Source organism: Neomonachus schauinslandi, chromosome 4 (assembly GCF_002201575.2).
Source record: "Neomonachus schauinslandi chromosome 4, ASM220157v2, whole genome shotgun sequence".
Taxonomy (NCBI): Eukaryota; Metazoa; Chordata; class Mammalia; order Carnivora; family Phocidae; genus Neomonachus; species Neomonachus schauinslandi.
Window position 1 is genome coordinate 91,648,629 of NC_058406.1, and position 72,089 is coordinate 91,720,717.

General features: G+C 40.7%; 1 pseudogene; it reads right to left on the bottom strand.

The window, feature by feature from the left end:
* Positions 1-36,542: 36,542 nt before the first annotated feature.
* On the bottom strand, positions 36,543-43,001 carry LOC110580603 (annotated as a pseudogene).
* Positions 43,002-72,089: the final 29,088 nt, after the last annotated feature.

Consider the following 72,089-nt stretch of genomic DNA (forward strand, 5'->3'; position numbering starts at 1 on the left):
AGAAGTTGCTGTGGCTGATGTCAAAGAGGTTACTGCCTATGTTCTCCTCTAGGATTTTGGTGGAGTCCTGTCTCACATTGAGGTCTTTCATCCATTTTGAGTTTATCTTTGTGAATGGTGTTAGAGAATGGTGGAGTTTCATTCTTCTGCATGTGGCTGTCCAATTTTCCCAGCACGATTTATTGAAGAGACTGTCTTTTTTCCATTGCATGTTTTTTCCTGCTTTGTCAAAGATTATTTGACCATGGAGTTGAGGGTCCATATCTGGGTTCTCTATTCTGTAATTTAATGGTGTTTATCAATTCAGCATTAGGATCCTAAGAGTTCAAGTTTTAGAGTCAGTGAAACTGGCTTCCTTAAGTTTCACTATGTCACTTACTAGCTGTGTGGGCAACTTATTTAAACCGATTCTTTTTTCTGACTACAGAATGACATCCATTAAAAAAAAGTAGCATCCATAAAATGAAAAAAAAATACAGAAATATCTAACATATAAAGTAAAAAGTTCACTACCTAAAAGTTCTATCACCCCTGGATAACTGCAGTTGAAGTCTTGATATATATTTCTCCAGTATTTTTTAGTGAATATTTTAATATAAAAATATTTTTCTCAAATGGTCTTATCTTTTGTTATTATGCCTATTCAACTTATTTTTCCCATTACTGTATCCTGCATAACTTTCTATGTCAGTATATAAAAATGTCTCTTTTAACTGGTGCATAGTGTACTGATGTACCATAATTTAATCAACTGAGGTCATTTGTTTAACTTCATTAAGTCTCAATTTCTTGTAATTTCAATGAGAATAATAACAGTGCCTACTTCATAGAGATGTTGTGAGGATTAAGTGAGTTTTTATTTGGAAAAGATTGCATACAGTGCCCATGGTTTCTTAAAAACTCAAATAACGATAATAGCAAATTATTTATATTTCATATCTACATCCCAAGGGCCTGCAAGTTGCACATAATACCAACTTGTGGATACACATGGAACACAAGCATAGAAGGAATAGATGATTGGAAATGCTCCTATCACTGGAAAGTGGACTAACATCTTGAATTTCCAGATGTATACAGTATTTATTGAATCCAGTCAATAGAGAAGATTAATTGGAAAGATTAAAAATCACTTTGGACCTGAATTATCTACTACGGCACAAATCCAACAAATTGTTTGCCTACATTTCTTACTTAGGCATTTGGGACATAGCCAAGGATCTGAAAGCGCTGGATTCTTGTTTTGTACAGTGCCCAACTCATTGCCACCACACACTGTGGTTTATAAATAGGACTTTTGATGTGGTGACACAATGTAATGTAAAGTGCACTTGGCTTGTGTTGAACAAGTGACATCTATTACTTATTATCAGGAGAAGAAGTCTGAGCACTTCTCCCCACCGTGTCTTGGCATTGGAGTTGCCAAGAAAAATATAAACGCAGTCAAGCACTGGAGGGAACAATGCTTACGTACATAGAGGAGCAACACAGCAAGATCAGCTTCAGTAGTGAGAGTTGGTCTCCCGTGGTCAATAGCCTCCCCCGCCCCGGGATAACTGACCTGAACTCACCCCTCTTGTGTTGCAGACCCTGTCCCCTTCTTGCAGAATACAGATATAGAGGTGGGTTAGGCCAGGTGTCTTATGACACATGCTTCAGGAGAATAAGAGTATACTGTACATTGAGTCCTGAAACGGAGAAAGATATTCCCACACAAGGTGGTAAGTCCAGCACCGGTTGTGAGGACTATTTATCTGTTGGTAAGAAAGTGTTTCAGGCCCAGATCTCATTCTTAGGGCCAAAAGTGGGTTGAAGGCAGTGTGCATAAGACTGCCTTTTCTAATAGCTTAAACACAAGAGACACATTTGAACTAGAGCTCTGCCCTGACAGACCTGTGACAAACAGTATCCTTGATTCTCTCATCAGTGAAGTAGGATGAAAAACTACTGAACCATCCAGACTATCTTGAGGATTAGGTAAGATCATAAAAGCACCTAACAAAAGGCTTTATTGAGATGAGTAAATGTTGAATACATGAATTGGTCATGATGCATAATTGATCATGGGTCCTCTTAAACAGGAAGTGAACACAGCTGTGTAAAAGAGAAGTTGAGGTTAGAGAAGGGTCCACTGTGAGAGTTAACATGATTTCAGGCCACATTTGTAGAACTGTGACAGGATGCAACTGTTCCACTCTGCTCTGTACAGACCATAACTCTGGGCTTGTGTGCGGTCTGGGTGGAAGAAGCTGAGGCTCTTTGGGTCTGGGAGAGAGAGCAGATGGGACACATGACCACCCTCACACCCTTAGAATACCTGAAGGCCTTCTGTGTAGCTCAAGACTCGGTGTCAGACTCCTTGTGGGCAGAATTTGGGAGATTTGGGTCCAACAAAAGGCAGAGCTTCTTCCTAGGCAGAAATGGTCATAGAAGGAAAGAACTCCAAGTCCCCTGACATGTGGGTATGTGAGCAGAGACTGGTGGTGGTGGGTCTTCATGTTATGGGGGAGATTTAAGCCACAGATAGGTGGTTGGGACAGATGGTCTCTGAGGCTCCCTGGGATCCTGATATTCACCAACACCATGGTTGGTCCCTAAAAGCAAAAGCAACTGCATGTTTACTGGCAAGGACACAAATGCAGAGAAGGAAAAGAACTTTGGGATTCATTATTCAGCCAACTCCTTAAAGTATGTTGGTCATTTCTATACTAATACAAAAGAAGTGGAGAATTGAAATATGTTTTGGGTTGAATTGGGTCCCACCACAAACGATATGCTGGAGTTCTAGCCCCCAGTAGCTCAGAATATGATCTTATTTGGAAATAGGGTCTTTACAGAGGTAAACAAGTTAAAATTAAGTCATAAGGGTGAGCCCTAATTCAATACAACTGGTGTTTTCTTATAAAAAGGGGAAATTTGGACACAGAGACAGAAATGAGTCTTCCCTTTAGAAGATGATGTAAAGATACAGGGAGGACACCATGTGCAGATGGAGGACTGCAGCAATGTAGCTGCAAGCAAAGGAACACCCGAGGCTATTAGAAGCTGGGATAGAGACCTGGAATGGGTCTTTCCCTAGCAGAGGGAACACGGCCCTGCTGACAACTTGATTTTACTGCTGGCCTTCAGAACTGAAAGGCAATAAATTTCTATTGGTGTAAACCGTCTAGTTTGTGGTACATTTTTATGGCAGCCCTGGGAAGCTAATATGACATAGTAATAAATAAGCATTATTGTGCTGGGTGTTGTGGCAAAGAGAGAAAAAAAACATATTTATGAGGTACATGTAGAAAAAAAAGAATGAACCAACTCTTGGCAGTGTGGAACTGGTAGAACATTCTGAGGAAGATAAGACAATTTGAAATAAGGTGCACACTTAACCATAATGAAGTGACAAAATACACAGATAAATAAGCTTATGCATGATGAAGAAATAAAACCACACCACCACAATAAACACATTGAGCATTTTTCTCCCAGAGGACAATTGAAAGTTCTTTAGCTTTAAATTAGCTTATAGATACAATTCTGAATTTCTCTTTGGAGGGCAGATCTGGCTTTAAGATAAGAAAAAGGAGGTCATGGTTGTTGTTGTCGAAATGTTCCCCTAGGTGATGTAATTGGTTGGAGACAGAGCCCTGCCCTGTTTCTGTCTTGGTTTGGGGGCAGAGGCAGGATGTGGATTGGGCTCCAGTCTCACCTACAACTTTGTTCTCAAGTTCACCTGCCCTTTGGGCAGCACCAAAATAGCTCTGCAGAAGTTCAAGCTCCTTTCACACCTCCCACAGTCAGGGAGGGTGTTGTAGTGCCAGGCTGGTACACAGCATGGGGATAGGGCAAGGAGTATTTTGGAAGAGGAAGAAACAACTATCCTCTCCTCTCAGGTGATCCCAAGGCTTATTATATCTTATGCAATTATAGTTCTCAAATCCTAGAGCAGGAGGAAGCCCTGGGTGTCTAGGAGAACTCTCTTACTTTGCAAAGAGAAGCTGAGGCCTATTAGGAGTAAGAATGGGGTTTTGATGGCATTGTGGGCAGAGATTCAGGACTTGGTGAATTCTCCAGTCATCTTTCCCCCTGATAGTGTGGACAGAGAAACATTCAAGTAATTGTAGCCATGTGGGATACGGAGTGTCACAAGATAGTGAGACTCACTGTAGATCTTTCCCACAAATTTGAACTGGAGAATGTGGCTTTTGCCTCAAATGAACTTCCAATATCCTCTTAAAGTCTGAATGCAAAGCCTTAGGATACTCTTACCCTCTGGCCAGCTCTTAAAAGAAAGGAACCTCAGAGGAAGAAAAGAAAAGGTGGGGTGGGGGGCAGAGAGAGGAGAGAACTTAGCTTGCCCAAAGGTGCCAGATCTTGCTGCAAAATATCCTCCCAGATGCATAGAAGAGAGACAAACAAAAGAGGAGTGAGTGATGCCTTTAAACATACAGTGAGTCTACCAATGGGGAAATGCGTTCCAATCAACATTTTAGGCTCTCATCACCAATCACTATAGCTTTCCCTCCTTTTTAGGTAGAAACATAGAGCAGGGGTGAGCTGAAAAGAGGGTACATTGACAATGAATGGATAAAGAAGATGTCACACACACACACACACGCACACACACACAAAGTAAAATATTATTCAGCCACAAAGAGTGAGATCTTGCTATTTGCAACAACATGAATGGATCTTGATGGCACTATGCTAAGTGAAATAAGTCAGATAGAAAAAGATAAATATCATATGATCTCTTTTATATGTGAAATGTAAAAACAAAACCAAAAAACCAAAACAGCCAAGTTCTTAGATACAGAAAACAGATTGGTGGTTGCCAGAGGTGGGTTAGGGGAATGGGGGTGCCCCGGGGGTGGAGAAGAAATGGGCAAAGGGGTCAAAAGTTACAAACTTCCAGTTTTAAAATAATTAAGTCCTGGGGATATAATGTACAGCATGGTGACTATAGTTAATAACATTGTTTTACACATTTGAGAGTTGCTAAGAGAGGAGTGTCTGGGTGGCTCAGTTGGTTAAGTGTCCAACTCTTGATTTCGGCTCAGGTAGTGTTCTCAGGGTTGTGAGATTGAGATCCATGTTGGGCTCCCCAGTCAGTGGGGAGTCTGCTTGAGATTCTCCCCCTCTGCCCCTCCCCCCTGCTCATACACACTCTCTTTCTTTCTCTAAAATAAATAAATAAATCTTAAAAAAGGAAGTTGCTAAGAGAATAAATCTTAAAAGTTCTAATCACAAGAAAAAAATTTTTGTGACTATTTATGGTGATGGATATTAACTAGTCTTATTGTGATGATCATTTAGCAATACATACAAATATTGAATCATTATATTGTACACCTGAAACTAATATAATGTATATGTCAATTATACCTCAATTTAAAAAAAGGTTAAATAGAAAGAACAAATCACTGCCTTTAAAGAGATTTGTAATCCTTGCTACTTGTCTGACAAACTAGTAAATGTAATACCAATTATGACCACAGACTTTAAGAAAAAGAAGATGTATTAGTCTCTAATGCTGTGTAAAAATATTACTCCAAACTTAGTGACTTAAACCAATCACACCATAGACATGTATTATCTTGAAAAAAGTAAGAAAAGAAAGGAGGGCAGATAAAGGGGTGTGAGGGGAGAGGGCCAAGACTTCTTGCCGTGAGGACAGAAGAAGGCAAATGGCATAAAAAATGTATTTGGTTTTGTCCTAGTTCCTGGCACAGAGCTCCTAAAACCCTCGTAATTTCCTAAGTAATAGGAATATCTTTTGTTATTCATAACAAGCCCTGTCAATCACACTTGAGTTTATGTGAATGAGGTGACTTAGGATGGGTCCCTACATAGTCTCAGAATGGGGCTGGTCACAAGAGAGAACACATGATCAGAGGATTGAAACTTGCCTCCTTACCCACTGACCTCCAGGCAGGGAAAGGGGTGGAGGTTGCAGATTAAAGCTCTATGCATATTCCTGAACAACAAGTTTTGAGGAACTTCCAGGTTGATAAATATGTCAGGAGGGTGCTCTACTCTAGTTCCACAGGGACAGAAGCTCCTGCACTTGAGATTCTTCCAGACCTTGCCCTATGTACCTCTTCATCTGGCTCTTTCTCCTTGTCCTTGATAATATCCTTTATGAGAAACCAGTAAACCTAAGTGTTTCTCTGGGTCCTGTGAGCCTCTACAGCAAATTAACTGAACCCAAGGAGGAGGTCATGGGAACCTCTGATTTATAGCCAGTTGGTCAGAAGCACAGGTGACAGCCTGGACTTGAGCTTGGCTCTTCTGAAGTGGGGGCAGTATTGTGGGACAGAGCCCTAAACCTGTGGGATCTGACAGCATCTCCAAGTAGACAGTGTCAGAGCTGAGTTCAATTTATGGGACACCCAGTCAGTGTCCTCTGAGAATTGGAGAATAGCCTGGTGGTATTAGAAAACATACCAGAGAAAGTGATTTGCCCATGTCTAGAGCTGGTTAGTTGCACATCTGGGTCTAGTGCTTAATTGTTTTGATTTCAGTGGTGATCAATTCAACCTAGTACAATTCAATTCAACAGTTACTGAGCACTTAGTCTGGGTAAGGCATTGTTCTAAAATCAGAAAATGAGTGGACAGTCTCTGCCACCAAATACCTTATGATTTGGTAGGAGAACAATAGCCAAACTATGGAAAGAGCCAAGATGTCCATCGACAGATGAATGGATAAAGAAGATGTGGTATATGTATACAATGGAATATTATGCAGCCATCAAAAGGAACGAAATCTTGCCATTTGCAACGACGTGGTTGGAACTGGAGGGTATTATGCTGAGTGAAATAAGTCAGAGAAAGACATGTATCATATGATCTCACTAATGTGAGGAATTCTTAATCTCAGGAAACAAACTGAGAGTTGCTGGAGTGGTGGGGGGTGGGAGGGTTGGGGTGGCTGGGTGATAGATATTGGGGAGGGTATGTACTATGGTGAGTGCTGTGAATTGTGTAAGACTGTTGAATCACAGACCTGTACCTCTGAAACAAATAATACATTATATGTTAAAAAAAAAAAAGAAGAAGAAGAAGATAGCAGGAAGGGAAGAATGAAGGGGGGGAAATCGGAGGGGGAGACGAACCATGAAAGACTATGGACTCTGAGAAACAAACTGAGGGTTCTAGAGGGGAGGGGGGTGGGGGGATGGGTTAGCCTGGTGATGGGTATTAAGGAGGGCACGTTCTGCATGGAGCACTGGGTGTTATATGCAAACAATGAATCATGGAACACTACATCAAAAACTAATGATGTAATGTATGATGATTAACATAACATAACATAATGAAAAAAAAAAAAACAAAAACAAAAACAAAATACCATAGGAGAAAACAGAGCTGTAGTAGGTCAGTAATGTCCTCACCCCTGGTTGCATATCAGAATCACCTAGGAAGCTTTAGTACTGTACTGACTCTACCACCAGACATACAGGTTTATTTGCTTTTGGGTGAGGTCCAGACATTGGTGCTTTTATAATCACCCCATGTGGTTTTAAGGGGCAGTCAGGGTTGAGAATCACTGTGTATGGGGAGCAGAGAAAAGCAGAGAGTTGAGGGCCATGGTGAGAGCAAGGAAAGTTCAAAGCTTTATTCAGTGAGCTTGGAAGAATGCTTTGGGTTCCCATAGGTGGAACTTGGGATGGGGAAACTTTACCTAGTGGTGAGGAACCACATGAGCAAAACATAAAGGCAAGAAAACATGAGACATGATTAGAGAATACCTGGATGGTTTGTGTGGTTCTCAGAGCACCTAGGGAGTAATGGCAGATAAACAGGAAAGATGGAGTGAAGACTGCTTTGTCCAAGGACACACAGAAAGCACTGGCAAAGCCAGAACCAAAATATAAAGCTCTTGGCTCTTAGATCATATCAGGGAACAAGGTCAGGAAACGAGGCCCCTGGAATCAAAACAGCAGTTCTGAGACAGGATGAGGAAACCAAGCCACAGACTCTTCTCTGGTCAAGTCCCAGTGACCCAGGGCAGAAATAGGCTGAGAACCAGAGAAAACTTTCCAGTTGTATTAGTTTGGAGGAAATGAGGTTCTCTGATTTTTCTGGGAATACAGTGAATCAGGAATGGTTTGTCTTCTGTGAACCACCATTTATATATAATGAAGTGGAGACCAGAATTTCATTAACTTTTTCCAGGTCACATGTGTGGGAATTTTACCTGGTTTCAAAGTCATTGCTTTTCCCATTTATTTGAATTCTCCCTTGCCTTGTACTCCCATTCTAGGTTGTGTATTGATACTCCTCCATAGAGCCTGCACATAGCTCTGTATTTTATATCTTGTTTTATACTTGCATACTTATGATTCTGTTTACTTTATTAGACTGTGAGCTCCTTGAAGGTAGGGCCACATCTTACCCAAGTGAAATCAAAATTATATACATACTGCATGGAACACTGGTTGTTATACGAAAACAATGCATTGTGGATCACTACATTAAAAACTAATGACGTATTGTATGGTGACTAACACCACATAATAATAAAATCTAAAAAAATTATATGGGGCTCTGAGATATTACAACTATTCATTTATTTTACAGTCACTTAATAAATGATTACCATGTGCCAGGTACTTGAAACAGAGTGGTAAAAAGATTTAGTTCCTGTCCTCAAGAAGCTCATGGTCTATTAAAAAACCTCTCATGAAGACTGGTCACCGAGCCTGTGTCCTGTCTCTTCTCGCTCTGTTGACTTTACTGATTAATCCTCACCTTGTTGGTCCACCTATAATCCAGGTATCTAATCTCTTGTTTGGCCTAAGGGATAAATTAAATTCTACTGTGTTGATAGGATTCGTCTGGATTAGCCCCTGGAAATGTGATTTGTAAAGTAGAACAGAAATAATAAACCATGGCATGGAAAGGCAATTTTTGAGGCAGGCAGATGGATTTTAAACAGTGGGCATAGGGCCAGGCAGCTAGGCTGTAGGTGAGCAAGAATGTCAGTCCTAACATTGGCAATGGTCACTAAGCACATAGTTCCTACATTTCAGGGTCCAGGTCAATAGGCTACACAATATCAAAGTTATTCAGTGCTTTGGGTACGGGACTGTTCAGCTTAGTGATGAAAAAACACCAATACAACAAATTTTAGTTAAACTGACAAGTGCAATCTTAAATTCAGTCCCCAAGTCATGGTCAACTTCTGAAGCTGGAGAAGACTGTGCAATGTGCCTCTGCCCTTGGTGCTGAAACAAAACCCATAAACTGGGGACCTTGCCCTTGAGGTGCTGGCTATCCCTAAGACATGCTGGTGGTTGGGGGGGAGGTACAAAGGTGAGGAGAAGGTGACACATGGTTCTCCACACCACTTTTATTGGGAATGGGATGGTGTGATCGATACTAAAATGCCACAGATAAGTGCCTAGTTGACATAGGTGTTGGGAGTGGCTTGGAAAATCAGCCTTTAGCTCCTCCAGGTTCCTTTATGCCTCTGATAAAGTATATGCATATCTCAATATTGGCTCTTCTTACACACACTGAAAATACAAAACTCAGGCCTGACTCTAAAGCTATGCTCTGTTTTCTCTTCCTTGCACCTTGCCATTATGTTTTGACTGTGATTTACATTCAGAGGAATCAGGTTGACAAGTTTATGGATCTTTCCTATCACATAATGAATCCTATTAGGGTTAATTCATCTTATCTCAATACCTAGTACATTACTGGCACTTTGGAAATAAAAATGAACAGTTAATGCTTGATTATCTGCGGAAAAGATCTAGAGAGGACTATCGACTAGGGAGGATTCCAATTTTCCTCTACACTGTCTCCTCAGTAAGAAATAATTTACAATCTTAAATCCAATTAAAACTTTACCAAACACTCAACCCCATCACTGCTTTATTGCCTAATTTAGGGCTGTGAGTGGGGTGAGAAGCCAAAGCCCAAGAAAGCTAGCCAATGGGTCTGAGATAATGATGTTAATATTTCACATTTGTGTTTTTCTTTAAACTCTTCTAAAGGGGTGCCTGGCTGGTTCAGTTGGTTAAGCAACTGCCTTCAGCTCAGGTCATGATCCCGCAGTCCCAGGATCGAGTCCTGCATCGGGCTCCCTGCTCAGTGGGGAGTCTGCCTCTCCCTCTGACCCTACCCCCTCTTGTGCTCTCTCTCTCACTCTCTCTCTCAAATAAATAAAATAAAATCTTAAAAAAATAAATAAACTCTTCTAAAGTGTCATTACATACAACTCCAGTTGATCATCACAATATGCATACTAGATAGACAGCTGGAGCACCATAATTCCTATAAATATGTAAGACTGAGGCTCAGAGACATTAAATGTCTTGGTCGGCAAAGCAATGTAAGTTATAGCTGATCTTGAAAAGAAGTATGAAGTCTCTTGACTTCCAAACAGAGTTCTTTCCATTGCTTGATAGAAGGACAAGGCAAATTAAGACAAAAGCCTCAGAATCTTAGCTGCTTCATTTGGCAACCCTGATAGGGTCAGTGGAGTTTTGGGAGATGTCTCCTGATAGGAATCATTCCCTTTCAGTTGCAGAGATACTCTTCCTCTCATGGGTGATAACAGAAAGAGCAGAATTATCTTGTGTGCATTTATTCTATCTGGCAGGCTTAATTTATTCTAGATAAGTCTTGCCTCCTCCCTTAAAGCCAGGCCATTTTATAATTTTTAAGTATTAGTTATCTGCCTTGGTCATTCTTAAATTCAAGTCAATTGCTGGCTTTCAAAACTGGCCAAAAAATAAACAGATTTAATCTGTATTGAGTACCTAATACTCATTTATTTGTTCAACATTTAACGATATTTTTCCCTGTTAGGTGCACTTGATTTCTTGTAGGGAAGCTCTAAGAGGTCCCAAAAATGATTAAGTCCTAAAGGGACTTACAGAACTGTTGAGAGACATGCTATAAAGCTGTGAAATGTTGAGTAATAATATGAACAATTTAAAATAGGAATAGAAGAGCTATCACAAGGCAGCACCTGATTGATTGCCAAATAAGTGGTGCAGACAAGAATGTTAAGGTTTTGAGATATTATACATTGATTTCAGGAGATTGAATTGGACTGGGTGTAGCTCAAGGGGTAAACTGTTATAGAGAAGGCACTAACAAAAATTTTCCACCAAAATGCAATAAGGGAGATTCCCTTGACAGGCAGGCTTTGGAGAAAAGAAGGAAGAGAGAGGAAAAAATGCTAGTTTATTCTGAATCCCATGAAGTAAGAGGAAAAATTTTATGATTATGAGACAGACGTATACTTGCAGTCTCTCCAGCATTAAGTAGGAAAAATCAAGAGATACATTTATTTATTAAAAAAATCTTTATCAAGTCTATTTTGTTCTCTTCTCCAGAGCCAGGGATACAATGACAACCCCAATAGCCATGACCCCTATGCTCTTAGAGCTTACAGAATAGAAGCAGGGATCCATAAAGTGCTATGGGAGCACAAAGGAGAGACTACCCAGCTGCCTTGAATGCCAGCTTCCTAGAGGAAATGACATTTTAGTTGAGACCTAAAGTTCAGGCAGCAAATAGCTAATTAAGGGAGCTTAGGAGCATAGGAAAGACTGTTTCAAGCAGAGAAAACAGCACGCATGATGACCCAAAAGTGAAAGAGCATATGGTCTATTTCGCAAAAAAAAAAGAAGCGTTGTTTGCTGGAACCCAGGGTTTGAGGCAAGAAGTCATAAGAACTGAGGCTGGAGAAATAAGCAAGAGCTAGACTGTGAAGGATCTTGGGCTTTGGAGATAAAAGCCAGGCCTGGGGAAGAGTGGGGAAAAATACATTCTCGAAGGGTTCTATCTAAAGAATGGCATGAGATTTGCGCTTATGAAAGGTCTCTCCAGATGCGATGAAGAGTATATTGTAAAGGGCAGGGAGCCTAATTAGGAGGCTGTGAGACAGTCATTCAGGCAAGAGATGATGGTGCTGAACTAGAGCAGTAGCCGTGGGAATGAAGAGAAGTGGGTGGGTCTGACGGATAGTTAGGAGTCAGACTCTGCAAGATTGATGATGGGTTGAATGTGGAGGGTGACAGAGGGAGGCATCAAGGATGCTCCCAGATTTCTGGCTCTTCCTGTATTTTGCAATTGCATGCTGCCTGTCACTGATTCATTGAATGAATGAACCTGGGCATGGACTCCCTGCATGGTTTATTTGACAGGCTGATTTAAGGTGAGTGCACACCCTTCCACCTCACTCCCTACCCCTGCTCTCATCTCTGTATGCTCTATCTCATTTCTCTCATGAGATCCTACTTAAATCCCAGGAAAACTCAAATTGGGTGTGTAAGGTGGTAAAGGAGGAAGAATAACTAGAGGATTAAAGATGGTCATTTTATTCAACTTGCTTTTTTGGTTTGTTTCCAGAAGATACGTTTATTTTTCCCTGCCTTTGGTCTGGTCCACAGTATGAATTTCTTTTTCTAGATGTGTTTGCTGCTCCCAGTGACAAACCAGCGCTACTTGGAGAAATAAACAAGTAATCCTTTGCTTTGTGGATGGCAGGGAGGACCTGACCTTCATTCAACAGCTAATAAAACACTGTCTCTTACCGTTCTAAGTGCATCCAGGATCATTTTCCTAACAGATTGAGGGAGTGAACCATGGAAAGCTATATCTGGCTTTGGGCGGGGGAATCCCCCTGCTTGTTACTTAGCTGAAAAACCTGTCAGAGGCAAAACAAATATCAGAGCAGAACTGTCAGTCCCCAAGCTAATAGTGTTGTGTATGTGAGAGGGAAGCCAGGGGAGGCCAGAGAGAGGTGTCTGACAGATGGCTCAGCTTCCAGGGGACAAAAAGGGCACCTGGACCTCAACACAGGAGCCAGGGAAATTATTTAGGTAATTAGGCAGTGCTCAGCTCAGGTTCAGGTGGGTAAGAGTGGGAGGGAGCTTTGGCAGACATCTTTTTAGACAGCGCCTTCAACCTGCTCCAATTATTTTTAGAAAAAGCCTGGATGGTTCCTCCAACCCTTTCCTTTCTGCATTAGAAACCAGAGGATATAGCTTTAAGTCTGCAGTGAAAATAGCAGTACTACTGGAGACATCAATTTTGTGTGTCTCTAAGACTGACGAAAATCCGTTCCAAGAGAGCTTTCCCCTCTCACTGAGGTGAGGTGTGACAGAAGCGTGACCGAGACCCTTGTTTCCATCAGCGTTTCAACATATTCCCAAGGAGTTTGATCCTGCTTGGCAGGAGCTTCTTGTCGGCTGTGGTGGCGGAAATAAGGAGGGCTCCCCATTTGTGAGCTGCTTTTCATCTTGGTGGCACTGTTTGAAGCACGGCATCATTAGCCAGGCTGGAAATGGCTTTCAAGGATTCCTTGGCTCAAGCAGGCGATGCACAGAGACTGCTGTAGGTGAACAGAGGACAGCCGTTGGAGGCGTTGTGTCCTGTGGGAAGGCTCAGACCATCCTCTTGTGGCTGCAGTATTCCCAGAATTCGCAAGGGGTGGGGCAGGGGCTCTTGGTATCTCCTGGGTCACTTAGTAGGTCACAAAAGTGATGGGACAAGGGTGTGTCACAGCCTAGACTCTGGGGTTCCACCAGGCAATAAAACTTCAGGAAGAATAACAAAGATCATTCTCTCTTCCACTTTTGAGGCCTGCTGTGGGCTGGGTACTTGATAATGTTTAGAACCTTACCTTTTTTCTCACGTCAGAGACTGAGCCCAGGTCTGTGTGAGGGGAAACCCATTACGTGGACAGAGGGAGTCTAGAGGCTCTAATTATAAAGATTTCCAACCCCTCACACCAATATTCTCAAACTTTGGTTTCTATCCTGGTCATCGGGAACATTTGCTTTTAAAAGGTAGGTTTTCAGGGTTGGCTTCAGAGTCTCTGAATCTGAATCTCCAGGTCAGGAAGAGGAGACCGCCTGTACCTTTAACAAGCCCTTTGGGAGCATGAAACACACATAGACATTTGAGAACCATTGCATTTAAACAGCTATTCTTGAGAACTCTGCATTCCTCAGGCATACCAGAGGCCTCAGAGCATGCCAGCTCAGAGGTGTGTGAGGGCTCCCGCAGGGGTGAGGGCAAGGGTGGGGGTGGGTGGGAGCCTCACGTCCAAAACAAAGGGTCCGGCCAGCCTCTGCCAGGACTGTGTTGGAGATGCAGAAGGAACTGTCAGGCCATCTCAGCCAGCCAGGAGCGCGGGCTCTGTTTCTGAAATGTCAGAGCGGCTCAAGAAACCTCTCTGGAGAGCCACTCCCTCCCAACGAATGAGATAATAATTGCGCTGAAAATTCCAGAGAAGCAGAGCCTTGTAGAACACATGGGAAATTTTAATCACTTTCTCAGAATGGCTTTGATTAACATTCTCTCTAGCCCTTCCTAGGTGCATCCTAAGCCTCCCTCACTCCAGCTGACAGGTAATTAGTGTTCTGGCTAGGGATGGAGGAGCAGGCTGCTCAGATCGATGAACATAATGCACATGAAGACACTGAAAAGACTGCACACAGAAGGGACTGCTCCTGTTTCCCACGCGGTTCCCTCCTGGTACCCAGGACCACCCAGAGGCCTGAGCACACCACATCACTCACACTGATGCTCCTGCTGTCCTCCCCCTGCCCAGAATGTCCTTCTGTGCCTTCTCCGCCTCTGAACTCCCACTCTCTTCTCAAGGCTGAGTGCAAATGGAACTGCTCTAGGCTCTCTGTTCCCCCTGGCAGAATTAAGCACCCCGTGCCCACCTCTACCAAGGCCAATAGAAAAAGACTGCAATTTCTCTGGCAGGTTGTAGCTGCTTCATGACTATTCTGTCTGTATCGCATTTTTTTTTTTAATGTGTGTGTCTGTCTCCCCTTCGGGATAAAGAATGAGCTTGTTCTTGGTATTTTTAATAATGCAAAGCCTGGACTAGTAGGTGCTCAGTAAATGTTTGTGAATGAAAACAGTAAGTAAGTTATCAGTCAGAGACTGGAAGATATGAGGTGGAAAGATATGACTTGCCATGGCATCCAGAGCGTTCCTAGAATGCTGGATTTATCTAAGATTTACTCTAAGAACCATATGGAAGGAGCTCTTTCAATTTCGATACATAAGCCACTAAGAAAATCCTGGCTAACATACCTAGTTCTAATGTCATCAGATCTTAGTTGTGAATGGTAGTGCTTTATGTTGTTCTAGTTTATAGTTCAGACAGTTCGCCTCTTCATGCCTCAGTTTTTCCATCTGCAATGTGGGACAGAGCAAATCGTGATTATAATGAGTAACCTGCCACCCCTCCTTCTTTGATACATCTTTAGAAGAAGACAGCTGTCAATGGGGGCGGGTGTGTATAGCTCTTAGGAAAACAGAGCCATTTGTTACATGTAGCAAGAAGCATGAAGGGCAGGCTTTGAGATGCAGGAAATGAGAGCTAAGGAGAATCAGAATTGCTTTTTTTCCCTCTCATCTTTCTCTGACACCACACTCTGCATTAACTTACCCTCCCTGCAAATAGGCAAGAACAAGATTCATTGCACTGCTAGCATATTACAGACAGCCTTCTACTTAAAGTGGGATCCTCAGACCAACACATCTGCACCACCTGGGAATTTCTTAAAAATGCAGACTCTCTTAAATTCCACATATGAGTGAAATCATATGTGGAATTTAAGAGAGGGGAGGGGAGGTGGGTGGAGGAATGGGGTAGCTGGGTGATGGGCATTAAGGAGGGCACTTGATGGAATGAGCACTGGGTGTTATATGCAACTGATGAATCATTAAATTCTATCCCTGAAACCAATAATACACTATATGTTAATTAAATTGAATTTAAACAAAAATTTAAAAATTAAAAAATAAAATACCCCCCCCCCCCATTGCAGACACTCATGCCCCACCCAGATCTACTGACTCAGAATTGGAATTTTAATAAGATCCATAGGTGACTCATATGCATTTCAATTTGAGAAACACAGGCATAGAACAGTCTTAAAAAACATTTGTGAAGGTGAAATGAGAAACAGGGAAGAATAGATGCAGAGGGCATTTAAAAAGGTATTTTGTCTGTCAAGATATAGTGAAATGGAATGAATTTTCTCATGAAAATAACCAGAAAAACACTGTGATGGGGTGATGGGAGAAAAGAAGGAAGGCTTTTATTTAGCAGCAGCATTAATCCGGGAGTTGGCAGAGAAGAGGAAAAATCAGTGTGCGACCAAAACAGTGTGCGACCAAAACAGTGCACCCGGCCGAGACAATGAGGGGAGACTTAACAGACCTTGGAGAGCTGACAGCTCTGCTAGCCCTGCCCTGTCTGATCTGTGGTGTCTGTTCCCAGACCTGCCCACTCACGCACCATAGCCAGACACCCGTGAGCCAGGAGTGAGGGCGGTGGGGGAGTGGGGATCAGGGCGTTCTGGTTGTTTCACAATGAGTTCTCTTGTTTTCATTTAGCTGGAGTGTTAGACTGAGTCCTCTCCCCCGCACTAAGTGTTGGGGAATTCTGGGATACTAAATGCGTGTGTGCGTGTGTGCGTGTGTGCGTGTATATGCGGGCACACGCACACGCGCGCTCTTGTGTACCTACACGCATGCGCACATCTTCAGTTGTGGTACCATTTACATCTAACACAATGCACAGACCTTAAGTGTTCAGTTTGATGAATTCTGACAACTGTTTATGTACACCTATGTACTTACCAAACCAGATAGATGTTTCCCTTACTCCAGAGAGTTTCCACGTGCCCCTTTATAGTGAATCCCCTATCTCCCCAACCACCAGAGGAAGTTTCTGATCATCATACCCACAGATGAGTTGTGTCTGTTCTTGAACTTCATAAATGAAATCATACAGTATAATCAGGAAGTATGTACTCTGCTTCACTTTTTTCACTTAGCATACTGTTGAGAACTGCCATGCCAGGAGTACTGCATATGCCCGTAGTACATTCCTCTTTACTGTTAAATAGTAGTCCACTGGATGAAGATAATTCAATTTGCTTATCCATTCCCCTGTCACATTATGGCTGCTTATAATTTTTGGCTCATATAAGTAAGACTGCTCTGAACATTCTTGTAGAAACTGTGGGCATTTTTTGTTCTTCTGTTTCTTGGGGATAAATATCTAGGAGTATAATATTTGGGTCACAGGTAGATTCGTGTTTAAATTTATAAGGACAGCCAGTTATCCAAAGCGGTTGTAACATTTTAGCTTCTCTCATGAGCAATGCATGACAATTCTAGCTGCTTCATGTCTTCACCTCTTGAGTTGGTGTTATCAATCTTTATGATTTTTAGCCATTCTAGTAGATGTGAAATGGTACGTCACTGTGGTTTTAACTTATATTTCTCTGATGACTCATGATGTTGAGCACTTTTTCATGTGCTTATTGGACACTTATATATCTCCTTCTGTGAAGCATCTGTTCGAATCTATTGCTTGTTTAAACCAAATTGTTATCCATTATTCTTGATTTGTAGGAATTCTTTATGTATTTTGGATATAAGTCCTTTTTCACATGTATGGATTTCAAATATTTTTTCCCAGTCATTTTCCTATTCGTTTTCTTAATAGTGATTTTTGATGAGCAGAAATTTTAATATTTATGAAGTACATTGATTTTTTAACATTTATGAAATATTTTTTTCTTATATTCCTAGTGATTTTTGGGTCCACAGTAATCTATGCCTTCCTCAAGGTATAGAAGAATACAAAACTATTCTCCTATGCTTTCTTCTTGAAGTTTTATGGTTCTAGATTTTGTATTTAGGTCTATGATCCATCCCAAATTTTGTTTGTGTAAAGTGTGAAACAGAGAGTCAGGTTTGTTTTATTCCATGTAGATATCATTGTTCCAGTACTACTTGCTGAAAAGAATTTTCTTCTCCATAGAATCAACTTTGGGCTTTGGTCAAAAGTCAATTGACTTCATTTGTGTGGAACTATTTTTGGACTCTGTATTTTGTTCCTTTGGGTCTATTTGTCTATCCTTATTCCAGACACCACACAACTTGCTTACCACATTTTTACTGTAGTCCTTGAAATCAAGTAGCATAAGCCTTCCAACTTTTCTTAACTTTTTAGAAACTGTTTTAGCCATTCTAGATCCTTCATATTTCCATAAAACTCTTAGAATCAGCCAAAACATTTCTTTTAAAAAATCTGGAAAAAAATTGAAAAAAAAAGTCTGTGACATTTTGATTGGTATTTCATTTCATCTATAGATTGATCTGGAAAGAAAGTCTATGTCAATATTGAGTCCTGCAATCATGGATATGGCATATATCTCCACTCACTTAAGTCTTTTTCAGTTTCTCTTGGCAATGTTTTGTAGTTCTCAGTGAATGCATCTTGCACCTTTTTCATTATACTTAATCCTAGGTAGTTTATCTTTTTGATACTACTATGAATGGTATCTGTATCAGTTGATATATGAATGGCTACTATATCAATTGGTTTTTATATATGGAACTTAATTTACGTTTCAATGTTTAACCAACTTTGTGTTTCTGGGATAAACTTACTTAGGTAGTGTGATCTTTTCATAGATTCCTGGATATTATTTGCTAACATTTTGTTAATAATATTTGCATTTACCCTAAAGACACAGATGTAGTGAAAAGAAGGGCCATATGCACCCCAATGTTCATAGCAGCAATGTCCGCAGTAGCCAAACTGTGGAAAAAGCTGAGATGCCCTTCAACAGATGAATGGATAAAGAAGATGTGGTCCATATATACAATGGAATATTACTCAGCCATCAGAAAAGATGAATACCCAACTTTTACATCATCATGGATGGGACTGGAGGAGATTATGCTAAGTGAAATAAGTCAAACAGAGAAATTCAATTATCACATGGTTTCACTTATTTGTGGAACATAAGGAATAACATGGAGGACATTAGGAGAAGGAAGGGAAATGTGGGGGGGGGAATTGGAGGGAGAGATGAACCATGAGAGACTATGGACCTGAGAAACAAACAGGGTTTTAGAGGGGAGGGGGGAGGTGGGATTGGTTAGCCCGGTGATGGGTATTAAGGAGGGCACGTACTGCATGGAGCACTGGGTGTTATACGAAAACAATGGATCGTGGATCACTACATCAAAAACCAATGATGTATTGTATGGTGACTAACATAACATAATAAAATTTTTTAAAAATTTGCATTTAAAAAACTAAAATGAAAAAAGTAATATTTGCATCTAGGTTGATGAAGGTCTAATGGTCTGAAGTTTGGTTTTTTAATAATGTCTTTGCCTTTGATATCAAGATTGTGCTGGCCTCTTAAGGTGAGTTAGAAAGTGTACCTATTTAGCGTCTATATTTTCTGAGTTTATGTAAATATTAGTATTATTTATTCCTTAAATATTCAATTGAATTTATTGTTGAACTGTCTGGAACTGGAGTTTCCTTTATGGGAAGACTTGAATTTAATTTCTTTTCATTATCATTTGGATATATGGTTTTAGATTTTCTGTCTTGTATCAGTTTTGGTAATTCGTGTCATCAAAGAAATGTAGTCACTTAATCAAAATTGCCAAATATATTGGCATGGAGTTTTCCATAATGTTGTTATATTTTCCTTTTAATGTGTGTAATATCTTTAGTGTTGTCTTCTTCATTCCTGATATTGGAAATTTATATTTTCTCTTTTTGGTTTTTAATCAGTATGTGGGTTACTATTGCTGCATAACAACTTGTCCCTACATTAGCAGTTTAAAAACACCACTTTAATTTACTAATGATTTTATGGTTCAGAAATTTGAGAAGATCTCAGCTGAACAGTTCTTGCTTGGAGTCTTCAATGCAGTTGAATTGAGTTGTCAACTGAGCCTTCAGTCACTAAGACTCCATTGGACTCCAAGATGGCTTCCTCACAGGCTGGAAGTCAGTGCTGGCTATTGGCTGGGAGCTGGGGTGGGACTGTTGATGAAGTGCCTCCATGTGGTCCCTCCAGCATAGCAACCTTCCTTCAGAGTGATCACTCCAAGAAAAGCAGGAGGAAGTTGTCTGACATTTTTTTGATGAGCCTTGGAAGTAAAGCAGTACTACTTCTTTTTTTTTTAATTTTATTTTATTATGTTATGTTAATCACCATACATTGCATTATTAGTTTTTGATGTAGTGTTCCATGATTCATTGTTTGCGTATAACACCCAGTGCTCCATTCAATATGTGCCCTCTTTAATACCCATCACCAGGCTAACCCATCCCCCCACCCCCCTCCCATCTAGAACCCTCAGTTTTTTCTGAGTCCATAGTCTCTCATGGTTCGTCTCCCCCTTTGATTTTCCCCCTTCATTTTTCCATTCCATCTTCTTCTTCTTCTTTTTTTAAAAAAATATAATGTATTATTTGTTTCAGAGTTACAGGTCTGTGATTCATCAGCATTACACAATTCACAGTGCTCACCATAGCACATAACTTCCCCATAGTCTATTATCCAGCCACCCCATCCCTCCCACCCCCCACCACTCCAGCAACCATCAGTATGTTTCCTGAGATTAAGAATTCCTCATATCTGTGAGATCATATGATACATGTCTTTCTTTGATTGACTTATTTCGCTTAACATAATACCCTCTAGTTCCATCCACGATGTTGCAAATGGCAAGATTTTTTTTTTTGATGGCTGCCTAATATTCCATTGTATATATATACCACATCTTCTTTATCCATTCATCTGTCAATGGACATCTTGGCTCTTTCTATAGTTTGGCTATTGTGGACATTGCTGCTATAAACATTGGGGTGCACACACCCCTTCAGATCACTACATTTGTATCTTTGGGGTAAATACCCAGTAGTGCAATTGCTGGGTCATACAGTAGCTCTATATTCAACTTTTTGAGGAACCTCCATACTGTTTTCCAGAGTGGCTGCACCAGCTTGCATTCCCACCTACAGTGTAGGAGGGTTCCCCTTTCTCCACGTCCTCGCCAACATCTGTCATTTCCTGACTTGTAAATTTTAGCCATTCTGACTGGTGTGAGGTGGTATCTCATTCTGGTTTTGATTTGTTATTTCCCTGATGCCGAGCGATGTTGAGCACTTTCTCATGTGTCTGTTGGCCATTTGGATGTCTTCTTTGGAAAAATGTCTGTTCATGTCTTCTGCCCATTTCTTGATTGGGTAATTTGTTCTTTGGGTGTTGAGTTTGATAAGTTCTTTATAGATCTTGATACTAACCCTTTATCTGATATGTCATTTGCAAATATCTTCTCCCCTTCTGTCGGTTGTCTTTTGGTTTTGTTGACTGTTTCCTTTGCTGTGCAAAGCTTTTTATCTTGATGAAGTCCCAATAGTTCATTTTTACCCTTGCTTCCCTTGCCTTTGGCGATGTTTCTAGGAAGAAGTTGCTGTGGCTGAGGTTGAAGAGGTTGCTGCCTGTGTTCTCCTTTAGGATTTTGATGGACTCCTGTCTCACATTTAGGTCTTTCAACCATTTTGAGTCTGTTTTTTTGGTGGTGTAAGGAAATGGTCCAGTTTCATTCTTCTGCATGTGGCTGTCCAATTTTTCCAACACCATTTGTTGAAGAGACTGTCTTTTTTCCATTGCATGTTTTTTCCTGCTTTGTCAAAGATGAGTTGACCATAGAGTTGAGGGTCCATTTCTGGGCTCTCTATTCTGTTCCATTGATCTATGTGTCTGTTTTTGTGCCAGTACCATACTGTCTTGATGATGACAGCTTTGTAATAGAGCTTGAAGTCTGGAATTGTGATGCCTCCAGCTTTACTTTTCTTTTTCAACATTCCTCTGGCTATTTGTGGTCTTTTCTGGTTCCATACAAATTTTAGGATTAATTGTTCCATTTCTTTGAAAAAAGTGGATGGTATTTTGATAGGGATTGCATTAAATTTGTAGATTGCTCTAGGTATCATTGACATCTTCACAATATTTGTTCTTCCAATCCATGAGCATGGAACATTTTTCCATTTCTTTGTGTCTTCCTCAATTTCTTTCATGAGTATTTTATAGTTTTCTGAGTACAGATTCTTTGCCTCTTTGGTTAGATTTATTTCTAAGTATCTTATGGTTTTGGGTGCAATTGTAAATGGGATCGACTCCTTAATTTCTCTTTCTTCTGTCTTGTTGTTGGTGTATAGGAATGCCACTGATTTCTGTGCATTGATTTTATATCCTGCCACTTTACTGAACTCTTGTATGAGTTCTAGCAGTTTTGGGGTGGAGTCTTTGGAGTTTTCTGCATAAAGTATCATATCATCTCCAAAGAGTGAGAGTTTGACTTCTTTGCTGATTTGGATGCCTTTTATATCTTTTTGTTGTCTGACTGCTGTGGCTAGGATTTCTAGTACTATGTTGAATAGCAGTGGTGATAGTGGACATCCCTGCCGTGTTCCTGACCTTAGGGGGAAAGTTTTCAGTTTTTCCCCATTGAGAAGGATATTTGCTGTGGGTTTTTCATAGATGGCTTTTGTGATATTGAGGTATGCATTCTCTATCCCTATACTCTGAAGAATTTTAATCAAGAAAGGATGCTGTACTTTGTCAAATACTTTTTCTGCATCTATTGAAAGGATCATATGGTTCTTGTTCTTTCTTTTATTAATGTATTGTATCACATTGATTGATTTGTGGGTGTTGAACCAAACTTGCAGCCCGGGAATAAATCCCAGTTAGTCGTGGTGAGTAACCCTTTTAATGTACTGTGGATCCTATTGGCAGGTATTTTGGTGAGAATTTTTGCATCCAAGTTCATCAGGGATATTGGTCTGTAATTCTCCTTTTTGACTGGATCTTTGTCTGATTTTGGGATCAAGGTAATGGTGGCCTCATAAAATGAGTTTGGAAGTTTTCCTTCCATTTCTATTTTTTGGAACAATTTCAGAAGAATAGGTATTAATTTTTCTTTAACTGTTTGGTAGAATTCCCCTGGCAAGCCATCTGGCCCTGGGCTCTTGTTTATTGGGAGATTTTTGATTACTGCTTCAATTTCCTTAGTGGTTATAGGTCTGTTCAGGTTTTCTATTTCTTCCTGGTTCAGTTTTGGTAGTTGATACATCTCTAGAAATGCATCCATGTCTTTCAGATTATCTAATTTGCTGGCATATAGTTGCTCATAATATGTTCTTATAATTGTTTGTATTTCTTTGGTGTTGGTTGTGATCTCTCCTCTTTTATTCATGATTTTGTTGATTTGGGTCATTTCTCTTTTCTTTTTGATAAGTCTGGCCAGGGGTTTATGAATCTTGTTAATTCTTTCAAAGAACAAGCTCCTAGTTTCGTTGATCTGTTCTACTGTTCTTTCGGTTTCTATTTCACTGATTTCTGCTCTCATTTTTATTATTTCTCTTCTCCTGCTGGGTTTAGGCTTTATTTGCTGTTCTCTCTCCAGCTCCTTTAGGTGTAAGGTTAGATTGTGTATTTGAGACCTTTCTTGTTTCTTGAGAAAGGCTTGTATTGCTATATACTTTCCTCTTAGGACCGCCTTTGCTGCATCCCAAAGATTTTGAACAGTTGTGTTTTCATTTTCATTTGTTTCCATGAATTTTTTTAATTATTCTTTAATTTCCTGGTTGACCCATTCATTCTTTAGTAGGATGCTCTTTAGCTTCCATGTATTTGAGTTCTTTCTGACTTTCCTCTTGTGATTGAGTTCTAGTTTCAAAGCATTGTGGTCTGAAAATAGGCAGGGAATGATCCCAATCTTTTGGTACTGGTTGAGACCTGATTTGTGACCTAGGATGTGATATATTCTGGAGAATGTTCCATGGGCACTAGAGAAGAATGTGTATTCCGTTGCTTTGGGGTGGAATGTTCTGAATATGTCTGTAAAGTCCATTTGGTCCAGTGTGTCATTTAAAGTCTTTATTTCCTTGTTGATCTTTTGCTTAGATGATCTGTCCATTTCAGTGAGGGGGGTGTTAAAGTCCCCCACTATTATTGTATTGTTGTTGATTTGTTTCTTTGCTTTTGTTATTAATTGGCTTATATAATTGTCTGCTCCCATGTTAGGAGCATAGATATTTACAATTGTTAGATCTTCTTGTTGGATAGACCCTTTAAGTAGGATATAGTGTCCTTCCTCATCTCTTATTATAGTCTTTGGTTTAAAATCTAAATTTTCTGATACAAGGATTGCCACCCCAGCTTTCTTTTGGTGTCCATTTGCATGGTAAATGGCTTTCCACCCCCTCACTTTCAATCTGGAGGTGTCTTTGGGTCTAAAATGAGTCTCTTGCAGACAGCATATCGATGGGTCTTGTTTTTTTTTATCCAATCTGATACCCTGTGTCTTTTGATTGGGGCATTTAGCCCATTTACATTCAGGGTAACTATTGACATATATGAATTTAGTGCCATTGTATTGCCTGTAAGGTGACTGTTACTGTATATTGTCTGTGTTCCTTTCTGGTCTATGTTACTTTTAGGCTCTCTCCTTGCTTAGAGGACCCCTTTCAGTATTTCTTGTAGGGCTGGTTTCATGTTTGCAAATTCCTTTAGTTTTTGTTTGTCCTGGAAGCTTTTTATCGTTCCTTCTATTTTTAATGACAGCCTAGTTGGATATGGTATTCTTGGCTGAGCATTTTTCTCATTTAGTGCTCTGAATATATCATGCCAGTCCTTTCTGGCCTGCCAGGTCTCTGTGGCTAGATCTGTTGCCAATCTAATGTTTCTACCATTGTAGGTTATAGACCACTTGTCCCGAGTTGCTTTCTGGATTTTCTCTTTGTCTCTGAGATTTGTAAGTTTTACTATTAGATGTTGGGGTGTTGACCTATTTTTATTGATTTTGAGGGGGGTTCTCTGTGCCTCCTGGACTTTGATGCCTGTTCCCTTCCCCAAATTAGGAAAGTTCTCTGCTATAATTTGCTCCAATATACCTTCTGCACCTCTCTCTCTTTCTTCTTCTTCTGGGATCCCAATTATTCTAATATTGTTTCGTCTTATGGTATCACTTATCTCTCGAATTCTGCCCTCCTGATCTAGTGGTTGTTTATCTCTCTTTTTCTCAACTTCTTTATTCTCCATGATTTGGTCTTCTATATCACTAATTCTCTCTTCTGTCTCATTTATCCTAGCAGTTAGAACCTCCATTTTTGATTGCAACTCATTAATACCCTTTTTGATTTTGACTTGGTTAGATTTTAGTTCTTTTATTTCTCCAGAAATGTTTCTCTAGTATCTTCCATGCTTTTTTCAAGTCCAGCTAGTATCTTTATAATCGTCATTCTGAACTCTAGTTCTGACATCTTAGTAATATCCATATTGTTAGGTCCCTGGCAGTCAGTACTGCCTCGTGTTCTTTTTTTTGAGGTGAGTTTTTCCGTCTTGTCATTTTGTCCAGAGAAGAATGGATGAATGAGAGAACAAAATGCTAGCAGGGTAACAATGACTCCAGAAAAATACACACTAAACAAATCAGAAGAGACCTGAAACTGGGGGAAAAGAAAAAGAAATAAAGAAAAAATAAAAAAGAAAGAGAAAAAGAAAAAGAGAAAAAAAGAAAAAAAAGAATATGTTCATATATGATCAGGCTGGTGAATAGATCAGTGCCACACACTAGATTCTGGGCATATTTTGGTCTGTTAGAAGAAACTGCCTCCCGAGATTTTAAAGAAAGAAAAACATATATGCACAAAAATAAAGGTAAATACAATGAAGGGATGGAATATGACTGTAAAGATGAAAATTATAGAAGATTTTATAAAAGGAATTGATAAGATATGAAGTTGGTTGAAAAAAGAAAGAAGAGAAATTAAAAAACAAACAAGGAGTGAATGTGATCAAGCAGGAGACTAGAACAAAGCCATACACTAGAGATTTAGGGTATAGTTTGTTAGAAGAAAGTGTATCCCAAAATTTTAAAGAGAGAACAACTTATATATATTCCAAAAATAAGGTTAACTACAATGAAGGGATAGAATATGACTCTAAAAATGAAAAATAAAAAAGATTTTTAAAAAAGGGATTGATAAGATGTTGGTTGAAAAGGGAAAAAGAAAAATTCAAAAAAAAAATAGAAAAAGAAAAAAGAAAATTAAAAAATTTAACTTTGAAAGACTAAAGAATCATGGGAAAAAAGCCATGAATTCTATGTGCAGTATTCCCCTAGTGCTGGAGTTCTGCTATTCTCATTGATCAGTAAACTTGGTCTTGGCTGGCTGTTCTTGCTGATATTCTGGGGGAGGGGCCTGTTGCAGTGATTCTCAAATGCCTTTGCTGGAGGCGGAATTGCCCTGCCCTTGCCAGGGCTGGGCTAAGTAATCTGCTTGGGTTTGCTCTTGGTAGCTTTTGTTCCCTGCAAGCTTTCCATACAGCTTTGGAGGACTAGAGTCAAAATGGTGGCCTTACAATCTCTGCCCCAGAGGAGCCAAGAACTCAGGGCCCCACTCCTCAGTGCACCCCCAGAGTAAAGCAGTCAATCACTCCCATCTCCCCATTCTCCCACCGCACTCCATTCTCACCCGGCCTGTGACCAAGCATTTCTATCTCGGGCACACGACCCCGCTTGGAGTCTTCAAACCCAGCAGATCCCTGCGGTGCACTCCTGCGCCACTCCTCCCAGGGGAGGAAGGGGAGTCTCCCCGGATCTGCCACTTGTTGGGTCCCTGCTGGAGGAGTAGTGGCCTGACTGTTCTGTGGATCACTGTTTATGGCAACCCCGAGCTGAGAGCCCGCTCCTTGGCTCCATCTCTGCAGCCGGCTTCCCTGCTCTGATACCTGGGTGCTCTGCCGCACTCAGGCACCCCCAGTCTTTCTGTGACCCTGAGGGCCCTGAGACCACACTGTCCCAGCAAGGGTTTCACCCCCCACTTAGCCACTGGTGCAACATCCTTCAGCAGAGCAGACTTCTAAAAGTTCCGATTTTGTGCTCCGCTGCTCTATCACTTGCCTGTAGCAGCTGACAGAGGCCCCCTCCCTCGCCGTCTATCTTCTCGTATATCGCCTAGGATTCACTTCTCCACACGTCCTACCTTCCAGAAAGTGGTTGCTTTTCTGTTCAGAGCATTGCTGCTATTCTTTTCCTCAATCTCCTGTTGAGTTCATAGGTGTTCAGAATGGTTTAATACCTATCTAGCTGAATTCCTGGGACCAGACGAGATTTAGGTCGCCTACTCCTCCGCCATCTTGCTCCTCTCCCAGCAGCGCTACTTCTATCAACTTACAAGCAAAGTCACCAAGGCCAACTCAGATGAAGGGAAGGGAATACAGATTACAGCTCTTGATGGAAAGGGTATAAAATTTCAACCACATTTTATAACCTTCACAATCAGTGTAGGTGGATTTTGTCAATTTTGTTAATCCCTTCAAATAATCAATATCTGCTTCTGTTGATTTTATTTGCTGTTTGTCCTTTTAAAAAATTAATTGATTTCTGTTCTTATTTTTATTATTTATTTTCTTCTACTTATTTTGGATTTAATTTGTTCTTCTTTTTCCAGCTTATTAAGGTGGAAGTAAGCTTAGATCACTGATTTTTAGGACTCTCTTCTTTTTCTAATAAAGGATTTAAAACAATAAATTTCCCTATATGCACAGCTTTGCTTACATCCTGCAGCTTTTAATATGTTGTGAAATTATTGCCATTCAGTTAGAAATATTTTCTTATTTCCCTTGTGATTACTTCATTGACCTTTGGTTATTATTGCTTAATTTCTAAACATTTGGAGCTTTTCTAGAATTAAATTTAGCCATGGATAAAAAACATACTCTATATAATTTTGATCCTTTGAAATTTATTTTCAATAAATATGGTCTATATTAATAAATATTCTATGTGCACTTCAAAATGATGTGTATTATGTGGTTTGGGATATAGTATAACATTCTATAAATGTCAATTAGGCCCTGTTGATAGTGATCAAGCCTCTTATATCTTTACTTATTTTGTCTACTTGATTTTATCAATTACTGTATGATGAGTTTTAAAATATCCAACTAGGATTGAGGATTTGTCCATTTCTTCCTTTTATTCTCTCAACTTTTGCTTCATTTATTTTGAGGTTTTGATATTGGGAGCCACTTACATGTTTTTCAAGGAATTGGAAGATGTCAGCAGGATGATGGAGGATTCATTGAAATAAAATATGTTTGCCAATGATCCTAAACAGCCTTTGTCACCATTTCAGTAAGGAAAAGAAAGATAGCAAAAGCTGACTGCACTTCAGTGAAGGGACTAGTTGGTTTTGTATTTATTTGTTTGCTTTAATTAGGCATTTGTCTCCCAAAAACATAAACTCTAAAGGCCTCAACAAGGAACTAAGACACTATCCAGACCCTGTCCCATGAACATGCTTCTAGGAAGCTGATGGACAGCAACTAATTCTTTCCCACCTTATTAGACAATATAGTCTTGGGGTTTCATTTATTTATTTATTTATTTTTCCCAAACATAAAACAGAAGAACTTTATTTATTTATTTTAATTTTATTATGTTATGTTAGTCACCATACAATACATCATTAGTTTTTGATGTGGTGATCCATGATCCATTGTTTTCATATAACACCCAGTGCTCCATGCAGTATGTGCCCTCCTTAATACCCAATCCCCCCTCCCCCCCAAACCCTGTTTGTTTCTCAGAGTCCATAGTCTCTCATGGTTCATCTCTCCCTCCAATTCCCCCCCCCATTTTTCCCTTCCTTCTCCTAATGTCCTCCATGCTATTCCTTATGTCCCACAAATAAGTGAAACCTTATGATAATTGACTTTCTCTGCTTGACTTATTTCACTTAGCATAATCTCCTCCAGTCCCATCCATGTTGATGTAAAAGTTCGGTATTCATCCTTTCTGATGGCTGAGTAATATTCCATTATATATATGGACCACATCTTCTTTATCCATTCATCTGTTGAAGGGCATCTCAGCTCTTTCCACAGGTTGGCTATTGCTGACATTGCTGCTATGAACACTGGGGTGCATATGGCCCTTCTTTTCACTACATCTGTGTCTTTGGGGTGAATACCCAGGAGTGCAATTGCTGGGTCATAAGGTAGCTCTATTTTTAACTTTTTGAGGCACCTCCACACTGTTTTCCAAAGTGGCTGTACCAACTTGCATTCCCACCAACAGTGTAAGAGGGTTCCCCTTTCTCCACAACCTCTTCAACATTTGTTGTTTCTTTCCCTGTCCATTTTTGCCATTCTAACTGGTGTAAGGTGGTATCTCAATGTGGTTTTGATTTGAATTTCCCTGATGGCTAATGATGATGAACATTTTTTCATGTGTCTGTTAGCCATTTGTATGTCTTCTTGGGGTTTCATTTAAATATAATCAAATCAAACAGGTGGGAGGGACATTAATCAAAACTTCTGATGCTCCTCCATACACCATACAAAAATAAACTCAAAATCAATGAATGACCTAAATGTGAGACAGGAGTCCATCAAAATCCTTGAAGAGAACACAAGCAGCAACCTCTTCAACCTTGGCTGAAGCAACTTCTTCCTAGACACATTGCCAAAGGCAAGGGAAACAAAGGCAAAAATGAACTATTGGGACTTCATCAAGATAAAAACTTTTGCACAAAGAAACAGTCAACAAAACCAAAAGACAACTGACAGAATGGGAGAAGATATATGACATATATATGACAAATGACATATCAGATAAAGGGCTAGTATCCAAAATCTATAAAGAACTTATCAAACTCAACACCCTAAGAACAAATAATCCAATTGAGAAATGGACAGAAGACAGGAACAGACATTTCTGCAAAGAAGACATCCAAATGGCTGACACATGAAAAAGTGCTCAACATCACTCAGCATCAGGGAAATACAAATCAAAACCAGAATGGGATACCACCTCACACCAGTCAGAATGGCTAAAATTAACAAGTCAGGAAACGACAGATGTTGGTGAAGATGCAGAGAAAGGGGAACCTTCCTACACTGTTGGTGGGAATGCAAGCTGGTGCAGCCACTCTGGAAAACAGTATGGAGGTTCCTCAAAAAGTTGAAAATAGAGCTACTGTATGACCCAGCAATTGCACTACTGGGTATTTACCCCAAAGATACAAATGTAGTGATCAAAGGGGCACCTGCGCCCCAATGTTTATAGTAACAATATCCACAATAGCCGAACTATGGAAAGAGCCCAGATATCCATCGACAAATGAATGGATAAAGAAGATGTGGTATAGATATACAATGGAATATTATGCAGCCATCAAAAAATTGAAATCTGGCCATTAGCAACGACATGGATGGAACTAGAGGGTATTATGCTAAGCAAAATAAGTCAATCAGAGAAAGACAAGTATCATATGATCTCACTCATATGTGGAATTTGAGAAACAAGGCAGAGGATCATAGGGGAAGAGAAGAAAAAAATGAAACAAGATGAAACCAGAGAAAGAGACCAACCATAAGAGACTCTTAATCTCAGGAAACAGACTGAGGGTTGCTGGAGGGGCGGGGTGGGGGGAGGATGCGGTGGCTGGGATGGACATTGGGGAGGGTATGTGAGTGAGTGCTGTGTATTGTGTAAGACTGATGAATCACAGACATGTACACATGAAACAAATAATACATTATATGTTTTTAATAAAATAAAATAAAAACTAAAAAAAAACAAAACAAAATGCTGAGGCTCCAGGTATTCTTCCCAAAGAGCCATGTGAGGATGGCTGATGAACATTTATGAGACTCTCCTGTGAGTGCAGAGCTCTGTGCTTGCCCCTGAGAGAGACCTAAGAGGAAACCCGAATTCAGACCCTGCCCTTGAAGAGTTTATACTCAGGCTGTGTAATCTAAAACTGCTAAGAGAAAAATTTTAAAGGAGGATAATGAAAAACAGTTTTCTACTTGTACATGGAACTTTAAAGTTTATATATATATAAAGTATATACACACACACACACAATGGAATATTACTCAGCCATAAAAAAGAATGAAATCTTGCCATTTGCAACAACATGGATGGATCTAGAGGGTAGCACGCTAAGTGAAATAAGTCAGTCAGAGAAAGACAAATACCATATGATTTCACTCATATGTGGAATTTAAGAAAAAAGCAAACAAAGAAAAGAGACAAACAAAAGATAGCCTCTTAAATACAGAGAACAAATGGATGGTTGCCAAAGGGGAGGTGGGTGGGGCTTGGGTAAAACAGGTGAAGCACTTATCTTGTTGAGCACTGAGAAATATATAGGATTACTGAATCTTTATATTGCACACCTGAAGCTAATATAATACTACATGTTAATTTTACTTGAAATAAATAAATAAATAAATAAAATAAAGTTTACTATACACTTCTGTATATATCGGTGTCCTATACTGCTCTTAACTACTCTGAGTAGTAGGTGGTACAGGCATTGTTACTCCAGGTGTGCAAAAAAGCTTAAGGTGGGCCCATGAGCCCACCCTGGCTCCATCAGGAGGATTACAAATCTGTACTCTGTTGTCTATTTGTTATACAGTCTCTACCCTAAAGCCATAGAGAGAGCCAGTTCTGGGTCCCAGGCAGCATAGGAATGAGGCCTGACCACACTCCTCCCTTTGCTGGAGCGTACTGGCTAAGAGCACGGACAGGACGCCAGACTGTCTGGGTTTCCATCCTAACTCTGCACCAACCAGCTGTGGGATCTTGGCAAGTTACTTAGCATTTCTGTGCTGCCGTTACCTCTCAAATCAATTACTGGCAGACTGAAATCAAATCTATGGAATCATCTGTGATGACGATATCTATATCTCAAAGGTTTTCCCAAGGGGTGAGTTTGGATTTGTAAAGTGCTTAGAATAGAATTTTAGAAATATATTTCCCATTATCCTTGTTATATTAAAATAGGAAGCACATTCAGTCTTCCAAATGATTGTTTATTGTGTGAGTCAACCACGTCGGGTATTGGTTTTACAGTCTAAAGCTCTACCATCATTTGCTTTCAAAATCATAGTAGCACCTAGTATGTTCTACAAAATTTATAGTCACCTCCTTATTTCCTGCAACTATGTATTAAGTGCTTACTATGTCTCAAATACAGATCAAGGCCATGACATATAGGATATTATTTAACCTTCACAACATATCTTTAAAGACTCCAACTTTGATGGAATCTAAGAGTGAATTAGCCATCACTATCCATGCTTTTGGATCCCCTCAAAACAGGGACTGCTCCCTCCACTCCTAATCTAGCTTCTTGGCCAAACTAACTGGGTCAGCCTGCCAAATGGTGCCTCTGGAAATATTGGATACTCTGATCTTTCACCTGTCTGGATTGAAAAGGCAGTTTCAAGCCATGTGGGCATAATAGGGTATAAGAGATAGAAACAGAGGATTTGCAATCAAACAGACCTGAGTTGAAGTCCTGACTCTACCCTTTACTATCTATGTGACCTTGAGAAAATTCTTTACCATTTAGTCATCCATCCTTTCATTCATTCAACAAGTATTTATGAACATCTGTGTAATTCCAGGCTCTGTTCTAGGCATTGGGGACAAATCAAGGAATAAAACAAACAAACAAACAAACAAAAATGACATCCACCTACATGGGCCTCACACTCTGGTGGCTTTATGACTCAATTTTTTTTTCATTTAAAATGAGGTAAGAAAGTAAAACCTTCTTTATAGCATTGTTGTGAGATTAACTGGGATAATGTAGGGAAGGTGCTTAGCATAGCATAGCTGGAACATATTTAAAAAATGACAGTGTCAGGGAAAATATGAAAACCTTCCTGAATTTGATATTTTTCAGACATCTCTTGATTGACATAACCGGAGAGGTGCCTGTCAGAATAGTAGTGATTTCTAGAATATCTGGTCTGAAGGTTGCTCTTCCTTGGTCTCTTTTCCAAAGACAGGTACCTGACCAAAAGATGAAATACAGCTAAGAGCATTTTTTTTTCCAGCTAAGACCTCTTACAGCAATTTAAAAATATTTATGATAGTGTATAGAATAAATTGGAAGAAACTTCATTTACATCTTTAATCAAGGAAGCAGCATAATTGGCTGTTTAATTGTCTGCCCATCATTGTTAGTCTCAATTCTTCAGATAGATATTCTAGGCAAGACAGAAGGCCAGCATTTCTCCTTTAAGCCTATTCTAAACGTAAATAGTATAGCCCTGAATCTGATCCTACACATAATAGTAATACAGGGATTAAGTGAATAAAGAAGATTAAGATGGAATGAACCTCTCATCAATTCAGAACAGAAACTATATTAAAAAAAAGAATAGAAACTATCTATATTTGTAAATGTGTGCTCTGGCTTCTCTCCTGTTTCAGTGGATAGACACTGCCTCCATCCTATAAAAGAGCAGTCCTTAGATCTGGTTCCATCTCTTCTCTCTGCACTAGAACCGTTGCCTAAGTCATTTGTCTCTCCCTACTAGACTATAAGCTTAGAGGCAGGGACTTTGTTTTACATTTTTCTATCTTTTTTTATGTCATTTAGTCTAGCACACAGTTGGTTTTCATTATGTGTTTGTTGAATTGAATTGAAAAGACATTGACTTCCTCTCAAATCATAGCTAACAGATTATTGACAGGCTAAAATCAAATTTTTCTAATTCCGTCATCTTGTGGTTTTATAAAGAGTTCTAAAAACATCAAAATAATGATGACAAAGTAATTTAAAAGCACTTTGAATGGAATTCAGCTAAAGCCATTTGAAGGCTTAGGTGTAAATCTTTTTATAAACAAAATGCTATTTCAAAACAATAAATTTATCATAGATTCCAGTGAAGAAAAATTACTACTAAATTCAGAAGTAGGAACTGCCTAATATACCTTTTTATTACCTACCACCTCTTTTTAGCTTACTTAAACAACTTGGTGTAAATGTTAGATAATCTGGTTGCACATTTCTCTGGTTATAACAAATAAGACAAATATTCTCTTCTATTTGAGGACACGACTTTGTTGTTTTTAATTGAGTGTGAATGTATAAAGAAATTGTAGAAGCTGCTAAAATTTTTGGTTAATAATTTCAGGAATATGAGTGAACAGAGTTAATAAAAAAGGAAGAGTAGAAGTTTAGTCTGGGGGTGCTGGGTGGTTCATTCAGTTAAGCATCCAACTCTTGATTTTGGCTCAGGTCATGATCTCAGGGTCATGGGATTGAGCCCTGTGTTGAGCTTTGCTCTGGGAATGGAGCCTACTTAAGATTCTCTCTGTCCCTCTGCCCCTCCCTCTACCTCTCTCTCTCTCAAAAAAAGTTTTAGTCTGGAAAACTTAGGAGCAAGGGTATGGAAGAAAGAATTGAGAGATAATCATTCAACAATATTTATTGAGCACCTACTGGTGCTAGCCACCATCTAGGTCCTGTAGACACAGAGGTGAACCCTGCTCTTGTGAAGTTAACATTTAAGTTAGGGGAGAATTCATTCAAAGAATTTCTAATAATGTTGAGCCTCAAAAAGAAGGGTCTTTACCCCTTAGCTTCCTGGATATTCACAGTCCCTTTCTACCAACAAGCTCCACAGATTCAGAGAGATTAGGAGGGAAAAACAGAGTCAATCACAAAACTGCCGCTGTTATATAACCTTCCTTGGGGCATGGAGTGCTTACTTGTCCTTACATTTTATACAAGCAAGACAGACTATTCAAGTAACCATTCCATAGACAGAAAGATATGCCCCAAGGTGACTGTGTCTACTTATACTGAAAACTGACTGGCAGTTGCCCTGCTAAAATTTTAAAATAAATCATCACAATAATAACAGATAAAAGAAAATAAATACTTCTTGTGTTACCAGACATCTCCATAACACATCTATCTCAAAAGGATTCGAGTGAAAATTTAAGAAGATAATGTGTCTAGCATGGTGCCTGGCATGAAGTCAGTATTACACACACACTTCCTTCCTCAGCCACTATGAGAAGTTTACTGCCTCTGCCTCTGAGAGAGAATACAAATCAAGCTCCTAATCATTCAGCACAGACCGCCAGCCCCACCTCCTGCACATCTGGTATATACAGCATGCGAATCCCTCTTTAATCAACAACTCAGAATAACGGCGTTTCCGGCCCTCATCAGAGAATTCAACCGGGAATTGATTGCAAAGCAGCTCTTGCCAAACGCTTGCGGGGGACAGCAGATATTTGAAAGAAACTGAGTAATGAATACATTATCTCCATGCATTCTTCTAAGCTTTTTCTCTGAATTAAGAAATCATTAGAACACTTATCTGGACTACATTATTGCAGTTTTTTATAAAACCCTTTAAATTAAAATATGCTTCTCCTTTTTTTTCACCCACTTTTTAGATAATTTATATTAAAAATATCTGCCTAGCATGGGACCTGGCCCACAGTAGGTCCTTCACAAGCATTTGAATATTCAAAGGATGAATCTGTTTGAACAAAAACTATAGTCCTCCCAACCCTTCACTATAGCCAAAAGTGGAAATAACATCCGTTAGGATTTCCTTTTTATTCCTTTTCTCTCTAGGGAACTGCTCTCCATCCTTCACATCTTGGCTGGAGGTCACCTCCTTTCTGGTGCCTGCCCCCTTCCCAGGCAGGGCTCTAAGTTCTTTCTGCCCTGCCCCGCCTCTATTAGAGCCCCTGCCTCAGGCTTTTGCAATTGTTTGCACTACTGTCTCCTTGCTGGACTGTGAGCCACTTCAGGACACAACTGTTCCTTTTTCATCTCTGTCACCACAGTGTAGGGCACAGGGCCTGGTCCACAGCAGGTTAATAAATGTTTGAATGTCAAAAGAATAAATAAAGCAGTTCAGTGTCCCTTATATACACACCAACTGAACATTTCTTCCTTGAATTCAGTAACAGGAAAATTTGATGTTTTCAATACATTTTTATTGAGTTTCTGCTTTATGCAAAACACTTTCCTGATGTAACAGAGATCTCTGTTGTCCCTACTACTAAGGATTCCTACTTCAGGTGAGGGAGACAGACACATCTACAGGCATATTCAAGGCAATCTAGATTCAGTATTCTAATAGCAGTACAGGGAAAATGCTCAGGGGAGCCTGGGGATGGAAGAGATTAATTCCAAAATGAAGATAAAGGAGGCTTGTTGCTTGAGGTTGACTTTGAATGGACAGAATTTCAAAAGACAGATATGGGGATGAGAAACATCTTTTACCTGTCTGTGACTCTGAGGTTTCTGAGAGCATGAACTGTATTTTCATCTTTGTATCCACAAATGCCTAGTATGGATCTGGCATATGGTAACTTTTACAATAGATGGTCGTTGGAACACAGAGTTTATGAGTCTAATGGTAAATGAAAGACTGGAAAGGATGGTTGAAACCAAACTGGGAAGGACTCAGTTCTTTTTGTTGTGAGTAGCCGAACGTTTTTGAGTTGGGGAGGGATGCAATCAGATCAGATTATCTGTGAAGGATGAATTAGAGGGGAAAGAAATTGGAGACCAGAAAAGCAGCTAGAAGATATTTAAGAGGTACAGGTGAGAATCAATGAGGATGTGAATTAAGCAGTGGAAGTGGAAGGGGCAAGGAAGGATGAGGATCTCCTGTTTTTTTTTTGTTTTTTTGTAAAATTTGTCTATTTTAATTTTTTTTTTTACAATAGAATAAATAGTTTTCTCAATGATTGCAGACACATAAAACTGCTTGGTAGTACTCAGAAACATCACAGTAATGGCGGTTTTCCTGACTGGTGTACTATTTTCAATAATCCTAAGGAGTTACTTGTATGAAACTGCTGTCAAAGCAATAAGACTGCATTTATGCATCTATCATTTTCAGGACTGTTGGTGACCTGGGCATATTTTCCCCCAGTAACCTTACCTCCTTGTGTCACAACATCCAACTCACTCGCATTCACCTCAATGGCCAGACATTTAGTAATAACACTCAAAGTTGTACATAGTGGGACTGAGAGATTCTTCTTGACACTAAGTATTGGCAGGCAAAAGGTGGCTTCCAGTTCAGGATGTGTTGTGGGCCTTTTTGAAAAGTAAGTCCATTGGCCTAATGAATCTTTCATATTTAGGTGGTTTTTGAGTTAAGCCATTTCCAGCGTAGGCTACTTAGTAACCATCCTCTTCCACGCTTTCTTCTTTTTCTTTCCTGTTCAAATAACTTTGAACACTTCTGTTTCTCCCTGGGCATGAACTCTTGGCAGAGGAACTTCCCATTTTCCCTCTATCTATTTTCATTTTTGTTAATCATATTGGAAAGCACTTTAGCATGGACCATCCCTCTCTCTCCAGCAGATATGCAGGTACTGTTCCTTGTGGAGTCTATTCATCATTCTTTTGTTTGGGGTTTCTCTCTTCATGCATCGTTTTTTTTTAAAGATTTTATTTATTTATTTGATAGAGAGAGAGTACAAGTAGGCAGAGCAGCAGGCAGAGGGAGAGGGAGAAGGAGGCTCTCCAGCTGAGCGGGGAGCCCAATGCGGGACTCAGGACTCGATCCCAGGACCCTGAGATCATGACCTGAGCTGAAGGCAGACACTTAATGATTGAACCACCCAGGTGCCCCTCTCTTCATGCACCTTGATAATCTTTTTCATTTGTCTTTTCTCAGCATGGTGCTGTTTATGGCAGAGCTTAACTTTTTGACCATCTTTTTTGCCTTCCTTGAACATTCATGAACCTCTCTGACCTTCTTTCTTTACCTTTTTCTCATGGTAATCCAAACAATATCCATAGCATTTATGGTGTAATTCAATATATTCATTTTGTGGCACGGTGATGGCCGCCAGGTATAGGATGGGATGTGAAGAAGCTCTCAATTTTCAGGTGTCAGAGACCCAGGAGCTGACTCTATGCAACCTGCAACAGGAAAGGGCAGGATCTTCTGGTTTCAAATTGACATTTCTGCTTACTTTCTGTAAAAATATCACTGAAGCACTAAGAAGGACTAGAATAAAATATGCATTCCATCACTGGTAAAACTAGGAAAACATACATAATCCCAAGCCACAACATATAAATAAGACGAAAACTATATGGGATGTTGGGAATTGATTTAGCAGAGCAGAGAAAGCTTAAAACAAACAAACTTAAGTGTCTGTGGATGGGTATATTAGTGAAAAGCAATCCTATTCACTCTGAAGAACCCAGAAGAGATGAAAAGCCCAGAGGTATCAGGTGCAAAGAAGGTAGACATGTGTTATAATTGAACAGGCTAATACACTGAACATCTGTTAAAGGATCAGTTCAAGCTCTAGGACCCAACCCTGCCCAGCCAGGTGACTACCCCTCTCTCACTTCGGTGGGAGAGAAGAGATTTATTCTTGAGAGCAATTGAACCCAGGACCTTTGAGTTCAGAGACAGCAGGCTTGGCAGAGGGCTTGGGGGAGGTGGCCAACTGAAAAGACAGGAAATACATGAAAGGCTGCATCCTGAATAGTGAGGCACTCAGTCCCCTTCACCTACCCCAGAATACCAGCTGCCACACTTACACCCTCAGGAGATGAGAATGGATTGTCTCTGGACAATCTCAATGGCCCTGGCAGCAGAGGGGGTAGAGAAACACACACACACACACACACACACACACACACACACACACATGTATATTTCCCCATGGAAAAAACATCCTGTCCATAGGTTGAACTCCAGTAGTCATCAAGCTTGCCCAATCACGGAAGACTTCCAATCAGTCTTCCAATCATTTTAGTCTTAAAACTGAACAGAAGGGGAAGGCTGGGTGCCTCAGTTGGTTAAGCATTTGCCTTCAGCTCAGGTCATAATCCCAGGGTTCTGGGATTGAGCCCCATCAGGCTCTCTGCTCAGTGGGGAGTCTCCTTCTTCCTCTCCCTCTGTGCTCTCTCTCTTTCTCTCAAGTAAATAAATATAATCTTTAAAAAAATGAACAGAAGGTAGGGGTTCCTGGGTGGCTCAGTCTGTTAAGCATCTGACACTTGATTTCAGCTCAGGTCATGATCTCAGGGTTGTAGAAGTGAGCCCCTCATCGGTCTCTGTGCCCAGAGGGAACTCTACTTGAGATTCTTCCTCTCCCTCAGCCCCTCCCCTTGCTCTCTCTCTCTCAAATAAATAAATAAATCTTCTAAAAAAATGAACAGAAGGAAAATGGTCTAGATTTTTGAGAAAGGCCTACAACATAAAAAACAGAGAGAAAAGAAAAAACTAGGAGAAGAAAATTAATTTTAAAGAAAGCAATAATTAGCATCCTCAGAGAAACAAGGATGCTATAAAAAAGGTACAATAAGAGAATAAAAAAAAAACTTTTGGAAATTAGCAATATAACTAAAATTAAAAATTCAAAAGAAGAGTTGGAAGATTAAGTTGGAGAAATCCCACTGAAGTAGAACACAGACAAAGATATTAATAATTATATGGAAAAGATAAGGAAATTGGAAGATTCTTCCTCTGATAGCAAACCAAGTGAGGTCATAGAAATATGGAACAGAGAAAAGGGATAAAACAAAGAAATAATTTGATGATATTTTGGAAAACCAAAGTACCAAGGTATCTAGATTAAAAGTCCAAAAAGTGTTCCTGCCAAAACAAACCTTTTAAAAGGCTGCACCAAGACACATCCTCATGAAATTTCAGTACACCAAGGATAAAGAATTAATAGAAAAATGTTCCAGACCAAAAACAACAACAACAAACAGGTTACATACAAAAGTTTACTAATTAACAGCTAGCTACCCTGGAAGCTAGAAGAGAAGGGAGAACTACATTCAGTGTTATGAAGAAAAATTATTTATTATATTCTAGGAAAATACAGTTATCAAACCATCATGATGTATGATGATAGAATAAAGATTTTTTATAATTACAAAAATCTCAACAAACCTAACTCTATTGTATCATGTCTAAAGAAACTGCTAGGCAATATGTTCTACCAAACAAGAAAAGAGGAAGCATGAGGTCCAAGAAAGGAAAGGAGTGAAGGGAATGCCCAGGTTAGTGGTAAAGGGAAGTCTCAGAATAAGAGGTATGTAGCTGACCTGGACAGTAAACAGTTCATAGAACAGGAAGACTTCAGACTCCAGGAGACAACTCTCTTGGGGGGATGCAGAGTAGGGATATAAATGATAGCAAACTGCATTTAAGAAGTTGTTGGAGGAAATGGGGAGATTAAGCCAGTCATCAATACATAAAATACTAAGAAAATGGAAAAAAAAAAAAAAGAAAGAAAGCAGCTATTAACCATGTGAGAAACGAAAGTTGAATAAGGAAATGGAAAAAAAGAGACAACTATTAACCATGTGAAAAAACAAAGTTGAACAAGGAAGCAGCCATTATAATAGCCAATATAATATAACTACTTGACACAGCAGTAAACAGCTTTTTATGTGTTTAAGGTAGATATTGAATACTGATTGAAATGAAATTGTGATATAACTGTACAGATAAAAAGATAAAAGAGGAGAAGTCATATAGAGGGGTTGGAGGAGTTTGAGAGAGCTAAATAATCATGCATTATCAGAGGACATCAATACATTATAACTGATATTGGAGAATCAAGAAAAAGCAGTACAGTCTTATTTAGATTCATAAAAGTAAATATTAGTAGAAATGGCTAAAAGAATTGACTGGTTACAACTAGACTAGGCTACCATATATGGTGGTTGTGCATTTCACAACACACAGAGTGTTTAAGTGGTATCCCCAAAGTTGACTTTTGCACAACCTGTGCAGCCTTATGCAGCAGTTCTGCCTCCTGGGGGCAGGACCAGCGTGGGGGGAGGCTGATGTGAGAAGGGGACTGCTCTACCCAGTTACAAACATGTTAACCCTATTTGCCTTTTAAAATTATGTGTTTAGGGGCGCCTGGGTGGCTCAGTCAGTTAAGCGGCTGCCTTCGGCTCAGGTCATGATCCCAGGGTCCTGGGATCGAGCCCCGTGTCAGGCTCCCTGCTCAGTGGAGAGTCTGCTTCTCCCTCTCTCTCTGCCTACTTGTGTTCTCTTTCTATCTCTCTGTCAAATAAATAAATAAAATCTTTAAAAAAAATAAAAAATAAAATTATGTGTTTGATTTTTAAAAATCTAAAGTAGAAAGGACAGAACTGTACACTAAACAGATTAAATTTTAATCTGCATAATTAAAACTTATACAAAAATTTAAATAAATTTAAAATTGTCTTCGAAATAAAAAATAAAACAAAATGAAATGAAATAAAAAAGAGGCGAGTACAGATTTGAGACATACATCTTTAAAAGCTCATTGGGATTTGGCAGCCTCTGAAGGATAGGCAGATGAAGAGGAGACAGTAAAGATTGTGGAGAATAATCAGTTAAATAGGGAGGAGAAAAAAGAAAGGAACTTAGTATCCTAGCCCTCAAAGAGTTACCAGAGGAGGTAATGGCCAACAGCGCCACATGCTGGTGAGGGGGAATTACAAGGTGTCTGGCATCAGAGGTCCTGGCCCTGAGTCTAACCCAGCTCTGCCAACCTCCAAGTGGTTGTATCCTCACCAAAAAAAAAAAAAAGGTGATGATGATAATAACCTCATAGTACCCTTCTGCTGCTGCTTTCATGAAATACAGAATGACAAGCTTGCTGGAGTAAGAAATCCTTTCCAGCACCCAGTTTTACTTCTTGGTGCTACCCTCTTCAAACTAATCGAAGTATTATCTGGGGGAAAGAGCTATGCTATTGAAAATTAATTTTATTTTCAAAGTTATGTGAATTATTTCCAAGGCCCCTGAGAAGATATATATTTTTTTTATTATCTGGGGGAAAGAGCTATGCTATTGAAAATTAATTTTATTTTCAAAGTTATATGAATTATTTCCAAGACCCCTGAGAAGATATTTTTTTTTTTTAAGTTTGACAGGTCAGGCTCCACTTCCTTGAAGTTGGGATTTCAGAGGCTCCTGGAGAATGGCATGGAAACTCTCTGACCCTGAGGACTAGGTATAGGGGACCAGGTAGGCAAACCAATTTCCTTCCCACTGCAGGACTCCAGCTGCAAGATTAGCTTCCCCTCCCCTGGAACTAGACACAGAACAGGGGCATGCATGTGGTACTGTCTCAACTCAGTCTGGGCCTGGCTTTCAGAGAAGACAGATTGGATCTTGAGCCTGGAGGCATTGAGCCTAGAGCCTGAAACCAGGAAGGAGCAAGAAATATCTGGGAGGAGGAAGAAGCTGGAGTGGAGGGCTGTTCCCAAATCACCAAAATCCCTATCTTCTTCTAGCTTCATAAAGGAGGCCCCCTTACCATGACCAGACCCTGTAAAACCGCACGGGGCTGTTGAGGAAGCCCCAACCCGACTCTCTTCTGGCATCTGTCAGCCCCAAGGGAATGCCTTCTGCTTAACCTGCTGTTGGGCTTCATGGAATTCAAAAGCAGCATAAAAAAAAGACAGTTTTATAGAGCATACCCTATGCCAGGTACTGTTTTCAGCACTTTACTTACTTTTAACTTTTGTACAGAGGAGGGCAATGAGGCACAAAGAGGTTAAACAACTAGTCTGATACTACAGACAGGCCAAATATTAGAGGCAGGCCCCCATGAACACTAGACTCTCTAGCATAGCCTCACGATCCTCAGCAACCAGTTGAGAAGCGGAGGTTCATCCCCTCCTCAAAAACCTGCGATGATTCCCACTGACTTTTGGATAGAGTATCCAGGGTTCTTGGTTTTCAAGGTTCTTTCTTCATAATGCCTTCCTACCTTTCTAATGTCATCTACACTATCTAGCCACAAACCGATGTGCCTGCTACGCTGAGCTTCTCACTCTTCTGAACTGCCCTGAATTCTCACACCTTTGGGCTTTGGCCATTCCTTCATCCTAAAGTGCAGAGTAGTAGAGTGAGGGCAAATAGATGGGATTTGGAATTAAACTGATCTGTATGTGTTTAGTCTCTTTCCAGTTGTGGCAAAGATTGCTAGTTATCTTCTGGATATCCATTCTCCTTGTATCTAGAAATAACAGAACCTGATTTTTGATGGACACATTATTATATATTTTTTATTATGTTCAGTTAGCCAATATATAGTACATCATTAGTTCTTGATGGAGTGTTCAACGATTCATTACTTGCGTCTAACACCCGACACATTATTATCTAAGACTGTTTGATCATGTGACTTTTAGCCAATGATAGCTAGGTGAAAATGTTGTCTGGAGTTTCTGGAGGTTTTGTATATTGGAATAGTTGTGGTTTCTTCCTCCTTCCTCCATCCTGCTCCTTAGAGCACAGGTGTGATACCTGGAGCTCCAGCAGCCATCTTGCACCACAGAGATGAGGTCCACATACGAGGGATGCTGGGGCAGAGAGCCTAAAAAATCCTGGGTCTATTGGTCACGGTCAGCCCTGAATTACCTGCCTTTGGACTTCTATCTCATTTAAGCTTCTATTTTTCAGATGTTTGTTATTGGTAGTTAATCCTACCCTTAAGTGATATACTAGGTACCAACACTTACCTTTCTGGGTCTAAGCCTCAGCAGTGAAATGGAGAGAATTATACTTATACCACTTGATAATGGTGGAAAATAAATGACCTAACATGAAAAAAATGCTATATTTGCTGGCAGGCTGGGAGAGATATTTTTGGGAAGGGGAGCATTTCAGGATTGAGCAAGTCATGCCACAGCTGTTCCTACATACTTCCCTGAGCCAAGCGCCCTGAGTTTTACTTCACCCAGTCACTGGGTGGCTTAATGCTTTAGTAAGGAGTCAGTGGACCAGGTGACCTTTGGGGGCCATCCAAAATTTAAATAAAGCAAAAGTCTCTCTACATTTACTCTTGTCCATGTCTATGGACAATTCTGGTGGAATATGGCTCCCTTTCTTTAGATACCATGTGAAGACCATGACAATTCTCTCTAGGAACTTCCCAGCCATCATAGATCTGCATATGTAGCCTTTCTGTCTCTCTTTCTTCTCCCTTGCTTCTCTCTCTCTTTGTCTTCTCTTTGTTCCTGTCTCTGCCTCTCTCTCTGTGGGACTAAGAGAAGGATATAAGAGATAGCAAAGGAATGAAGCAGCGTGAGGATCTTAGGGATGGTGGGCTCAAGAATTTCTAAACAGGCTGAACCTGAACTGGTTAAACAGACCTCTTTGGGGTTTAACCACAGTAGATCTCTTGCTCTTTTTTTAAGGGGGGTGGGGAAAGGGCAGAGAGAGAACCCCAGGCAGGCTCCACCACCAGCATGGAGCCTGATGTGGGGCTCGATCCCATAACCCTAAGACCATGACCTGAGCTGAAATCAAGAATCAGATAACCAGGCGCCCCCCACTTGCTCTTTTTAAAGGTTCCAAGCACTTTCAAAATTCAATGTCTCATGTCAATTTCTTCCTTTGACTGAAGTGCCCCCTATTCCTGGTTTGCTTGACAAACTTCTGCTCTTTCCTTAAAGATTCAGCTTAAATGTCACCTTCTCTGAGAAGCATTTTCTGGCCCAGTTAGACAATAAACCATATGGAGGCAAGATTGGCATCTTGTCATGAAAGCAAGTAACCTTCCTAGATATGTGTCTGAAGAGAAAGTTGCTCTAAGTTAGCTAGAAGATGAGCCAAGGGAACATCTGTGGAGATGGTCACAACACCCCCATGCTAACAGGAAGCAATCTGGAGTCCAAATGAGCCACCAACTGAATGATCAAGGACTCAGTGCCATTGAGCATGGCCAATGATAATTTAACAAAGAGGAAAAAAAAATAAAGCAGGTGTAACTCCAGCCCTAGCCTTAACCATTCTCAATAGGACATTCAGAGAACATTTAACTTTGCTCAGTGAACTCTTCTTGAAGCATCCTTCAAGATAAACCGATTACAGTGGTCCCACCTTATCCATGGGGCATAGATTCCAAGACCCTCAGAAGGTGCCTGAAACTGTAGGTGGTACTGAACCTTACATACACTATGCTTTGTCTTATACATACATATGATAATGTATAATTTATGAATTAGGCACAGTAAGAGATTAACAACCATAATTAATAATAAAATAGAACAATTCTCACAATATACTGTAATAGAAGTTACATGAATGTGGTCTCTCTCTCTCAAAATATCTTATTGTCCCGTACTCATCCTTTTTCTCATGATAATGTGAGATGATAAAATGCCTGCATGATGAGATGAAGTGAGCGGAATGACGTAGGTGCTGTGACGTAGAGTTAGGGTACCACTGACCTGACCACAGGTCAGGAGGATCATCTGCTTCCTGACTGCAGTTGCCTTCAAGTAACTGAAACTGTGGAAAGCAAAACCACAGATAAGGGGGATCTCCTGCAAAACCTATGTGCCTCGGGAGCTGAAGAACTAGCTTGCTGCGTGTGGTTGTTAAGCAGTTGCAGTTAAATGCTAGAGGATTGCTGCCAAAACTAGTGACTTTTGCTGTAACACAGGTGACCTTCTTTTAGTCTGTAATTAGACATTAGAGATAATCATCTAGAAAGGGTACGCCTAATTCATGATATTAATGCCATTTAAAATGTTTTAATTGTGGTAAAATCTGTGTAACATAAAATGTGCCTCCTTCACCATTTCTAAGTGTTCACTGCAGTAGTATTAAGTACATTCATGCTGTTGTGCAAACATCACCGCTATCCATTTCCAGAACTCTTTTTATCTTGCGAAACTGAAATCTGTACCCATTAAGTAATAACTTCCCAGCCCCTGGCAACTGCTATTCTACTTTTTGTCTCGGAATTTGATCACGTGGTACCTCAGGCAAGTGGTGTCAAGCACAGTGTTTGTCCTTTTGAGACTGGCTTATTGTACGTCGCATAACGTCCTCAAGGTTCATCAATATTGTAGCATGTATCAGAATTCCCTTCCTTAAGGCTGAATAAGTTTCCCTCATCTGTATAGACCACATTTTGTTTATCCGTTCATCCTTTGATGGACATGTGGGTTGCTTCCATGTTTTAACTTATTGTGAATAATGCTGTTAAGAACATGGTGTACCAGTAACTCTTTGAAAAACTGCTTTCAATTTTTCTGGATATACACCCAGAAGTGGAATCTCTAGATCGTATGGTAATTCTAACTTTAGTTTCTTGAGGAACCATCATACTGTTTTCTATAATGTCTGCACCATTTTACATTCCCACCAACATGGCACAGTGCTCCAATTTCTTCAAATCCTCCCCAGCACTGGTTATTCTCCCTCCCTCCCTCTCCCCTTCCCTTCCTTACCTTTCTTTCATTTTAATAGCAGTCATCCTAATGAGTATAAGGTGATATCATTTTGATTTGAATTTCCCAGGAACTAGTGATGTTGAGTATCTTTTTGCCGTTTTAACATAAGAAAGCATTATCTATACATTCTCTTTTTTGTAATAGGGATGTGTGAGTAATCACACCAGTGTTATCAAATCACTGGTATGCAATTTTTTTTAAAAGTCCAAACACATCCCTGTTTATCTCATTCCACTTGGATGATGCTATCAGATCCATAAAATCACATCGAATTCCTCCAACTTTTAGAGCAGCGAAAGGCTTGTTTTGCACAAGCATCAATAACCAGGGGTCAATATCAAGATCATGTAACTTTTCTCATAACCAATTCCTGTTCATGGAGGCCCACTTAGATGCTCTTCTATGGCTTTGAGCTTTTTTAGGCAATGAGAAGTCTAAGATAAATTCATTTGAAAAATTCCTGGGTGGCCTTTTCTGATTTCTGCTTTACATGTTTTTTCCCTGTCAAGCAAGGCACTAGGAGGGTAAGTCCTATATTTGCTAGAACAGAGTGTGAATAAAATCATTTTAAGGTAACGGCAATCCATTCAGAGCAGATGAGAGGAGAAACCTCTCCTCTGAGGCATCCAAGGTTTAAAAGATTCTTTGGTAGTAGCTCAAATGGAGCTGGGAAAAACCTGGTGCGTTTATGCCAGTGCCCTGACCTCCCCAGCATAATCATAAGCACAGATGGGCTCCAGGGAAGCTATGCAAAGGTAAGTGAGGGATAACATGTATACTTTTTACTCAGACCACAGCAAAAAAGCGCTAATCACAACATAGAATATACACTAGAGATAGAAATATAAATCCCCCTGAGATGTATTCTGTGAACTACCATTTATTACCACCATTTCTCAAGGAAAGTCAGTTTGGCAAGGATTTTTTTTTTAATTTAGATTAATAAATCTATCTCTGAAAGAACTCTCTATAGGAATCCATTCATTCTCTAAAATCTTGAAACAAGGTCTCACTGGAGGCCCTGCCAATCCCGGTGTTTAGGTCTCTAGAGATGTTATTTGAGCCTGGAGAAAAAAAATACATATTATCAGCAAGAGAAGACTGAAGAGACAGGGCAGTGTGGACAGGAAGACAGAGTGTCTTCATCCTCTCAGGGAAATGAATCAAGGCCAGATGAAAGGAATTCCATTCACGATGTTGCAGAGCAAAGCTTGACTGAGAAAAGGATGGCCCATCCATTAAAACTGCTATCAAAATCACCCCCCACACACTTTTTCTTGAAAGTCACAAAAATAAATGGCCCACACCCGTAGAAAAAGGGTGTTCTAAATGAGAAGTGCCTAAAGGCATGTTAGTTTGTGGGGAACAAAGGGTTGACCTTTTATTTATTTTTTAAGATTTATTTATTTATTTTAGAGGGGGGGTGGGGGGATTGAAGAGGAGCAGAGGCAGAGGGAGAGAGAGAGAATCTTGATCAGACTTCCTGCTGAGCATAGAACCTGACATGGGGCTCGATCCCGCAACTCTGAGATCATGACCTGAGCCAAAATCAACTGACTGAGGCATCCAGGTGCCCCCAAAGGGTTGACCTTTTAAAGTATGCTTTACAGCAATGTCCACAATAGCCAAACTATGGAAAGAGCCTAGATGTCCATCAACAGATGAATGGATAAAGATGATGTGGTATATATATATACAATGGAATATTATGCAGCCATCAAAAAGTGAAATCTTGCCATTTGCAATGACATGGATGGAACTAGAGGGTATTATGCTAAGCAAAATAAGTCAATCAGAGAAAGACAAGTATTGTATGATCTCACTCATATGAGGAATTTGAAAAAGAAGACAGAGGATCATAGGGGAAGGGAGGGAAAAATGAAACAAGATGAAACCAGAGGGGGAGACAAACCATAAGAGACTCTTAATCTCAGGAAACAACCTGAGGGTTGCTGGAGTGGAGGGGAGTGGGAGGGATGGGGTGGCTGGGTGATAGACATTGGAGAGGGTATGTGCTGTGCTATGGTGAGTGCTGTGAATTGTGTAAGAATGATGAATCACAGACCTGTACCCCTGAAACAAATAATACATTACATGTTAATAAAAAAAAAAAAACATGATTTAGACCATATTCTGGATCCACAGAGGGGTCCATACACTAAAATTAGCATATAGCATCTGCCCTCTTAACTATATAAAGTATATAAAAATATAACCTCTGCCCTCTTAAGTATTGGGTGGTTGCGATTGCTTTACTCAACTTGGGCATTTAAAATCCTCCAGAAAAGGACTTAAAACCCTCAGAAAACCTATTATACCAGAGTGCTTCCCATAGGACCTCAATTGGCCATGTTGCAGATAAGGACTTTAGTTAATAAGGAGCAAGACAGACACAGACAGGCAGACAGACAGACAGACACACACACACACACACACACACACACACCACCACCACCACCACTACCCCTAGCTTTCTCATAGAGTAGCATAGCACAGGGGATGGGGGATCTACAGGGTTAATACTCAGGAGTCAGAGCCGGGGTTGGCATCCTGATCGCACTGCCTCCTAGCTGTGTCTTTGGGAATGTTATTGAAACTCTCTAAACCTCAATTCTGTCACCTGTAAAATGGTAATAGAAATGTCCTATGTCAGCTAGTGTGCTTATGAGGCTTAAATGTGATTATTCATATAAAGCGCTTAGAACCAGGGCTGGTGGTACATGCTAAATGTTTAATAACTGTTATCTGTTATTATCATTATGAATTTTATTATTATATGATTTACGCCTTCCTTCCAGTAAGCAATCATGGCCTACCTCTGCCTGGCCCCATTCCTTTGGTCTAAGGTAGAGTATGTCCAACCAGTTCCTGGAAACGGGGTATCTTCAGGGTGTCCAGATGAGGTCACCTGCCCTGTCCTGCTTCCCTCACCTCTTAACAAATACTATTCCTGACTGTCCTCCCCCATAAACCTCCTGACTGCAAATCTCTGCCTTAGAGTCTATTTCCCAGGGAAACTGACCCATGACAGACCTCAACCACACTTGCCTCCCCCGTGTCCTTCTCAACACCCCTTAGGCTGCATCCTAGAAGAGAGCATGTACAGCTATCAAAAATAGGATCAAGTTGTGACAGATACAGCACAGATCTATGAAGTCAGCCATATGAATCCCTAGGTAAAACAGATTAAATGATAGAAATAAGGATTACATGGAGATGGTTTTAAACTAAACTAAACTAAAGCAAAAAGCTTACAGATTAAAGAAACACGTGTTAGACTGGATGAGATAGACAAGGTTCAAAATAAAAGATAAAAGACTAGAGGCTGAGATTCTTCAAAAGTAAAAAGAAATGAGAGATTAAGATTTCAAATGAGAAGCTAAAAATTCAGGATATGAAAAGCTCAAAACACACACAGATTAGACTTGCTGATTAGGAATAATATTCAAGAGCTAAAAGGTAAAAGAAAGAGAAAGAGAATTTAGGATGGTTTAAAAATAAAAGCAGCTCCTCAAAAGGTTAAACATAGTAGTACCATATGATCCAGCAATTCCACTCCTAAGCATAGACCCAAAAGAACTGAAAGCAGGGTCGCAAACAGATACTTGTACACCCACGTTTGCAAGAGCAGTATTCACAATAGCCCCCCAGTGGAAACAACACAACTGTGGATAAACAAAATGTGGTATGTGTGTACAATGGAATACTATTCAGCCTTCAAAAGAAAGGAAATTTGGACATGTGCTTCAACATGGATGGACCTTGAAGACATTATGATGAGTGAAATAAGCCAGTCACCAAAGGACGTACTGTATGACTCCAGTTACAGGAGGTACCCAGGGTAGTTAAATTCACAGAGACAGAAAGCCGAATGGTCGTTACAGGGGCTGGAGGGAGAAGGCATGGGGAGCTGTCTAGTGATAGGGTTTCGGTTTGGAATGGTAAAGAAAGTTTTCAAGATGGAAAGTGATGATGGTTGCACAATAATGTGAATATTGTACTTAATACCACTGAATTATATACTTAAAAATTATTAAAACGGGAAGTCTTGTGTATATTTTTCCACAATAAAAAATGTCTCCCCCCAAATTAAAGCAAAAATTTATAAATCAGAGAAACATATAGTTAGCCAAAAGGAAGAGAGAGAGAGCGATCCCAGCCAAGGGGGCAAGCGCTGGCTCAGAGCGGAGCTTGGTGAGAGCAGCAGGTGCAGCGCCCTTCACGGAGGAGCAATGCCCTTGCTCTCAACCCACGTCACAGTCATGTTCCAGACATGAGTCTGGGTCTTCCAGCAACACGGAACATGCAACCCCCTGGAAACTTCGCGGGCAGTCACCATAATCCACGTTGAGAAGAGGAAGTGTGCCTGAGAGCAGGGAGAAACTCTTCAGAACAGAAATGGGGAAGGGAACATCAAAGCCAAGATGGATCCTTGGGACTCACCCACTTATTTTGACCAGCACTTTCGGGGGCAGGGGCTATTTTAAGCTGTGTCTGAAGGAAGTCTTTCCTATGGGTTGGAAGGGAAGTCTTGGCAGCTATCCCTGGGGTTTCCTGACAATTGTCCCCTCTTTCCTGACATTCTTCCAAGCCCATAGTTCCAGCACGGAGACTCTGTCTCACCGGGCAACTTAGGCTATGAAAATACTCCCAAGGAGGAAGCTGCTTTTCCAGGTATGGAGGAAGTGGAAAGGCAAACGTGACCCAGATTGTACCTGCTTCTGCTCCCGTGTGAACAGCTGCCAAGACTTCCCACCCAGCTGCGGCCAATGCCAGTGTTTCTCCTCATCCCTCAGAACTCCAGATTTTCCAGGAAGGCATCCTAAAGTAATTCCATTTATGATGTTCCCTGAAGATTCAGTCATGTATTTGCTCATTTGGCTATTCTTTCATTCTACAAATATCTATTCCAGAAGTATAAAAATTGAGTGCCTCACATGTGACACTATGCTAGGGTTATGGTAGGAATTTTCGTGGGATTGATTTTTTAGCACAAATACTGCCATTTTAGAGGAGAGGTTATAAGCCTAGAATTGCGCTATCCAATATGATAGCCACTAGACACATGTGGCTATTTCAGTTTAAATTAAGACTAAAAAGTCAGCTTCTGAGTTGTATGAGTCACATTTCAATTTGTCAATAGACTCATGACTATTGACTACCATATTGGACAGTGCAGATCTAGAACATTTCCAAGGATTCTGTTGGACCATGATGGTCTAGGGAGTTGGGTGAATTGCCACGGCTCACATAGCCATTCAACAGTTCAAATCCAACTCTGTGAACAAACATAATTTTCCACCTACATTTTTGCCAAAATAAAAATGAGACAGAGAATTATTCTAGTTCTAAACACCAACATATTTGGAAGAAAACAGAACAAAAATAGAGAGTATATAAGTATATATTTTTAAAGGTATCCAGGTAGCTAACTTCAGTTAGAGTAACATAACCAGGTGTCTGACTAAACGTTTTCATTCATACAAGTCCTTAAAACCATTGAAAGCATGGCTTCAGTGATTACCAGAGGCTGTTGAGGGCCATGCCCTTGTTTTGATTATGGAAGCACTGTTCTGACCAGGATAGAAACAGACTATGCAGACCCCTTCCTGATGGAGCCAGGCAGATCCATAGGCCACTGGGTCATTGAGGAGAACTTCCGTGGAGGGCAGGAACAGAAGTTTGAGGCCTGCCTCCAGCATCTGGACAAGTTTCTTAATTTCTTTGAGAATCAGAATCCTTATCTCTGAAATGAATGTAATACTACCAACATGGCAAGGCCATTTTGAAGATCGAATGGGATGATTTATGTGAAAGTGCCTCAAACACTTTAAAGTATTAAGCAGATATCCTTGTTAAAATGCCATTCCTGTCACCTTGGGCCTGGACACATCCACCTCCCTTCTTGCTGCATAATTAAACCCTACCACACCATTTCTCAGACTTTGTGGGTGATGTTTCCATCTGTGCAGAGTTTGATGCATGGCCCTGACAACAGAAGTAGAAACTCCCCATCTTTTATTATTATTAGTGCTGTTATTTCTGAGTATCGAAAGCAACAGTGTTGGCAAACAAAATAACCAATCAACTGAAATTACTTCCAAAGGCCAGATGACTTTAGCTTAGCACTGTCTCTGACTAACCATCTGAGCCAGCTGGGGAAAGATTGGATTATCCTTTTCCTTATTATGGCTACTGATTTGTTCCTAGAGTTGGGGGCCAAGCTGAGATGTGGTCATGCTAACTGGCCAGTTTTCCTGAAGGAAGAATCTTTGAGTAGAGATGCGGCCATGCCATCAGACATGAACAGAAATATGTACAGTAGTGACAAGTGCCCGTAACTCTATGCAATGGATTATTCTGATGGGCATGAAAGGATGTGTCAGAGAACAGAATGGTAGTGTGGCCCCCACATTTTTCAGCAGAGGACAGCTTTTATTACTTGTCCCCTTTGGAGTCTTGTGTTATATCAAGGATATTCACAATAAAAACAATCACCACTTCTATGTACTGAGCACTTACAATGTGCCCTTCAAGGACATAATCTCATTTAGTTTTATAGAATAACCCAAAGAGATAAGAACTATCATTATTCACATTTTTACAGATTAATAAACCAAGTCTTTGAAATCATGGTCTTCCTTCAAAAGTGCATTGATTAGACACTTGTACATTTGCTCAGTTAAAAAAGAGAACAAAACTGGAGATGTGTTACTGTCTAACAAAACTTCTGATTGTCTCAAAATATCCAGTGTTGCCAGTTGATACAATTCTAATCAAAGCAGAAACATCTGAAATTGTGGTTAGCTTATAGATCTTTATGGTAGGTAAACATACAATTTCAATCAAGCTTTTTGAAATAATGAAAAGCCCCTGTGAGATCATCTAGAGGTCTGTGTTTGCCGGGCCAAGGACCAGTGGGACCCTAAAAGGATGACTGATCTGACCAAAATTCATCATCAGAATCCCCTTGTTTCATCATGAAAGGCTGCAAAACCCTTAAAAATATTTTTTCCAGGTTGAAAGCAAATCTGTTAAATCTTCAGACTTAGTTATATATTAGACAATGCTCTCTAATGTTAGTTAGAGCTCACTGAAGGCAAGTATTGGCATCAGCAAGAACAATTACAGGGCTCTGTCTTGAGTCCTGTCTTCTGCTCTGTTTACCTTGAGTAATTCCATGACATCCTCAGGATTTGAATTCTATCTATGGGCTGATGGCTCCCAAATACATCTCTCTCTCCAGTCCTGACATCTTCCCCAAGCTCTAGATGGCTTGACACTACGTAGCAGGTATCTTAAGTTAACGAGTCAAAACAGAGCTCTTGATCTCGTCCTGGCCCCAAATCTGCTCCTTTGTCATCTTCCCTACTTCAACAAATGGTAGCACCCTCCAACAAGAAACTCAAGTCAACTGAGTCTACCCCTTCCCTGTCACATCCAATCCCATCACCTCTATTTCCAAATAGACACCTCTACATCCCACAAGTGTGTCCTCTCTCCCAGCTTCCCTCCTCGTGCTCTAAACCAGGCCAGCGTCATCTCCCTGGACTGTCCCAAGAGCTTCCTGTTGTCTATGCTTCCTCTCCAGAACACGTCAAATCAGTGGGCAACAGATAACCACTTGGTTTTGGCTTCAAATTAAAAATGGGAGGAAGCGAACAGAAAGGACAGAAGGAAGGGTCTAAAGTAGACTTAAATATAAAAATAATTTCTTATTGAAATAGTGAATTCTTGTGTGTGTTGGGAGGGTGGTATTGACTGGGAAGAAGTATGAGGGAAGCTTCTGGGCTGCTAGAAATGTTCTATATCTTGATCTGGGTGGTGGTTATGTGGGTGCACACATACGTGCATATGTTATACCTCAGTTTTTAAAAGTTAAAAAAAAAAAAGAAATAAAAAGGAAAGAACTTCTTGCCAAGATTCCAAAGACAGTTTGGCAGCACATAAAGGGATGTTGTGGAATCTACTTTCCTGGCTTGCTTTCAGAATGGGATGGAGTCCTAGCTGCCTGGGGGTGTTCAGTGTCTAGAATTAAAGAGATGTAATCAGAAATCACATTTGTTCCGCTTAATTCTACCCTTGGCCCTGCGCTAGGTGCATCATGATGAATATTTAATGTGTCACTTAAATTTTGTCACAGAGGAGTATTTAAGGACAAAATGAATAATTAATATGCTGAGTGGAGAATTGTTTGAGAGTATCTAGAGTATCCTCACTGTGGAACCAAGTCACCATGGGGTCCAAAGCCATCTGCTTGTCAGGCCTTTCCTGGATATGCCCAAATGCTACCGTATCCCTTGGCCTCAGAAATGAGCCAGCCCAAAGCAAACCAGGCTCTGGTGAGAAAAGAATGTCTCAGCAATGTGCATTTCTAGAGGAACACAGCAACATAGTCTGTGCCACCCCAAAGAAGCCAAGTTGACTAATGGTTTTCCCTCTCTGTGCCTATTGGCCAACGATGGGACAAACTGACCAACCATCTGGCTTGCAGCTGAGTAAACGTGACCGTGACTGAGTTCCGTCATCATCTGCAGGCAGGTGCTGTGCTTGCCGGTTGGTTGGGGTTGGTGTGCAGGAGAAGACGCATGAATACAGAAGTTACAGCAGGCACTCCCCAGTTCAAAGCCCTTGCTGAAGCCCCTGCTTCCCAGGTGTGTGACTTTGGGCAAGTTTCTGAATCTCTCTGTGTGTAAAATACCATAGGCAACAGAACGAATCTCATGGGACTCTTGTAATGATTTTGGAGGTTAATACATGTAATTAAAACAGTCCTGGCATGTGACATGATTTTTACAGATATGGAAACTATGAGACAGGTAAAGTTAAATAATCTTCTTGTAGGAATAGGTCACAATCTCAAGTCCATCTGACCCCAAGCCTGTGTTCTTAACCACTACTCTCTGCTCTCTCTGTGAAGGCACTGATTCCTGATAGAGGCATGCTGGGCAGCAGGAGGCAGGGGCAGGCTGACCCTCTGTCTGTGGGGAAGGGAGCGAGGCCTCCTGGCACTCATCATCGCACATCATGCGATTCAGGTTTGAGGGCATAGGAATGCCATCTGGAGACCTGAATTCTTATCCAGGCCCTGTCACCTCCCAGCTGTGTAACCTTGAGCAGATCGCTCACCTCCTGGCCTCAATCTCGTCACCTGTGCAGTGGGAAGTTGCCCCCACTTGACAATCCTCTGACCCTGACGTTCCAGGGTCCAGACTCCCCATAAGCAGCCCTGCCCATAGCAGGTACTCTGGTCCAGGAGGTGGCTATGTTGGGGGTGCAAGAGGCTGAGGGCTGCTGCTGTGTGGGTATGTTTGAAGGCACCTCAAATGACAAATGTGTCTGAGCAAATTTCTCCTGTCCTTGCCAACATTGATTTTTCCAAGTGTGGGATCAATGTGTTGCTGAGATGGAGAAAGGAAGAGTACACGGTGTTCTTTCCTGAAACCACAGAGGGCAGGCCCTTGCAGAGCTGTCTGCCTCAGTAGCCTGCCTTTGTGACTCTCTCCGGGGCATCTACAGGCACGGTGCTGACTCTGTTGTCCGGAGGGCCGGCGGAGTTGGCGGCGGCGGGGGGGGGGGGGGGGCCAGCAGTGTGGATGGAAGAATTAGAAAGCACTGTTCTCTCTGGCTTGGAGTCCAGGGACACATGCCACCTGACTTCTAGTCACAGCTTCACTGCTTCCTGCCTCTGGAACCCCAAGTCAGTCCCTCTCAGGACCTTGGCTTCCTAATCTATCAAAGAAGACAATCCTATCTGTGACTAGCTTAGAGTATTAGAAGGTACATGGAAGCTCCTTGCACATTGTCAACTTCAGGAGGTGGGTGTGGTCTTCCTTTCCATGGGAAGTTCCCAGTGCTCGACAGAAACCATTTACAAGTCCCTCCAGCCTTTGGGATGAAGACTAAAAGCATCGGTTTCTCGAGAATATAGTTCTGCCATGGTGGCAAGAGTATCTAAGAGCATAGCCATGACTTTCTACTTAACATCCAAAGCGGGGTCTGGGTGAGGAGCATGTAAATCTATACTAAAGACTGAACCCAGCAGGAGAGACAGTGTGATGAAGACCAGAGCACTGTGCTTGGTGTTGGCTGGGCAAAGATAAGCTGATGGTCCAGAGGGAAGGCAAATTGGTTGGACAAGGGCAGTGTATGGTGGAGGCCGTGCAGGTGATATGGGTGCATAGAACAAGGATGTCTGACCCAGGTGAGGTGGTGGTGTGCAGAAAGCAGGGGGTTCTTCCTGGAGAAGATGATGTCCAAGGTGACACTTGAAGGATCAATAGGGGTAAGAGGGAAAATAGATGTTTTAAGAAAAGGAATTCGAAGCAGTTGCCATTGCATGTATCTAGGACACAAAAGAATGGCGGCCTCAGGGGTGCCTGGTGGTTCAGTTGCTTAAGCATCTTGATTTCGGCTCGGGTCATGATCTCAGGGTTGTGAGATTGAGCCCTGCATTGGGCTCCAGGTTGGGCGTGGAGCCTGCTTAAGATTCTCTCTCCCTTTCGCTCTTAAAAAAAAAAAAAAAAAAAAAAAAGCTGCATCAGGGAAGCCAAGTAGTTGGGAATGGCTGGAGTGTGGAATCCTACCATGGAGGGTGTGGGGGAAGGAGAGAGAAGGGAGCACCAAGAGAAGCAAGGGAGCAGAACAGAACTTTCTTCTGACTTCCAATATAAAATACTGTAAATTCCATGGCAATCAGTGAGGGTAAGTGATTTGTCCAAGATCGTGTTAGGAAAAAAATGACCCAGAAGCATGTTGGAGGTGAAGTGGGCACGCAAACACTCCTAAAATGGCTAAAACACTGCTCCCCAGACTATCTCCCAGAGATTTTGCCATGAGACATTGCAAAAGGCGATTATCACAAGAGGAGCTGCTTAGCAGGTGGATAATATATTGAATATGAGGTATTTGCAGAACAGTCAACAATATTCCAGATGTGCCACATTTTCTGTGTCAGAAGAAACTAATCATAGTCCAGAGACAGGAAGTGTGTGTGTGTGTGTGTGTGCGCGCGCGCGCGCGCGCGCGCTCGCGCGCTTGCGCATGCGCATGCGCGGGCCTGGGAGACAAAAGCACAAAATCAGCCTAATCTGACGTTTCACACTCTTGCCGTGACCTTGGCAGATAACCTTTATTCAGCCAATTAAGATTCTTCATTCTTCACTCATACTTCCTTGGGCTTGAGCCCATTATTTAGAAATGGGACAGACAAATGCCAGATTAAACAAAAAACAAAACAAAACAAAACACTCCTCTCCTCAGCAGTACTGCCCTTCAGGAGGAATTGTCATTGTCAAATGTGAGAAAGGAAAATCCAGAGCAGTTTAGTAATTCCCCCCGGAAGAAAGCAGCGAGGCGAGGGGAAGCTGAGGCTGGAACCCGGCTCCCTGCGTCTTGACCCAAGACATGCTGCCCAGCGCCCGCGCGGGGTGATGTTTGTCTTACGCCGCTATGCCAGAGGTGATGGGGAAACAGAAAGTTATGTCCCGTGTGGGACCACCCTGGACTTTTCTGTGTGGCCATGGGTAACCCCATCTATTAAATCCCTACAGAGGGGCTGGGGTACAAAGACTTCTGTCGCCTTCCACTCCAAACCCCATCCTGACCTTTGTTTTCATGATCAACGTGACCTAAAATGTCAAGTGGGGAGGATCAGGGACATGGGGGCTGTTGTTTTAGGAATTATGCCGCTTTATCCCGGCTAATCAGGGACTGCTCACATGTACTCCAACGAAATCTGCCAACTAGAGCCAAGACTCAGAAGTGTATGATGTGAGACTGCAGCAGCAACAGAGAGGAGCCAACTAGCCCCTCATTTTGATTGGCCTTCCATTCTCTTCATGCTCATTACCCAGGGGCCCCGGGAGTGAGTCCCTGGCCCAAGAGGCCTGTGCAGGTGCAATGTCTGTAATCATAGAGTGATCTCCAAGATCCTGGGCCAACCGCAGGGAAACCAAATTGGGAAGAGCTGCAACCAGGCATTCTGGAGGATTCTCCCCCCTCCCGCTTGGCGGGGGCTTATTGGTTGCTGACTTTAGATATCCTGTGGTGGCGCTCTGCCCTCTAGTGGTGAATCTGTGGAAATGATCATGTCTCGTTGGCAGCCTCATTCCCAGAGCATCGGTGACTTGAGCCTCAAACCTGAGCTGGCTTCTCTTGAAAGCCTCCAGAAAAGGGCCCTGTTTCCACTGGCTTCCTGCAGACAGGCAAGAAAGAAGAAGCATGCAGGGGGATAGTGAGGAAAAAGTGGGCACCTTGTCACAAAGGTCTGCTGTTCTATAAACCATGGCGGGCTTTCTATAAAGAAGTAGTCTCCCTAACCCCTGTGGTGCCACAGTGGGACAGTGAATGTCCCTAGCTAATGGTGTTAAAATGGCTTTTTTTCCCTACCTCCCCTTATTTCTCTTGGTCCTTAGGTTTCTCCTGTCTCCTTGCCAAGACAGTGTCAAAGAAAGCTATTGGTGGATTGGAAGAACATGATCATTAGCCACACTTGCGGGAGGAATTCCGCTCCAGGTTGATCAGGTAGATTCCATGCTATGTTGACCGTCTTTATAGTGAGTAAAAACCATTAACAGCAAAGTCTTCCATAGCGCTTACTTGCTCTGTCCAGGCAATTTTTTAGGCTACTGTCCTGTGTTTACGCATTTAATACTCACGGCACCTTACAAGGTAGGTGGGGTTTTACTCCCATGTTATAGATGAGGACACAGGCTCAGAGAGGTTAAATAAATTGTCAGGTAGAAGCAGCAGAGCTGGAGTTCAAACCTAGACCATCTCTTAATTCCCCTGCTATCCTGCTTCCATTATTCGTCATAACTCAAAGTAGGAGGTCAGTGGAGGCCGAGAGCCTGGATGCACAGAAGTAATTAGAGCTAGAAGCTGGGAACGCCTGAGGCAACAGCAGGATTCCTGGATCTCACCAAGCGAAAAAGTCAAGGCTGGGTTATCTCTCTGAAGCAGACGTTGCAACAAAGGGTTATCTGAGCTGGACGTCCCTGAGGGTCGTCTCCAAATGAGACTGAAATCAATGGCTTCCACAAGATGAATCAAGGGTTGACAAATTTTAACTTAGAAACTGTTAAGTTCCTGGGGCGCCTGGGTGGCTCAGTCAGTTAAGCGTCTGCCTTTGGCTCAGGTCATGATCCCAGGGTCTTGGGATCCAGCCCCGCGTTAGTCTCCCTGCTCAGTGGGGAGCCTGCTTCTCCTTCTCCTCCCCACTTGTGCTCTCTCTCTCTAAAATAAATACAGTCTTAAAAAAAAAAAAAAAAGAAACTGTTAAGCTCCTTGGGTATAGGAATATTTTAATAGTGACCAGCGTCTAGCAGCGCTTTGCACTTGGCAGATATATCGTTCATGTTCTCGGGACTAACATTTATTAAATAATTACAATAGGAGTGCCTGGGTGGTTCAGTCAGTTGAGCGTCTGACTCTTGATTTTTGCTCAGGTCATGATCTCATGGGTCGTGGGATTGGGCCCTGCTCAGCGGGGAGTCTGCTTGAGATTCTCTCTCCCTCTCCCTCTGCCCTTCCTCCTGATCGCTCTATCAAATAAATAAACAAAATCTTAAAAAATAAATAAAAAATAAACATTTAAAATATGCCCAGTAGCCTTTTAAGGGCTTTATAGGGATGATCTCATGTAACATTTGCTACATCCTTGTGCAATATCCTTGTGCAGTATCCTCATTATCATTACCATTCTCATTTCACAGGTAAGGAAACTGAAGCACTGAAGGTTAATTAACTTTCCTATGGTTGGTCACCCAGAGGATGAAGTGAGGCTTTTAACCCAGGTAACGGGTCTCCAGTGTCTGGTCCCCTAACCACCATGCTTGCTGTCTTTCTGGGTTAGAAGGAAGAGAAGAATTAAGATAATAGGAATAAAAAATCCTCAGGCTGCTCACTCTGGACCAGTTCTTCCCTAGAGGAACAGTGATGGGATTCAGAGATTCAAAGTACATTTTCTGGGGAGAAAGACAACAGCAGATAACCTTTATATGCCAGCCAGCTGTTAAACTGAGTGCTTTTAAATCTCAGAGCTCCTTAATGTGGTCAGTCCTACTATCATTGCCATTTTGTGGAGGAAACTGAGGCATAGAGAGGTTAAGTAACTTGCCCATGGTCACCCAGCCAATAGGTGGTAGAACCGGAATTTGAATCCAGGTGGTCTGGCTCTCAGCTCTGGGCTCCTAACCACTGCTCTGTACTGCCTGAAGCCTTTGTTAGAGTCAAAAGGGGGCCCGAATATCCTGCAAATACCTAGACCTGTTATTCAAGAAAAGTTAAGCCATTTCCGCTTTTCTCGCCATATTAAAACTTAGGTTTTCTTTTTTTTTTTAAAGATTTTATTTATTTATTTGAGAGAGAGAATGAGATAGAGAGAGAGAGCACGAGAGGGGGGAGGGTCAGAGGGAGAAGCAGACTCCCTGCCGAGCAGGGAGCCTGATGCGGGACTCGATCCCGGGACTCCAGGATCATGACCTAAGCCGAAGGCAGTCGCTTAACCAACTGAGCCACCCAGGCGCCCAAAACTTAGGTTTTCTTAAGGACACACGTTGATGAGAGAGAAGAAAACGCAAGGATACAGATTAAGGATCTAATGGCTAATTATTCCATTCCACAAAAAGTTCACCTGTGGGAGGGAAAGGACAGGTTGCTGTTGCCTGGGCAGCCTCCTGACTATTCTCCGTCCCTTTTTGTCTGAGCATGACCCACAACTCCTAATGCCGGGCCCATCTCACAGTTGGAGCACAATGTCTCATAGAATCAGATTCTCAAGAGCAAAACCAAACATGAGGGTCAACTATTTATATGTGCTCTTATTCCCCAAATAATTTAGGGTGGCTTAGCAACCATTCTAGACCCATCTGGTAAAGTGTTATTTGTCTGTCTTCACCTTCTCCAAACTTGTCCCTTCTTCCACCCTCTCCCAGAAACCTCTTTGCTCTCTCATTGTTTCCAGACCTGACCCTACTGGTGAAGATAGAATAGTATTTGCCCCCCTGCCCATTTGTTAAAATCCCATTTTCTTCCTTTTATTTCTCAGTTGGTTTTCCTTAAACCTGATCTCTTTCATCCAGGGCTAACGAATTGAACTCCTGGGCATAACTTTGAGAAAATAAGCTATCTAATTAGCACTTCTCGTGAAGGAAACTCCAGAAAGACAAGAGGAAGGGAAGAACTATTGATGCAGATGTAAAATAAAGTGGAATTCCAAACAGTAAAGCCATTTAGGAAAAATTTATTCTTTCTTTCTTTCTTTATTATTTTATTTTATGGAGAGAGAGAGAGAAAGAGAGCATGTGAGTGGAGGGAAGGGCAGAGGGAAAGAGAGAGAATCTGAAGCAGACTCTCTGCGCCCAGCGTGGAGCCCAATGTAGGGCTCGATCTCACCACACTGAGATCATGACCTGAGCCAAAATCAAGATTTGGACGCTCAACCGACTGAGCCACCCAGGCACCCTAGGAAAATTTTTAAAATAGAAGTTGAGAACCAAAAACCTTAAAATAATATTGAACCCACTACTTTATCCAGTATGGGGACTTGTGTTAACATTTTAAATTTGCAACTATTCTGTTTCCTGTTAGAAAACTAACTAGTAACTAACCAACAAATAAAAGGGGGTCTTCCATTGTGCATGCGCCAAAGGAGATATTTTTGTGACAGCCTACTTCAGAAATGAGTGCTATATGCCCTATAAAATGTAACCTAAAATCTGCTTTTGCATGCTGTTCAATAATCGGTAGCCCCTGGATAGTATTCAAATGGGTATCTCTGATTTCTGAAGATATAAATTTGTTCCAACATTTTATAAGGAAAATTTTCAAATGTACAAAAAAGTTGAAATAATTTCTACAGTGAACATCTGTGTATCTACCATGTAGATTCTTTTTAAAAAATTTTATTTATTTATTTGACAGAGAGAGACCACAAGCAGGGGGAGCAGCAGGGGAGAGGGAGAAGCAGGTTTCCCGCTGAGCAGGGAGCCCGACTCAGGGCTCAATCCCAGGACCCTGGGATCATGACCGGAGCCAAAGGCAGACGCTTAACCGACTGAGCCACCCAGGTGCCCCTACTGCCTAGATTCTATCAGTAATAATATTTGCTTTATCACATGTCTATTCATATATTTATTTAGCAAATTTTCTCATTCTTTATGTGTTTCATGGTAAATTGCCAACAACTATAGAGATCTGATAGAAATATAATATATATTACCTTCTTTTAGAAAAGTGTCAAAAATTTCCCTATAACCAACTGAAGACTCTTGTGGATACATTATCTTATTAATTTTGTGTTTGAATAATTACTGTTATTCAGTACACAAGATGTTCCCACTTTTTCTGTGAAATGGAAGCAAGCCTGTCTGCCAAGAGATAGGAAATAGTTATGATGTTTGGGGGCTAAGGAGAGAAGTAAATATTTTGAATAGCCACTGAAAATATGAGTAAAAGCTGACTTCTGGTGGTTAAGAGAATTGCCAAGCAGTGCAGTGGAGAACTGACACCATATTTTTGAAGTGGCACCAATCTGCATGTTTGTGTTATGTTCTCCATCAGTCCAAACGGGAGTAGAAGGGCCAGATGGTCAGATAATCCACGTTGGGAAGACGTCACAGGAAGACTATGAGACGAGAGGGTTGAGGATGCTACAGAGAGAGGGTTCATAGTGACACAGCAGGTGTCTCAGCTGGAGAGGGGCAAAAGTAAAAATTGCAAGGCACTGTTAAACCTTGAGGACAAAGGCACAGTGATCGGATGTAGTGATCAGCCCGTAGGTGTGACGATAGTAAGAGGGAGATCAGGGCATTCATTAGACCTTAGTTATCATTCATCATTTCAGAGATGGAGCATGATGAAGAATAAGATGTGGTCAGGAATGCAGTGGCCAAAGGAAAAAGGAGGTCAAGAAATTAGGAAGTTTTCATAAAATGATAAAAGTTAAAATTATGTAGATGAGTCATGTGCCGAAGTTGTGTATGTGGGATAGACCTACTTGTGGCTGGGACAGTAGGAGGAGGGGGTTCCTGGAGGAATTCTAGGAAGATTTTCCTCCCTGATAAATGATGTGGCCAGACCTTCCCTCTCCATTTCTGCTTTTGTGTATAGTTGCTCAAGGGATTTTTTTTTTAGATTTTATTTATTTATTTGAGAGAGAGAATGAAATAGAGAGCATGAGAGGGGGGAGGGTCAGAGAGAGAGGCAGACTCCCCGCTGAGCAGGGAGCCCAACGTGGGACTCAATCCCGGGACTCCAGGATCATGACCTGAGCCGAAGGCAGTCGCTTAACCAACTGAGCCACCCAGGCGCCCGGGATTTTTTTTTTAATGTGTGGAGTTACTGCAGCAGAATTGCAACCAATGAGAAAGATCTAAAGACTTGCTGAGAAGGCATCTCAGAGCTCTGACAAAGCTAAGCTGCCAAAGAAACTCCACAACTACCTACCTCTACCCTAAGGAGATAACATCCGTAATCATCCAGAACCTTCCTATGCCATGCTTATGGAACAGCGAGGGAAGGTCGGTACAAAAAGCACAGATTGTCGGGGGGGGGGGGAATCTTTCCCAGACTTTCTACCCCACAACCTGGAATACCTTAATCTAAGAAGAGAGCAGGGTTGACAGCTTTTAACAACTGATTATCTCAGAACACACTGGTAAACTGGATGGGGTTGGAATTAGATAATTAATTACAATGAGTTCCATGAATCATTGTTCAAAAGTTTCATGCTTTTCTCTTTGTTTAAATTGACCTCAAAGCCTGAGGGACTTCATTAAAAGTCAAGAGTGTTAAACACCAAGGGAATGTAGCTTTGTTTTGATTTAATCTGCTTTTAATGAGAAAATGTGGCCCAATGATTATATATATGTAATTAAGATTTAGGAATCAACTCCTCTCTGACACACTACTGGAGTTATTAAATGTAATCTTTTATGGGCAGGTTCTTAAAATCACAGAACTATGAGTCCCCGAGGGACTGTGAATGATGGAGCAGTTCCAGTCAAGGACTTTCCTTCTTTGAAGAGACAGTGTGTTACTCACATTTTGAATGGACACCCTCAGGAAGTACAAAACATAGACACATGGCAGAAAGCCTGGTGACTGATCCCTCTGATACTGATGCTGGATGGCAATGAGGACACCATATCATGAGTCTCAGGGTTGGTCTCCAGCTGTCCGGGATGTGCACCCTTCACTACAGCCAATAGCTTAGTTGATGGCTAGCATGCAATGGGGGTAAACAGGTTTTTGTTTAGATCCCTGATGTTCTCGGTCAAATTGGCCCAATATCAGATTGGTGCTGCTGAAGTACAGGGGTTCCATGAAGTTTTCCCTGACCCACCCCAACTGTTCCATTTTCTAGAACAATCCATGATCCATCCCTTCTCTAATGCATGTAGACAACAACTACATTTTTATTTATGTTTCTAAGTAACAATAATAATAGTAGTAATGCCTCACATTTTGAGCACTTAGCTCGCAGGGACACTGTTGAGTGCTTTGTATATATTAGATCATTTAATCCACACAACAGCTCTATGAGGTAGGGTACTATTGTTATTCTCATTTGATAGATGAATAAACTGAGGTTTAGCAGGTCAACTTACTAACTCAAGGTCTCTCAATTCATATGTGGTAGAGCCAGAATTTGCACCTCCTACTATGAGTCCAGAGTCCATACTCCTCACCACTATGTTATGTCAATTCCTTGTTATTACACTAAAGAATACCTGTGACCAGAATAAGTTACATCTCTTAAAGTCCCCAAACTCATGGTACTGTTTTTCTCTGCAACCGCACAAAGACTGATAAGACAAAGGAATATCTCTTCCATCACAGCCTCCCAAAAGTTAAAGAGACAAGGCAGGTGCACTTCAGAAACTCAGAACAACCTTCTTTGTATCCACAGGTGTTACACAGTGCCCAGCATATAGAAAGTACATAAATAAATAAATACTTAATGAACACAGTTGTACAATACTGACTACAATCCTTTTAAAAAAATTTATTTAAGTTCCACTTAGTTAACATACAGTATAATATTAATTTCAGGTGTACAATACAGTGATTCACCACTTCCAAACATCACCCGGTGTTCATCACAACAAGTGCCCTCCTTAATCCCCATCACCTATTTAATGCATCCTCATGCACACTTCCCCTCTGGTAACCATCAGTTTGTTCTTTAGACTGAATAGTGAGCTTCTTTGTTTTTCTCTCTCTCTTTTTGCCCTTTGCTCAGTTGTTTTGTCTCTTAAATTTCACATATGAGTAAAATCATATGGTATTTGTCTTTCTCTGACTTATTTTGCTTAGCATAATACTCTCTAGCTCCATCCATATCATTGCAAATGGCAAGATTTCATTCTTTTTGTTGGCTGAATAATATTCTACTGTGTGTGTATATCTATCTACCTATATATACACACTACATCTTCCTTATTCATTTATCAGGCGAGGGATGCTTGGGCTGTTTCCATAATTTGACTATTGTAGATAATGCTGCTATAAACATCGAGGTGCACATATCCCTTTGATTAAGTATTTTTTATTCTTTGTGTAAATACCTAGTGCAATTGCTGGGTCGTAGGGTAGTTCTATTTTTAACTTTTTGAGGAAACTCCATCCTGTTTTCCACAGTGGCTGCACCAGTTTGCATTCCCAACAACGGTGTAAGAGGGTTCTCCTTTCTCCACATCCTCACCAACACTTGTTTCTTGTGTTGTTGATTTTAGCCATTCTGACAGGTGTGAAGTGTTATTTCATTATAGTTTTTATTTATATTTCCCTCATGACGAGTGGTGTTGAGCATCTTTTCATGTGTCTGCTGGCCATCTGGATGTCCCCAACTGTTCCATTTCTTTGGAAAAATGTCTATTCATGCCTTCTGCCCATTTCTTAACTGGATTATTTGTTTTTTGGGTATTGAGTTGTATAAGTTCTTTATAGATTTTGGATACTAACCCTTTATCAGATATGTCATTTGCAAATATCTTCTCCCATTCTATAGGATGCCTTTTAGTTTTGTTGATTGTTTCCTTCACTGTGCAGAGCTTTTTTGTTTTGATGAAGTCCCAGTAGTTTATTTTTGTTTTTGTTTCCCTTGCTTCAGGAAACATATCTAGAAAGAAGCTGCTATAGCCCATATCAAAGAGGTTACTGCCTGTCTTCTCCTATAGGATTTTGATGGTTTCCTGTCTCACACTGAGGTCTTCCATCCATTTTGAATTTATTTTTGTGTATGGTGTAAGAAAGTGGTCCAGTTTCATTCTTTTGCATGTTGCTGTTCAGTTTCCCAACACCATTTGTTGAAGAGACTGTCATTTTCCCATTACCTGCTTTGTCAAAGATTAATTGGCCATACAGTGGTGGGTTCATTTCTGAGTTTTCTATTCTGTTTTACTGATCTATGTGTCTGTTTTTGTGCCAGTACCATACTGTCTTGATCACTACAGCTTTGTAATGTAACTTGAAGTCTGGAATTGCCTCCAGCTTTGCTTTTCTTTTTCGAGGTTACTTTGGCTATTCAAGATCTTTTGTGGTTCCATACAAATTTTAGAATTGTTTGTTCTAGCTCTGTGAAAAATGCTCTTGGTAGGATCACTTTTGCTGAATCCCAAAGGTTTTGGACTGTTGTGTTTTCATTTTCATTTGTTTTCATGTAATTTTTAATTTCCTGGTTGACCCATTCATTGTTTAGTAGAATGCTGTGTAACCATCAGGTATTTGTGGTCTTTCCAAATGCTTTCTTGTGGTTGACTTCAAGTCTCATAGTGCTATGGTCAGAAAATATGCATGGTATGATCTCAGTCTTTTTGTATTTGTTGAGCCCTGATCTAGTATGTGATCTTTTCTGGAGAATGTCTCATGTGCACTTAAAAAGAATGTGTATTTTGCTGCTTTAGGATAGAATGTTCTGAATATATCTGTTAGTCCATCTGGTCCACAGTGTCATCCAAAGCCATTGTTTCCTTGTTTTTCCGTTCAGATGATTTGCCCATCCGTGTGAGTAGGGTGTTAAAGTCCTCTAGTATCATTGTATTATTATCAAGAGTTACTATATATTTGTTATTAATTGTTTTATATATTTGGATGCTCCCATATTGGGTGCATAAATATTTATAATTGTTAGATATTATTGTTAAATAGTCCCTTTTTATTATGATATAGTTCCTTTCTTCATCTCTTGTTACACTCTTTGGTTTAAAATATAGTTTGTCTGATATAAGTATTGCTACTCTGGCTTTCTTTTGACATCCATTTGCATACTAATGTTTCTCCATCCCCTCACTTTCATGAGTCTCTTGTAGGCAGCGTATAGATGGGTCTTGTTTTTTTTATCCAGTCTAACATCCTATGTCTTTTGATTGGAGCATTTATTCCATTTACATTCAAAGTAATGATCGATCGATATGTATTCATTGTCACTTTATTACATGTTTTTATTGTTTGTGGAGATTTTCTCTGATCCTTTCTTGTCTTTGTCACTTTTGGTCTTCCCTTTCCACTCACAGAGTCCCCTTTAATATTTCTTGCAGGGCTGGCTTAGTGGTCATGAACTCCTTTAGTTTTTGTTTATTGGGAAACTCTTTATCTCCCCTTCTATTCTGAATGGTAGCCTTGCTGGAGAGAGTATTCTTGGCTGCAGATTTTTCCCATTCAGCACTTTGAATACATCTTGCCACTCCCTTCTTGCCTGACAAGTTTCTGTTGAGAGACCTGCAGCTAGCCTTATAGGTCTTCCATTGTAAGTTAGGGGCTTCTTTTGTCTTGCTGCTTTTAAGATTTTTTTCTCTATGACTATATTTTCCAAATTCTACTATGATATGTCTTGGTGTTGGCCTGCTTTTATTGATTTTGATGGGGGTTCTCTGTGCTTCCTTGTCTGGATGTCTGTTTCCCTCCCCAGTTTAGTTTTCTGCTGCCTTTTGTCTCTCTTCTTCTTCTGGGACTCCTATACTATGAAGGTTTTTACATTTGAATGAGTCACTAAGTTCCCTAAATCTATGTTCGTGTTGCATAATCTGCTTTCTCTCTTTTGTTCAGATTTATTATTTTCCATTGTTTTGTCTTCTATATCACTAATTCATTCCTTTGCTTCTTCCAGCCTGTTTTTTTCATTGCATTAAATGTGTTTCCAATCTCGTTTATTGCATTCTTCATCTCTGATTGATTCTTTTTCAACACTTATCTCTGTGGTAAGGGTCTCACTAAAAGACTCTATTTTTTTCTCAAGCCCAGTAAGTATCTTTATGATTGTTGTTATAAATTTTCCATCAGGAATGTTACTTATATCTGTTTCACTTAGATCTCTGGCTATGGCCTTGTCTTGTTTTTTCATTTGGGATAAATTCCTCCATCTTTGCATTTTGCCTAAGTCTCTGTCTTCTTCTCTGTGTTAGAAACATTATGTTTCCTGGTCCTGAAAGCAATGGCTTTTTGACAAACAGATCATGTAGTGTTGAGGGCCTGGTGCTTCAGGGACTGTCTCCAGTGTGTGCTGCATGCACTCTGTATTTTGTTTGCTCTATCCTTTGGTCATCTGTGTTTGGTCCCTGGCCTGAATATGGTGAGTTTTAACTAAGTGTGCTTTGGTCTGCTTGTGAAATGAGACCTGATACCTCTTCTACCAGAACTGAGGCCCTGCAGAACTCTCTGGTTGGGAGATGTGGTGTGGGCAGGGGTTTGTGCTGGTCTTTTGGGGAGGAGACCACCACTCTGGAACTGAGGCAAGCTTGACTGAGAAGGGCAGTCACACCAGAGTGCATGGGGGTAGAGCTTAGCATGAGCAATTTAGGCAGCCAGTGTCAGTATTGTGTTGTTTCCCTCAGGTGGCTCTGTTTATGCTGAGGGGTGGGGGAGGGAAATGGTGCCAACTAGTTCCTTTGTTCCCAGAGAAGCTCTCTGTGAATGCTGTCTCTCAGGGACCAGCTTCTAGAACAGGGAATAATCTCCCACTATGTGCCCCAGGTGGTCTTCAGATCACGGGTTTCCAGTCTGTCTACCCCCGGGGTTGTTTGCCTGCCTTCTTTTTAAAAGAAGAGAACGCTCTAAGCTCTATCCCAGCCAAGTTCGCTGACCTTTAAAACTCTAGGTTTTAAGCCTAGTTGGTTGCAAGAACTCACAAAATGCAGCCCCTCTCATAACCAAGCCAATGGCTTTGGTGAAACATTCTCCTTGTGCATTCCCCTGTGTGTTCCTCTCACTCTTGCCCTTCTCTGTGACCATGGCGCCTCCCCTCCACAGCACTCACAGTCCATTTCTCCCCTAAAATACATCTCCACGCTTCCTGCTTTCTTTGATGTAGCCTCTTCTCTCCCTTTAGTTGTGGAGTTTGTTCTGTCAGTCTTCAGGTCAATTTCTGGGGGGTATTTAGGATGATTTGATAGCTAGTTGTGTTCATGGGATGAGATGAGCATAGGATACTCCTACTCTGCTGCCATTTTCTTGAACACTACCCTAAGTTCTTAGAGGGAAATATTTAGCTGTGAGTTTAAGAAACCTTCTAAAGTGCCGTAAAAAAGTTCTAGGTTTATTTCTCCTAATACTGAAATATTCAGAAGTAAGCAATCCAGAGACAATACCATGGATTATAGACAGCACAAGGACCCAGGCTTGTTTGTATCTCTTCAATCCACTAAACTTAGCATAAGGTTGTTCTCATTGCAACATGGCTTGGGGAGATGTGTATGTAGACCATTATAGTTTTTTTTTTTAATATTTCCTGGGAGAATTTAGATTTCTCTCTTGTTAATTATGATAGTTATGATTAGCCAACCTAATTTACAAAAAGAAACTATTTAAATAGTTCCCAAAAGATATTTAATCTTCTAAAACACTAGTTAATGTAAAACTCTATTCTTGCTTACTTTGGTCTCCTTTAGTGTGATTGAAACATAACATCATCATTAGGGCAATTCTTGTCCAAATCCATGAAAAGTTCATCTTCCTCTGCTTCATCAGTATTTTTCTCACAGTGCCCTCAGAGAATGGAAAGTAACTATAGAAGAAAAAAGAAAGGAATGAAAAGAAGGGAGGAAGAAAGAAAACAGCTTTTTATCAAGGTTGCTATTGAAGTCTGAATGACATGCTACAGTCACATATACTCAGGGGTTAAACAAAATAGCTAGTAACAGCTAGAATAGTCTCTGATTAAAAATGTCAATCTGAATGCTGCGTTTGGACAAAGTGAAGTGGACAAAATTCTGCAGTTTCCCTACTCTCCAAGATGCTGGTTGATATTTACCAACATCTTCCTTTTGTTTAATTTCCTTGCCTCTGACTTTTAGTTCTACAAAATTGACCCCTGTTTCAAAGAAAAGCCTGAAATTATGAAGTTGATTCCATAGCTCCAAGGGAAAAGGATGGCAAAAAATGGCAAGAATTCTCCAATAATAGTTTTATAATTAGATATAGCTACATAAATCTCACATTCTTAGGATAAAAGCTGTTTTCCACACTGCAAACAAGCTGCAGTTCCAGTGAGCTGTCCCAGGTACTGAACTTCCTCCACTTTTAATTCTCTTTGATTCAGTAAAGCAGAATCTTCTGTCTTTGTGCCTGTCCTCGTTATGAATACAGTATTGAGTTCTATTTAAAACAAAATAGAAATCTTAATGCTCTTAAGATAAAACTCTAGCCATAACTATTTTAAAAAGAGATTAAATTTATTTTGGAGTGTATATTTAGAAAAAAACAAGTCTGTCATTATTCATAGATGATATTTTCTATGTAGGAATTTCAAAAGAACTTATAGTTAAATTATTAGAACTAAAAAATGAGCTCAGAAAAAAGTTCTGGATACAGTAAATACATAAAATCAACTGTGTATCTATATATCAGCAGCAAAGAAAATAATAATACATTATACTTGAAATAGCTTAAACATATAGTATCTAGGAACATATCTCTAAAAATGTACATTCTAGGTTTGTTCTCCTAATACTGAAATATTCAGAAGTAAGCAATCCAGAGACAATACCATTGATTATAGACAGCACAAGGACCCAGGCTTGTTTGCATCTCTTCAATCCACTAAACTTAGCATAAGGTTGTTCTCATTGCAACATGGCTTGGGGAGATGTGTATGTAAGCCATTATAGTTTTTTTTTAATATTTCCTGGGAGACTTTAGATTCTACAAAACTATAAAACATTAGTGAGATAAATTAATAATTAATAAAGATCTAAATAAATGGCAAGAGATCATATTCATGGTTCATAACACTCAGTTAAAAATCCTAACTCCTTGTGTGTGTGTGTATGCACACACATATATGTGGACTAAAACAATTTGATCCTAAAATTTCTACAAAAATGAAATGGTCAAGAATAGCTAGGACTTAAGACTCTACTTTTAAAAAGAGACAAGGTAGAAGGACTTGTTCTACTGAACATATACCAATAAGATATAAAAACTACTACCAATAAGGTACTGATATTGGCTAATACATAAAGAAATAAACTCATAGAAGAAGAGAGAAAACACAGAAACACACACGCACACACATATTTTGACACTTGCATTAAGACAAAGAATGTGGAGGTAGAAAAATGTCAATGTTGAAGAACCCAGCTTCCCTGCTCTCCCATAAGGATCAACAACTGGACAGCTAGCTATCCATTAAAAAAAAAAATTTAACATCTCTGGGAGACCTCCAGAGGCCACTTAAGAAGTTTAAGCAACACAGTGAAACAAAAAAAAATCTTTAAAAGAGAAAGAAGACAGCTTCATTCTGTCTTCATCATCCCATCCCACAAGCCACCATTGTTCAGCACCAAGAACTAACTTCTCAGCTAGAAAGACTTCTCACCAGGAAAGCAATACTGAAGTGAGGAACCAGCTTCTCCAGTCTCTCAGGGCACTGTGTAAAGGTCCCACTTTGTTTTCATCCCAGCCAGACTGGTAAAGCTGAGACAAAGAGAGCTGGTTAGGAAGAAGAAGAAAAGCAGAGGCTATTATTAACAAATGCACAGTGAGAATAATTGCAATTCAAAGAGACTTGCTCTGCAGATAAACTCAGCACATTTTGCCACCAACAAAGCCAATGGCCAGCACAACCACCACAAACCCCCTGCAGATTTTGCCAGCTTTCTGCCCCCTAGGTATTCATGTTTGTTAAAACCAGCCACCTGAGTCCCTCCGTGCTCCCTCCCCTCTTCCTC